This window comes from Ammospiza nelsoni, chromosome 1, assembly GCF_027579445.1.
Source record: "Ammospiza nelsoni isolate bAmmNel1 chromosome 1, bAmmNel1.pri, whole genome shotgun sequence".
In the NCBI taxonomy this organism is placed as follows: domain Eukaryota; kingdom Metazoa; phylum Chordata; class Aves; order Passeriformes; family Passerellidae; genus Ammospiza; species Ammospiza nelsoni.
In genome coordinates, this window is record NC_080633.1 from 44,965,514 (window position 1) to 45,037,150 (window position 71,637).

A 71,637-nucleotide genomic window follows, 5' to 3' on the forward strand; every position below is an offset into this window, starting at 1 on the left:
TTCCTTACGAGATAAACAATAACACTCTGTCCTTGGTTAAGTGATAAGAAAAACATGGTGAAAAACTTGGAGTCCTTGAATGTAGTCAGCAGGATATAAAAAACAAGTATTAGTCTCAACAAGAAAGCCACAGGTATTAGCAACAAAGGAGGGGTTGGCATGTAATCTGTAACCAATGATGAGCTCGGTTTTTGCAATATGTATGAGCTTAATTAACACTACTATAAAAGCATGTAAGCTGGATCAATAAATCGGAGACCGATGATCATTGATCAGATGTGTAAGTCTCCCTCACTTTCCTCACTTTGAGCTGTGCACCAGGAACAGCTACTTCTAGAAGCAACCCATTGACTTTGCTGTATTTGAAAGAAAAATGCAATGATTTAATTTTTGGAGAAATTCTGAAGGCTCCTTTTATTTATGTCTTGCTTGCATCTCCTGGAAGTACTTCTCTACTGTTCTTAAATGGCAACAGGAATTTCTAAATGGTTGTAATCAGAAACTAGGCCAAGGCACTGTTGATCTCTCAGTTGTGCTAGGTGATGTTGCTAGACTAGGAATCATATCTAGGGATTGAAATAATGGTGCAAGCTGCTGTCAACAGACTGTGAAAAGAGGAGTGGAGTGGGAACCTAGAGAAAGTGGAGGTGAGATTTGAAAGATGGAAGTTTGGAGGAGGTAGGCTATGGGAAAGCTATGACAAGGGACAAAATGCAGCTGAAAAACATTCTCTCTGGCAGGAATCCTCTACTGCTAGTAGCAGCTGCCTTGTGGCTGAGCAGGGACATTCAATTTTTTATAAGAACACTAAATTCTTCAGGCAGAGGAACAAAGAAAAAACCCACCACAAACCTCAGTTTAAATGACAGGTAAAGTCACACCACTTTTATTAATTAAAGAAGCCTTTGAAAGTACTGGCAAGCACTTGCTCCACAGAGCAAGTTGGTGGCCACAGGGTGCATCCTGTGTGAAGCATTTCAGCAATGTCACAGCTGAACTTTGTTCTGACCCCCTCCCATTTCCCTTGGGATCAAAATCAGCACAGCCCTTGGGGGTTACAGAATCACTACTAAGTGTCTAAACAAATCTGCGTTAGAGAGTGTTGGGCAGATAGAGAGCACCACGAGGGGATGTCCAGCATGCGGGGATCATTTCCTACCAAAGCTACAGCAGTTCATGCAGCGCAGGAGAAACTTTGCTGAGGTTATTGAGCAGCCCGTGGGTAGCATGGCTGCCCTCTCCCTCTGCCAGGGACCGGTCCCAGGGGGTGTCCCCACGGCCTGGGCTGGCCAGGGTAGGGTGCCCGAGCGCCCAGTGTCCGTGGCTGTGTCACAAACACTGGCGATGGTGCAGTGAATGCTGCTCCCCTCCCGCCGGCCATGGGGCTGGCAGCCAGGCCTTCTCCTCTGCCTGGCTTCCTGGCAGGGCTGGGTCCATTTGGAGACTCTGTTTTCTTGTCTAGAGCAAAGATTATCAATGTTATTTTCTTTGTAGCAAGCACTGCCTTTTGTCCTCTCCCCAGTGGCTGCTGTTTCTTCTCTGTGCAATAACCAGAGTGTCTGGGGGTTTGTGTTTGAGCATCTGAGTGAAGGAACCAGGAACAAGAATGTTCTCACCCACAACTCAACAGCCAGTTCATGTCTCTGCTGCCCAACCCTTCTTTTCAGCTCCTTACAGAAGCATTGACAAGACACAATAATCCTACCAGCCATGCTGGCACACACCCAGGCATGGAGTGTGGTAGGTAATTCCTGATTTTAGTCTTTATTTTCAGTGCACTCAAAACACTGCCAGCACTATATCCATTTAAATGAATGCCTTGATGTGCTTTGGAGGGGATCTGACCTGGGTTGCTCTGAGCCTTCCAGTTTGTCTCAGCCCTTCAAATTCATGGGAGCTATGGTGGCACTAGTCTGCTTTTCTCACATGTACCAGGATAAAATCAAAATCTTTCAGGTGATTTTCACAAGTGAGAGCCGAGGGCTCTGACAGTCAGGAAGTGGCTGGTTGAGATTGAGCCTGGAGTATCCATTTTCTTTGAAAATGACCCAGTCCTGGTGCTAATGCCTCCTCCCGGTTCTTTCTGCCCATGCACCTCCACAGCAGATCTTAGAGCACACATTTATTTGCTCTAAGACTTAACCCAATCCTGTGAAAAGTTTCTGCCTCATTCATGATGAATTTTCCAATGAAAAGCTCAACTCAGGAAGAAAAAGTCTGATCAACTCACTAGCCCTGAAACAACACTGAGTTTAAACACTATTCCCAGAATAAATTGCTGGTTTCATGAACAGCATGGTTAATAGTTGGGATGTGAATCATAATTTTAGATTACAATTCCCACTGTGACGAGCCTGTGTGAGATATAATCCGGTCTAAAAATGTGCCCTTCCTGAGTGTCCATTGGCAGGTAGACTTCTGCAACAGGACAAAATCTGTGCTGGTGATACTCATCCAATCCCTTGCTAAGGTGTATCCCTCCAGTTTTTCAATCCTACCAGTCACTTTGGTGGATAAATGAGGCCTTTTGGAAGTGTTATGGGGAGATTGTTTTCATTTTTACCTTCTGCTTGTTTGGGGGGACTTTCAGTCTTTGTACTTGGTGTAAGTAAATCCTCCAGATCTTGCAGCAAAGGGTTTGTACTGGCTTTGTTGTTTCTCTTGTTTTTCTCCTCTTCTCGTTGCTGCATCAATAAAAAACATTGGGTTTAGTTAAAAACTGCAGGTGTAATCTGGGAAATGGTGGCCTGGTGTTGTGTTTGTTTGGCTAAGTGTTTGTTGGTATGAATGAATCTCTTTGCCAAGTTCAAGGTGCTGAATCCTGGTCTGGTGATCAGGTGTTTCCAGGAAAGAAAGTACATCCCAGGCAGGACTGGAAAGCAGTGGCTCTGCTCCTGTTAGAGCAAAGCACTTGCAGATAACATGGTTTAGATCCTCAGGCTGTCTGTGTGTTTTTACAGCTACCAATCTGCCCTCTCTGGTGTATTGGTTAGTTTTAAATGTGAGCCCTGTGTGAGAGAGGGTGTCAGGGATAAATGCCAGAGGAAGAGGGTATGGCAGCACAGGGATGGGCTGTAGGGCTGGCTTTGGCATTACTTGCATACATTTAGGGCTGCAAAAGATTCTCTTCTGGATAGTAGAGGGAATCTGTACTTTTGGATGGGGCTGAGTCCTGCATTGTGATCCCTTTAGCCCTGATTCCAGCCAGGTTGTGCAGTGTGAAATAGAATGCCCTAAAATCTGAGCATGCTGTAGCACAGGTTCACCTGCTGCAGTACCTGAGGGTGCCCTTTGCACCAGAACACTTCCTTTAAGCCAAGTGATTAAGTCTGAGTTTGAGCATTTGAATGTAATTTGTGGAGTCCCATTTCTCAGTGCTCACATCCTCACTTTTAATGTTGCACCAATCTCTGCTTTATGTGATGTTTTGCTCTATGTGGCACTGCTTCCTTGGCTTGGATTCTGTCCTGTGCCCGTGAAATGGGTTTGGTTTCCACGGGCTTGTCATTGTTCCTGGGAAATCTCAGACACCAAAGCATTGTCTGAACGTTGAGGTAGCTTACTTTTGTAGATGAAAACCACAGTTTATGGCAAAGCCAGTTGTAGTTCTGATGTATGAAACAGCAGACTATAATGGGATGTGACCACTCTGCACAGCTAGACATTAAATACCATCAGAGGGGACTGAGCAAGCATAAAATATGTCATCTTCTTGTGTCACCAAAGTGAAGAGTGATTTAAAGCATATGCTGTGCTTCAGGATTTAAGTGCATGGTATTTCAAAGGTGGTTTTGCCAGATCAGTACCTACCATTTGCATTTTCTTCTTCAGCTCTGCGTTGGCGCGCTGATATGCTTTAGACACAGCATTCAGGTAATAGATGGTGAGGCTAGAAAAGAAAACATGGTGCTGGAGTGATAGGATCAGGGGAAAGAAAAAGTTTCACAAGCAAGGAACATGTAATTGTTTGCCTACGCTCTAATTCCTAATTTTCCCACCAGCTGTCTCCAAACTTCTTTTAGAAGCTCAAGGTTTAGGAAAAATTTGGGCTGCCTGTGGCAGGGTTAGCCAAGACAGGCTGAGCCCATCCAAAGTTCAGTTCTACTCAAACAGAAGAAAAGTGACCAGCCTGCCCTTGTGCCTCCACCTTGGCTGGCCATGGGCTCTCTCTGCTTCCTTTGCACCAACCTTGGGGAAACCAGGCACCAGCCTTGAGATGGAACTGTGACCACATAACACAGGGACCTCAGGAAAAACTGGAAAACCAGGGAAATAGTGGTAGAATAGGGCCTTGACACCTCTCCTGAAAAGCAGTGCTCAAGGAACAGTCCCCCTTTTCCAGGACCAGCTGCATCCTCTATCCCTGGAAGGGAGCAAAGTTGAAGCCAGGTTGGAGCAGAGCCATGGGCTTTTGTTTTGATCCTCTCTTCTCCAAAAAGGGCACACCAAAGCCAGGGGAAAACTGAGCCAAGCTGGAGGGAACTGAGAGGCCAGTGGGGATGGGAGAGGGCATGCTGGCTGCCAGCCTCTGGCACACAGGGAGGCTGTGCTTTAGAACATGCCCAGGTGTCTGGGGCTGTCCTGCCACCTCTGACACTCACCAGCCAGTAATATCTTGGTGGTAAAAAAAAGTCCTCTCCTGCTTTTGTGGAGTTATAATCATCATCTGCTCGGGGACACCAAGCCATTTCCAGGAAAAGTACCAGCCATTCAGTTCATTAGTTCATTGCTATAGTTGTTTTGGTTTGTTTTTTTGGGGTTTTTTTGTGGTTTTTTTTTTTTGTTTTGTTTTGTTTTGTTTTGGTTTTTTTTTGTTTGGTTTTTTTTTTAATAAAGTAGAAAATTCTCTTATAGAAGGAAAACAAAGGTAGGGAAAGAAAAATGGTTTCCTGACAATTCATAACCTGTGTGTGTTGCTCCAGCCCAGGTGCATCAAACTCAAACCAGACTCAAGGATTTCATCAGTTGATGCCCTAAGCCCAGCAAGGCACCTTGTTCTGGCATGTGGGTTTCCAGGTGGAAGATCAGGAAGTGGTGCTTAGGATTGCCTTTCTTGAGGCTTTTTAGGAGGTCTGTTTAGAGGAAACACATTTGCTTCCTTTTGTCTAACATTAACCCAAAACTCAGTCGCGGTGATCTAGACTCTCTGTCCTGAAAATCCTCTTGGAAATTGTTTTTCTTTTTGTTCTTCTGTAAAGGCATGATAGTTTCAGTTCTTCTATGTTATCAAGCTCATTGTCTAGAAAATACTACTGTGTAATCAGGGCTGTGAATGATGTTGATAACACACTGATATTTTCATTTTGCTAATTCTTGTTTATCATAAGTTGACCTTTGTTTTTGTCTCAAGCTCTGCCAGTGAGGAGTTACACAAAAGAAACTGGGAGGGAGCATGGGGGGACAGGTGACCTGAACTGACCAAAGGGATATTCCACATCAGAGAATGTCATGCCTGGTGTATAAATAGGGGGGAGTTACCTTTAACAGGGGCCAGTCTGGTTTTGGGAAGGGGGTCTCTCATCAGTCAGTGGTGGTGAGGAACTGTATTGTGTGTCACTTATTTTTCCCTTATTATTATCATTTACCATTATTACTATATTTTACTTTAATTTTGATTATTGAATTGTTCTTATCTCAATCTGCAAGTTTTTCTTGATTCTCCTCCTCATTCAACCAGGATTGGAGAGAGAGAGAAGAGGTTGAGCAAGTAGCTGGGTAGTGCCTAATTTCCAAGTGGGTTTAAACCATGACACCCTGGCACCCCTCTTCTCTGATGTATTGCTTCCCCAGTTCTGGAGAGAGTGTGGGTCACTGTCCTTTTCTAGCCTGCAGAGGAATTTTAATTTTCCCCCCTTCTTGATACAGTAAAATCCTTCTGTCTTCTGCCAGGAAGCTCTGCAGGCCACAGCTTGAAATCCTACTGTCAGCCTGAGTGGGATTAGGTGATGTGCCCATGGACACAATATCTTTCATTCTTCTTTCTCTGTATTTCCATTTCCCTTGCCCTTGGGCAGTTAAAAGCAGGACAGTGAGCTTGACATCCATGTCACTCACTGGACCCCATCATTGTTTGGAACCAGGAGCTAAGAACCAAAATAAATAGAAGATACATTTTGGATTGCACCTGGATTAAAGAGAAGTGGTTGTCATGACTAGAAAAAATTACTTAATTCAGTCCATAATAAGTGGAAGACACATTTTTTGAGAGATTGCAATCAAAATCAACAGACTGTCCATTTATGATCCACCTGTTGCTCTTTGTAGGGGCTATTTTTAGTTAGGCTGGATTGCAGGTTGCCTTGCCTGCTGCTTTGAGAGCTTCTGGCTCCATGCTCATCAGGACTAAATGAAGCTTTTGCATTTCCCTGGTTTCAATCTCTTGGAAAACTGGATGGGGTTCATCACACGGACTAGTTCCAGCTTAACCCTCTCTGCCTGTCTGCACCACAGCAGAAGTTAAAGATTTTCAGTGACAAGGCAGGAAATTGGGCACTTGACTGAAAAGGAGTAGAGAAAAGGGCCAAAGCCTTAAGAAACAACCTTGTTTGTTCACTGTGATTTTGTCTGGGATTATCACAGGCCAGGTGAGCACGTAGATAACAATCAGTGCCTCTGCAAGGCACTCAGTGCTCTCCCAATGCACCAATGCATGTGAGAGCTGCTGCCAAGGGGCCATAGGTCTGACTGGTCCAGGCACCACGGGGGAAGCCACTTCTTTAGGGCTGTGACTCTCCTGGGAGCTGAACAGCTGGAAATCACAAGTGTGTAATACATACAGGCCATACAGGCAGCGTATCTGGCTGGAAAATGAGGATATTTTGGGTAAAATGGGCATAAGGCATCTCTCAGTTCTCAGAGGGGAGAGACGCCAGTTCTCAGGGCAGAGACAAAACTGTGTCTTGAGGAGAGTTGGACTGATGGTAAAGCTGTGCTATGGGAATAGCCAGCACTGGGAAGGTGTGATAAAAAGTGTTTCTTCAACAAATAAACTGAATTTGTGCTGTTACTTTTCCCACCTGACAGTGGAGGAAAGGGCAGGAGATTGTGACTGGAAAAAAACCACATTATTTTCAAAGGTAGTGCTCTCTCCCATCAGCTTTTTTGAGGGCTGCATCAAAGCCTCAGAAACCTGGCCTGCAGCCCTTTTGTTAAGGTGGCCCATTTGGGGTGTTCTGCAGTCTCCATTTTGTGTTTGCAGCAGCACCTGCCAGTGCTGTTGTGAAGCCCCCAGGACCAGAGTTTCTAATTCAATATATGCTTGGCCGTGCTGGGGTGTGCTGTGAGACTTGGTGTCTCCTGCACAGACCTGCTCTGGTCTGTACAGGTGTAGGATCTGCCTGCAGAATGTACAGTACCTGATCATCCTTTTGGGATTAAAAAGAGCAAGTAGTTTGAGGTAGGTAGAGGGATGACATGTCACTTTCAGTTTATTTAGGATTTTTCTCAGGTTGTTTGTATAAGAACTTTGTATGGAACTAGTATTTGATAGAATTGAATGGCATTACCTTCAGTATAGCTATGCAGGATGAAGCATCACAGTGCCCAAGGATCAGCCCAGAGGCTCATCTCCAAAGTGGGGACCCCAGAAAGAGTCAGAACAGGAATCTCTGTATATATCAGGCTCCCCAGCTCTGTCCCCATCTCCCATTGATTAGCCTGAAGTGCTCAGAACTGCCTACAGAATTTGGCCACAGCCCTCCTACTCATTTTGATAGCTTTGTAAAGCCTCAAGAACGGTGCCAAAAATAAATTTTCAAATAAAAGGAGAGCTAATCCTAATACTGCTGAAGGTGCTGGGGATTTAAGTTTGATTTCAAAGCTGAAATGATCAAACGGCACTAAAACAAATACCAGATGTATTACTTGGAAAATGAAGAAGTAAAACTCCCCAAACCCCAACAAAGCTCACAACTCTGCATATTTTTGGAACATGTAATTTTTGAATGCCCTGTCTTGGCTGTGCTCTAAATACCACCAGCTGTGACAGAAATTGCTTCTCCAAAAGGCACCAGGCTGAGACTGACCATTTATTTCCTGCTGGCTACAGAAAATTTTTCATATGGAAGCTGTGACAGCTTAGATATCTACAAGGCCTCTGTCAGCAATGCATTTCAACCACAAAGTTGTGTTTAATTGGGTCAGGTAATTAAATTTTGGGAAATTGGGTTAGGCAAAGGTAAGGGGACTAGGGAGCATGTGTCTGCTCTAATCCATGCTGTTATCTCAGCAGCATCTGTATTTAGACCTGACTAATATACCAGAATTTTTTTTCCAACCTTCTCCCCCCAAGCCAGGCATGTAATATTGCAATGAAAACTTACACCATGAGCAGAATTGCAGGTATGATCAGTCCTGGATTTGCCAAATAGCTGAAGATCTTGGCAACAAAAAGTGGAAAATCGAGCTCGATGGTCTCTTGAATGACATCGTACATCCTTTTCTTTCCACTGGGAAGACAAACAACCAGTTAAGGGGTGTAGGTATCCTCTGGAGGGACAAAATGCCCCAGTCTCATGGTGCTAAGCAGCATGTTTCAGCTCTCTTTCAATGAACATCAGCTTGCTGAAGGCCACAAAGGAGTTTAAAATGCCTTTATTTGAAATTATCTATTGGTTCATTCATTCCCTCACTCTCTCTCCTCGTTGACTATACAATTAATCTTTGCTAGGCCAACTTGCTCCTGGAGTCAATACATTTATTTCCATGCTTGACTCCTTTATAAGTCCTGACTATTTACCCCTCTGAAATAGATAAAACCCTACAGACTGCAGTAACCACATATTTCTGATGAATATCTTGTTAAGTTTGGCTTTTTCATGGAAGAGATGACTTTCCATATGCAAATTCCAGCTTTCTGAAATAATGAGCCAACTTGAAGAGCTGCTAAGTAATGACAAAAATAGCAAGCTGTGATTATTGCTTAATAGGAGACTCAGTGAAAGAGTAATTTCAAATGGGATTGATAAAGCAGATGAGAGTATTCTGTATGAAAGAAGAACAAATCTGTAAAGGGCTGGATTATGTAATTGACCTTCTTCTCTCCCCAGCATCTCTGGGTCTGGGAATTCAACACCATCAGGGCTATTCCTCCCATTTAGGCTTAGTGCTTCCTGGGAGCTGGCAAAATTCCCATCAGGAAGGTGTTGGACTCTCTATCTCAATGTTGAGAGCCAATAAAGAAAACTTGGATAAACAGCATCCCAACCTCATCAACTGCCAGGAGCTCAGGAGAGCTGAGCTTTCAGTTGAGCTGCCAAGGGTCTGAATCAGGCTGAGTGGCTTTTGAAGGGTTGATTGGGAATTGAAGTAGCTCTTTCACATTGCACATTAGTCATCTCCCAATGATAGTGTGCGTGCAACAAGTTACTTGTCAGATCTTCTGACATTACTCGTTGACACCTGTCCTTGTTAGGGAACTGAGGGTATTTTGGTCTCTTGCCTTTCCCCCGAGCCTTTGAGCTTTCTGATGTCATTCTCCGTCAGCAAGCAGATAACCCAAAACATCTACAAGAACAATTTGTTCCAAGCTGGCTCCTTGCTGAGTCAGATTCAGCAAGCCCAGGAAATGGCGTTATTCAATCAAATTAGACTTTATTGGCACGTTAATCCAGTCCACTGAATGATTTGTGCAGTGTTGATTCTGTCCTAATTAAAAGAAAAAAAAGGCCCCACAACATTTAAAAAAAACCCCAAACACCAAAGAAGAAGGGAAAAAAAAGGCAGTAATTTTACAGGCTCACCCCTATGCATTTCCTGGTATTTGCCAACTAAAATCAACATGTAAAATACATCCTTTGGACTGATTTTGTTTCCTCAATGATCCAAAGAGCCTTTAGGATACTCCAGTTGGCGTTTTTGGGGTCTTTATTCTGGGACTGAGACTCCATCTCTGCTGGAATCCAGTTCTTCTAACTTCATGAAAATATGAGCATTTTGCTTTCAAAACATGAAAGCGAAAATGAAAATTTTCTTCCCGTGTACCACAGAACAAAAACATTCTTTTTGGTGTTTCGGTAGTACCTGAAAGGTCCACAGTCAAAGGAGGGAGGCAGGGACATGATGGTGTAAGCCACAGGCAGGAGGCTGAGGAAGAGGATCAGCAGCAGCAATCCCATGTAAAAATTGTTAGACTTGGATGCTTTGAAGACTCTTGCATGAGGGACATTGCTGCTCATGACAGCCCAGCACTGAAAATACATGGAGGTTAATAAGCGCAGCACGTTTATACCCACGAGCCCTGGGGCGTAAAAGGATCCCATCCTGAAAAGGAAAAGAGAAGGACAGGAGCTGTTTTTTGACAGACTGGAAGGTTTAACCTTTTCAAGAACAGAAAAGGAGGTGTTTGTGTGCTGACAAGTTTGTTCACAAACAAAGGCTGAGCGGGCTGATAGGCGCTACCCACGTGTGCCCACAGCAGAAGTCACCTGCACCCATGGGTTATGGTATGGGCCCCCTCACTGAGGCCAGCAAGGCCTCAGACTGCTCAGGGGTTGCAAAGTTTTTCAGTTTGTGACAAAAATTTCTTGGAGATGGCTTGGAAAATGTTAGGTGAATGTAACCAGAGGAGAGAGACACGCTTTTATAGTTAAGCACAGAAAGCAAATCAGAAAAAACAGAACCCAGAGGTTTATCTTGTTGGCTTGGAAGCTCTCTAACTCCACTAACAGGTCTTCTCAATAACATGAAAAATAAAATAAAAGGAAATATCTTACCAAATCATTCCCTGGTTGAAAACCAGACCCAAAACGTTGCCGCTAATGTCAAACTCTGCATAGGACGGCTGTGTGGGGAAAGAAAGGAGAGTGTGCTGTTGCTGGAGGTACCTGCTGGGTTTCTGCTGGGTGCATGATGCTTATTCAAAGCTGGCAAGCAGGGCTTCCTGGGAGGGCTCCTGCTGCATGCACTCTGCCTGAATGAGCAGCACAGGGAGGGGAGAGCAGAACTGGAGCTGCTGCTGCTCCTCTCTTGGCTTCCTGAAAGCTGCCAAGATCGATGGAGGTGCTTAGCGTGCTCTGTGATTCTCTCTCCCTGCTAATATGACACCAGCTGTGAGCATGGCACGGGACCATGTTTAAACTCCAGCTGGTGCCTGGCTATGGACTTACAGTTCCACCCTGGTAAAATATTGAATCTTGAAGCAGTGATAATTATGAGCTGGAAGGCAAATGCTATGCTGGATTATGTCTGTGTCCCTGGGTCCAAGCTGCTGAAGAGCAGAAACACAGGGAAAAGGGAGAGAAATACAAGGGAATATATGACCTGATGGGTATTAAGTGACATTTTACTCTGTTCTAGCTGATCTATTGCTCCATATAAAGCAGTATTTTAGCTATTTTAGCTATCTGATGTGGGTGCTAATGGTGGCAGGTCCAGAACAGGCTGGTCTGATCTACTGGCAGTATTTGTTGCTTTATAAATTATTATTTTGTTAGATTTGCCTATGATGAAGCTACTTCTATATATATCTACTTTTGTGTGCACAAAACTTAGGTGATTTTTGTCAGATGAAACTTTGTGTAAAGATTTTCATGTTACGTTTTCTTTTAAAAAAAGCTATTTGTTTTTAAACTGCAATGCAGGAAACAGAATTCGAAGAAATGGTAAGTGATGCTCTTATATCTTTGGAATCCTATGTAGTATGTCTGGTTTTTATGCTATTTGCATTTATTAATAGCGTCAGCAATTCACAAAGTTGAAGATGTTTGTGCTTTATGATGAAAACTCAAGTGGAGTCTAGTCAGAGTCTTGCTTTGCTGACTGCTCATAGCTTTGGGAAGGGATGGCTGTAAACACTGGGGGTTTTTTTTGTTCTTTTGATTCTGGTCCATTTCTACTTTAAATCTTCAGCTAGAAGTTAATATTGGCTTCTTTTTTGCATGAAAATAAAGACAACTTTCAGCATCTGCTGTCCTCTGCCTTGAGTATTCCTAGGTGAGAAGACTGGGTTAAACAAGAAGCTTATTCATTATCTGCATTAGAAAAACACATAGAAAATTGTGCTGGTGTCCCTGGCTGGGTTGGGTTAGTTGGCCATCAGCAAACCATCTTTGCAGAAGCAATGGAAGTAATTTCATGCTGCTTGGCTGCTGGGGGGACCCTCCTAGGCCACCGTGGGGAATGTCCTCTGCCTCCCTCAGAAGAAACACAGAGCTGCACAAGCAGCAAAATGCCTGTTGTGCCCTGCCTGCTCCTCCTTGACCAAAGCCCTCCTTTTTGCTCCTCTCCAAACCACTCCTGGGAGCCCTGTCACTATGACAGCTAGGCAGTGGGTCCGCTGATCTGCTTGTAATCTTGCAAGGTATTTTCATCTCTGAATCCATCTGCTTTTGTTTCCTCTCCTGCGAAGCAATGGACTTCCCTCCCTTATTTTATTTGGTGTTTTGTGCAGCCCCAGTACTGACTGTTTGGTAATGCAGCCTTTATGAGTAATGGAGTCCAGTGCTGTTGTGTGTTACATGCACATGAGAGGGGAAGGAAATGCTCCTTGTTCCACTGCAGCAGAAGAAACACCATGAGCAATCTGGAGCTTCTGGAGCAGAAGCTTCCAGGAACAATCAGGAGACACTGCTGTGAGAAAAGCTGGTTCCTGCCTGCAGGGTGGCCAATGAACAGGAAGGTCTGGGGTTTTGAAAGGGGGTATAGAAGGGCCCAAGGTTTTGGGGTAATAGCAACTGAATGAACACCAGATTATTTCTTTCTTAAGTCAGCTTCATGTCTTAAAGTTCTGAGATGGGGAGGAGAACTGCATTTTTGTAGAGTTCTTACTGGGATGGAGCTGATTGATCCAGAAAAGTGATGCAGACTATGGATACCAATTATCCAGCAAGATCAGACGGCCACTGGAAGCATTCAAAACAAAGTCATTTGTAGTGTTTGACCAAATGGCCCTAAATTACTTTTATCTTCTTGGCTATAAGATACTGACTGGGCTATAAGATACTTACAAATCCAGCCTCTAGGTCCCAGCACCAACAGTAATTCACAAATCTGACAAAGCAAGCTCGGATGAAATCTCCCACCAGAATGGTTATGTAGGTCACCAGGATATCAGACACAGTGAGCCTCACGAACTCCTGCAATTTAAAAGAAGGAAAAAACCTATTTAACTCCTATAATTTCAGTAACACATTCAGGACTGTATTTTTTATTAAGCTATTTGTCTTTATATGACAGTAATCTTCAGGAAAGCATGCCATGAGCAAACTCCATGCCTGTTTTCAAACTATGCAGTGCCTAAGCTTTACCTCTGTGCTTGGGACCTACGAGCTCTGTTACAGCTTTTAGATCTGATAGCTGCTGCTGGCATTATTGACTGCCCTGCATGCTGTGGCAGCACAGAAAGTGGGAGCAGAATGTTAATGCTGCAGGAGTGCTGCTGTAAAATATACTTATGCCCTCAGTTGGTTTGATTACACATTGCTCTGGTATGGCTCAGCCTCCTAACTTTCATGTGGACTTCTAAGAAAATTGTTCAGTTGTAAACAAGAGCTGTGTGCAAGTGTAGAAAAAGGAGATGTGCAAGAGAAAGGAAGATAAAATTGCAGGCAGAAGGAAGACTCATAGGGTGGAAATAGCTCGTGGCCCAAGGATTCAAAAAGAAATACACTTACAAGAAAGGTTTTGAAAGTATGAGGGATAAAAACAAAGATCAGCTGAATGACAGCTCCGCTGCACCAAGGATCAGCTCCTTCTGATGAATGACAGTGGCTGGTCTTTTCCCACATGGCTGAGAACCACCTGGCTTTTGAAGATGCCTTGAGTGTGCACAGGAATCCATAGCCTTGTAGTTTGGCAAGCCCTAACTATCTCTGTCAGCCAGTAAACAGCTACTTTTACCTTTTAAGTTGTGCGTAGTCTGGCTGCGGATCTTCTTGGTGCAAGGTAAATAATGCAGAGTGGATTTGTCTGGTGAAGCTCTGAGGACTTGAAGGCCACCCTGTCTGCCTTTCAAGGGGATTTCTTTTGCCTAATTCTGCTTTCATCCCATGGCCCCATGCTGCATTACTGACTGGGACATGTCAGGAGCTCTCCTGAGGCATGTCCTCTGGCTGGGTTTTACACCTGCACCAAGCCCTCTCTGGAACAAGTGCCACAATAAGTGGAGAAGAGAGGTTTGCTTCAAAGGCACAGTCATGATCTGAACAAGACCATGGTGCAGGTGTGGCTGCAGACTGTCTGGCCTTTTGTGCTCTTCACAGCCAGTGCCTCAGAGCTGTGCATGCCCTGGCTGCTTCCAGCTGAGGATTTCACCACCATGGCTTTAGAACCATGGCCAAGGGCTGGTATTGCCTTGGTGATGCTGTGTGAGAGTGGGGGAAAGAGCTGCTGTTTGTGAGGAACACTTCAAGCCTGGAAATGTTAGAGGTGTCAGTTGCAAAAATGTAAATGGACCATCCCAAACCAACACAGAGGCTTGCTGCGTAATGGATTTCTTACGATGCCGACAGTTGTCTCCCAGCAGGGTCCCCTGGGCACGTCTGCAGGGTCAAGGGGAGCTGGGGTGACAGCGCTGTCATTCCCTGCAGACGAGTTGTGGTGACCAAGCAGTGTCCAGTGAGTGATGTTTTTTACCACATCCTCTTCTGCCAGCTGCAATGAACAGACACACCCACACCCCCCCCCAGACAAAACCATCAGAAAATAGAAAACATGGAGGTGCTTGAAGAAATCCGTGGCATTGAGTTCCTCCCTGCTCCTTAGCAGTTACCACCCTGTGTCTGTTCACAGTGGAGTGCCAGTGCTGGCAATAGCACAGAAACTCCTCTTTTGCCTGGAGCAGGGGAACAGCTGAGAGTGGGTCAAGACTCCGTGAGTTTTTGGGGAACAAGCAGCATGCTCCCTGCACGTGGAGGAGTCAGATCTCCTTCAAGACTCCTGTATGCAGATGTAGCCTTCACCCAGTCCTCCTACTTCACATTATTCATAATTTTTCAGGGCAGAGCAAACCGCCCTGGTGATTCTAATTCTTCCCTGTTTAAAACAGAGTAATTTTTTCTGTGGATAAGTTAGACGTTTATCCTTTCCTGCAGTTATCTGCCCACAACATGCTACCAGGATAATGTTAAAGAGGGGAGGCCGGGGAAGAGGATTATAAACTGTATCCTCAGGGTCTCTAGTAATAGAAATTGCAAACAATGTCAGATGGAGAAAAAAAAATAGAATTGCCCTAACATGCTGTGATTATGGGAAGACAACAACTATGCTCTTTTCAGGTCTGTAAAGAGAAGCCAGGGACTCTGCTTGGTGAGTCTCCCTGGGGCACTGCCCAAGAGGACTGGGGACAGAGCAGGCACCCTCTGCAAAAGGAGTGATTGTCCCTGCTGGCTGTGAGGACAGAGTATGTTCACCCTCAGCTCTGGGAAATGCTATTTGACCATGGCTTTTTGGCTCAGCTCTTACTTTTTCGTTGACATCATCCATCAAGGCCAACAAAAACGTGTAGAGGTTTCCCAGGAAGAGCGCGAAGATCCGCCCCAGCTGCCACTTCAGCCCGATGCGGGGATGGTAATTTTCTAGGGCAGCGATGGTCTCAAACAGCGGAGGGCAAAACATGCCCAGCAGGGACATCACAATTTCAACCTGCCACGTGAGGAAAACGAGATAACTGCTCATGGTAACAACAGTGACTATCTTACTTTGGGCAGAGCAGGAGTTGCTGGCAACTGGTTGGATATTTCTGAAGGATTTATAAAGGGGAGGGAGTCAAAGCAAACTCAGCTTCTGGCTTCGCTCGGCATGCAGGCAGCACAGTGTCAGACTTCAGGGCCGGGTTGCACGACTTGCTCTTGCAGGAGCATTTTTGCTCTTATCTCAAATGGATGAGCTGCAAAGAATTTGCTCCCTGTCAGTCTAGACTCATGAATATTTAGGTTCCTCAAGTACCTTGCAGTATTGCTTGCATCAGCTCCAAGGTTCTTATTTTAGTTTCAGAGGAAGTGCAAGACTTGGCTTGTGTGCATAAAGATAATTAGTCAATGCTAATGTTTATTTTCCACATTCAGCACCTTTGCTTTTGCAGAAGGCATTTACAGGCTTGAACAGAAGCACGTCAAGATCTCAGTTTTGCAGCTCAAGAAAATGTGTCCCAGTGGTATCTTTGTGCCTCTTTATCATGCCAGATACTAAGTTGTACTGTAGTCAACGAGGTCATTGGCCAGTTAAGGTTAGCTCAGGCATGACTTAAAGGCTTTAAATTCTATTATAGCCCTTTGGGCCCGTGGCCTGCATCTGTACAGGTGCAGGTAGTCTCTGACTCCTCTTTGTGCTTTTCTTTCCAGGAGAAGTAACAGTACCCAGCACTATATTTGTTCAGATCTCACATTATCACCAGGAAAAGCTCAGACATTAAAATTCTTTTAATAAGATTTTTTTCCTTTGGTAAAAATCTATAGTGATAAAGCATTTGGTAAGCAAGTGCTGTCTTTCTAAAGATTTCTGAATGAATTTTAAAAATGCATGGCTTTGGATTTAATTTGGCTTTGATATATAAATACATGTTAATGTAGTAGACATTGAAATTAAACCTTTGCATAGGTTGAAATATTTTTTGCTGTATGTGAAGAGCTTAAAGATTTGAACTTCTCATTCCAGACAAGGGAAACTTTGACAGTTGACATTTTTTTGCAGGTTCTAAAGTTTTATTCCCATTATTCAAGGTGAATGACAAAGATTTGATTTTAGAGTTAAGTCTGATTACAAACATTTCTAACACCCAGAGAGCTTTCTAGTACAACAGAGTTTGTGAGTGTTATGATGCAACTTGATTCTTAAGATGGTGATTGGTATTGGAAGTGCTGAAAAGCCATTGACTTTTCTAGTGATTTATTATAAGAGTATTTTCCCTTCTCTGCAGGAGTTGTTAATTTGCCCTAGGAACTTTCAGGGAGATCGATGTGCATTGCAGCTACAACAAGTACAAAGGTACTGAAGGGCACTCCTGGGCCCTGGTAGGGAATCCCCCTGCCTTGGATGCTGTCCTCAACCTGTCACAATTAATTTGCTGATGTCCAGAGGAAATTATCCCAGCAGAAAACTGGAAGCAGTTTCCTTACCTCATTTCTTTCATACCATCCAACGTTTTGCATTTTGGAAAATGTCTGGGAGCGTTTCACCACAAAATAAATGAGGTAGCCACTCCCACACAAGCAGCAAATGATGAGGACATTGGCCAAAACACGCAGGAACCTCCTCAGATGGATATTCTCATCCTTGTTGCTTTCTTGCTCATCTACAATGGACTCCTGAAAAAAACAGGAGGGGTGCATAAGAAATTGGGATGGATATCTTGCACCACCATGCATGAGGTGACATCACAAGGTTTTTCACCCTATGAAATTCAATCTTCTTCTATTCTGGCTAGATCCAACTTGGCAGTTTTGGTTAAATTCAAACTAACCTCCACAGAGGCATCCTGGTTTGACTGAATGATATCAAATGGCAAAGAGCCTGAGATATCCCAGGGGAACTACACTCATAATTAATAAAAATTCTTTTAAAAGCCAAAAAAGGGGAGTTAGGGGAAGCGGGTCACAGAAGCTGGATCTGCCATGGATCAGCACCATGCCCCGTTCCTTTGGAGAGATGCTGGGTGGGTATCCAGATTTCCCGTTAAATCCCTGCCATTGGTAGGTGCTGGCAGTGTCTCCAGGAGCAGGCAGAGGACAGTTAGGTTTACCTTGAAGCTGGTGGTGATGGATGCAAACTTGTTGTCTGCTGTCTCTGGGTTGCCAATGAGGTAGTCCCAGCTGGTGAACATTTTCCAGCTGAAAATGAAGTTGTTATCATCCCCATCTGCCGTGCTCTCATTGGCATTGCGAGCCATCCTGCATGAGGGTGTGAGCAGGGACAAGGTCAGACAGTGCTCCACAGAGCCACCACACACCCTTCAGCTTTGCACAGCTTGGGTAAGATGGAGTGGGGCAACCATTCCTGGGGCCTGGGAGTGACTAAAATGTGCCATATACTGGACTTTAGGTCTAAGGAGGACTGAACTGGCAGGGCCTTCTATTAAAAATAGTGATACAGAGAAAAACTAGCATAGGTGATTGAGGAAGTTAAGGATTGCTTTGTCCAGCTGGTGCCTGAAGAAAGTCTGTTCACAGTGCTTCTGGGTCCTAGGCTGCAGTATATGGCTATGCTACCTTTAGTTAGTTAAATTTAGTCAAGACCTCCATGTCCCATCCAATACACTGCAGCACAAAGGTTTAGTGAGGCTTCACTTGCTGCGCAATGCTGGAGCCAAAGAGCTTGCAGGAAGTCATGCAGGGAGGGAGAAAGGATTATTCTTGTTAATCAGCATAGGAGCAGATATGGCTTCTGCTGTTTCCTCTCTATTATTTGACCACTGAAATCCTTTTGTAAATGCCCCTAGAGTTCTTAGCACTAGTCCCTCAAGGAAGGCAAGACAACAGATGCTGCAATTTCATGGCAAATGTGCAGCAAATCCCCATGTCCCCCTCCAGCCAAAGGCTCAAGTAGCTCTTTCTGCTGCACAGCAATATGGCCTGTTTCAGGAAGCTGTACAAATCTGTGGGCTTATCCTTTCTTCCAAAGAAAGGAAGAACTTTTCACAGCATGTCCTTCAGGCAGATATAGAGGGGCTTATTTTTTTTATTTTTAACTTTGCAGAGACCATTACAGCACTGACAAGGGCTTTGGTTGTGGGAGCCTCACTGAGGCTGGGAACAGTGCACAAGAGACACAGAAATTGTGGCCACTTTTAGACCCCACTGATTAATTTAAGGACTCAACAAACACAGTCTGGTAGCACTTGGCTCTTTTCTGCAACCGTTGCACTGTCTGTGGGACCCATGTTGTCTTTCAGGAGTGTTTATTTTGCAATGAAAGCATGCAAAAGGAACATTTGAAATTTACTGCAAGTAAAATCCTCCTTCATTTACAAAATTACCTGTTTGATGGCCCTGTTGTAGTGTTGGAGGAAGGGTTAAAGAGATCTGGAGGGGAGGAGGAGGAAGAGGATGGCTGGAGTAGGAATGGCTCAGAATAGTGCACATGGGCACACGCATGAGGCAGGGGAGTGCCCAGTGCCCTCTGCCCACCAGGGCCAGGGTGGTGGATGGGGAGGCCGAGTGCAGGAAAGCAGCAGGCACACACCCCCCTTTGCCCACATTCCCCCAGCCATCCAGCCAAGGCTGGAGCAAGTCTGGGTGCCCAGGGAGGGGAACCCAGCCGTGGGACACATCTGCGTGGATTTTGCAGAGGGGTCAGTGTCGGCTGCACTTACGATCTTATAACAACCATCAGGCTGTAGCCAAATACGCTGATCCCAACCATGAAATATGCCATTGGCAGCCTGTATTTCAACCAGCCAATTGTCCTCTGGTTGTTGTAGTAGCCATAAAAGAGCGCTGAGTATTTGATGTAGCCCTGGAGGGAAAGCAAAAGAAATCCTGTGTAAGCTGTGCAGCTTCTTCTCTGCAGGAAAGGGGTTTCTAGAGAAAACTGAAGATTTAAAACAAGGAAAATCAACCTGGAAAAGTTTTTAGGGTCTCATTCTTGTCTGTTTGCTGCTCTGGCACCTTTGAAAGCCATATTCTTAAGAGTTTATCTTCCTAAGAGAGGTAAGATGAGGGAGACCATGTCAGAGGATAGTGGCTTAAAACTAAAATGTGGTTTTGATTCATCACTGTTTCATCCCTCCCAGAAAAACATTCTTATTGCTCTTTGTGGCTGCAGCCCACCTGCTTCTCTAAGCCAATAATCAAACACTCAGATCTTGTAGAAAAGCAGTAGCAAAGGGCCTTCCTGCCATGATATGAAACTTTTCCTTTCACGTAGGAGGCAGCTGATGCTCAGTGCCTTGCAGATTTAGTTCCTTTTACTGGCTGCCACCTGCAGAGCAAATATAACTAAAGAGTGAAATCAAAGCATTACTTTCCTGTGGAAAGCAGAGCTCAGGCACAATATCAACCATGTTGTCTCAAGTAATCTTTTTTTTGCTGTGCAATCTGTTGAGCATTCAACAAGCGTGCAGATCACCTAGTCTGCATTAGCAATCTCTCCCTGGTTTTCTGTCATATCTCACCCAAGTTGATGTGTATCACTGCACACTGTATGTCTCTATTTTTTGCCCCTTGTCTTTCAGCTCCTAAGTTAAGTGTACTTAATCAGTCTGGCCATGATAGTTGAGCAAGCTCCCCTCTGATCAAGCCTTTGGAAAGACTTTACTTGAGGCTCGTATCAGAGCCTGAGTAATAGATCTTGTCTGGAGACATTGAAGGGTTCACATGGAAAGGGGCTTCTGGGGCTGTCTAGCCAAGCCCTCTGCTCCAGGCAGAGCCAATTGGAAAAGGCAGTGTTGTGGCTCAGGGATATGTCCAGCTGAGCTTTAAAAATCTGCAAGGACAGAGCTCCCACAACCTTTCTGGGCCTTTCTTCCACTGATCAATCAAACTAAACTCCTCCAAAAACTCTTGACTTTTTATCCCTAGACTAATTAAAAGCTTTGGTACCCTCAGGTGCCACAGAAGCTGCATTTTTGCCCTGCACAAAGCACTGTGCCACAGGTCCAGGACCGTTCTGTGTGTGCTTCTACCAGGGCAGCAAGCTTGTGGCTGGCACAGCCCAGCACGGCTGCTTGGGGCTCGTAGCCTGTTACACACAGTGTCTGCTGGGGAGGAGTGGTGGAAGAAAGCCTGGTGAGATATAATGTCCCTGGAAGGCGCTAGTGAAGTTTGCTTCTCAAGCTGTAATTCCAAACCTTTGTCTTCCTGATTCATCAGATGCCAGGGACTGAAAAATGAGTTTCTCTGCTCACATCATCCAGTATGCTCTTTAAACTCCATTTGTGAGACATGGTGTCTGGTGTGCAAGTGAGACTCATTCCTTCCCGCTCCCCTAGAAATCTGTGATGTGACCTCCTTCCTGCCAAAGCATGCATTTCCCCAGCTCCTCTCTCCTGAAAGGTATTTTTCAGGGTAACAGCATTGACTCTTCATTTATGCCTACTCTGATTTATATTTCCCCCCTGCACCTCTCCTGTGGAGCATGCTGGAATAAGCCTCTATTCATTTTCAAAGGGCAAACCTCTGCACAGGGCTTCATTTGACTTCTCCTGGCTGCAGAGGGTGTTGGTGTACTGGGCTGCCCCATGGTTGGAGGTGTTTCTTGAGCTTTAATAGCATTCCCTGATGTCAGACAGGAAGGGAATGGGTGCTGGAGGGGGACCTGTACAGCAGAGGGGTTCAGAGCAACTCCTCAGTGACAGCAGGGGAATGTAGATGTGTGTACCAAGCCAGAGGCAGGACACTGGCAGGTCATGGGAGTAAGCATTTCCTGGAAGCATACAGCCTCATCCAAAGACAAGTTTTCTTACTGATGGGTCTATTACTTATGGTCTCCCAGAGAAAGTCAGCAGCTGCATTTAATCAGCACTCCTTCAGATTTTTTGTTTGTTTGTTTGGGGGTTTTATTTTGCTTTTTATTTTTCTGGATTAATGAGTTTAAATGCTACCTTTTGTATTTTTACAGTGCACTACTCAAATGAGTTTTTCATTCCTTACACTTCTATTAAAAATCTCCCTAATTCACCTCTGAATTCCGTATTCTGACAGTGAAGGAAAGTGCAGGGAGAGGAAGAGTTGAAAGGATTCTCAGCAGATTATGGGGGTTAATGAAGGCCTGGCCCTGGCAGGTTCCTGGACACCAGTATTTAAAGCCTTATTAGTTTAAATAATCTGGTTTACAAGAAAGTAGCTTTTCTTTTTGTTTGGTTGCTTTTTGTTTGGTTGGTTTGGTTTTTTCTTTTTTTTTTTTTTTTTTTTTTTTTTTTTAGCTAAAGAAATTGCAAAGGGGTTTATTCCAGAAGGACTGTAGCATGTCGTCCCATGCTTGTAGCATGTGGGCCAGTGCTGATAAAATTTAAAAAAAACATTTCCAGAAGTAACTACTTTGAAAGTCAGATCCCAAGGCACCAGTTACATCCCACAGTCTTCACCCCCTGCACATACCTTTTCTTGGGCTGTTACCTAAAAACACTTAATCCCTTTGGCTTAAATCTTCAAAGTAACTGAGATGGGAGGTGGATTGGTATTGCAGGCAATCACCCAAAGATGGCTGGAAACTTGATATTTCCTTTGGGTACAAGTCCTAAACATTTGTTTGCACTCCAGGCTCATGTGAATATTTCAGGGGAACAGGGAGGGCAGGCCCATGGGGAGCAACCCCCTTTCCAAGCACTTTCAGCGGTCTGGCAAGGTGATCCCTGCTCGTGAAGGGGGTCTGCAGCTGAAGTCTCTGTCTCGCTGCTGGGTTTGGAGCAGCTCCAGCCTCTCACCTGTGTGCTTGCTGCTTTTCTGGTTGGCAGCAAAATGGCTTTTGTGTCTGCACACACATGATGCGTGCCAGGCAGCACATTTGTATATGGAAGTGGTTCAAATCCATATGCAGGTGTCTGCTCATGGACATGCTGCTTTGGGCAGAAATCTCAGCATCCGCAAAGATTTTGTTGCAACTAAAGGCATTCCAGACTTCTTCTGGAAGAAATAGGTGCTCCACTGGTTTAGCCTTGGAACAAAATTGTCCTTGCAGCATTCACTAACTTCAGAGGGGTTTAGGAGGAATTCAAATGATCTTTTATGATTAACACTTATATGCTTACCTCAAAATCCCAAAGTACTGAAAAATCCATAGCTGTTGCTTGTTCAGCCCGGGGTACAGTTTTCCTTGGCAAACTCCCATAAGGCATTCCCATCAGGACCTGGAGAACATTCATAACCATGATGCATGTATACTATAAAACACAGTAACATTTTTTTAACAGTTTTTTTTTCTTAATAAGTCTGTCTTGTTTTGGTTTTGGTTGGTTTTCCTTTCCTGTTGATTTTGATATATATTTTATTTCTTAATGCTAGAGCAGCAGTTTTTTAAAAACTGCTTAGCATTAATTTAATTTATAATTATTTAGTATCAATTATATCTATTACTATTTAGTACTAAGTATATTTAATAATGTACAGTATTACATTTATTGTTTATACTTAGTATGAATTTCACACAAATAACCAGAGGACTTCCCTTTCCCTGGACATATCCATTGCACAGGAAATATTTTTTGGAGAAACTGTACCCTCAAGGAACATTTGCAGTTGAAATGTCCTTAGTTTGGCAAGGAGTTCTTTGCTTGAACTTCATGGGTCTAATGCAGTAAAGGGATTAGCTCCATCTATTTATGCAGAGCTACTCCTCTGAGAGAAGTCAAGAGCACTGGGTCAAGCTTGCAATATAATTTGTATTTTTCAGTCCTGAATTGAAAGATGTTCTCAAGGTGAGGTAAAGGGCAATTAGGTTTGGGGGGGAAAAAAGTATGACAAAAAGATGCAAACAATAGTTTTCATGGCCCAGGCTGTCCTGATGGCACCATGCAAAGCAGGTCTTGCAGCTGGAGCAGCAGTAGAAGTCCAGACAGAGAATGCTAAGGGCTATGGAAAATTATTACAAAAAATTATTTACAAGCTGACTGGTGCCAATACCAAAATATCTCATTAGCATTCATAGCCTAGAAAGGCATATCATCTATCACTTATTTTTTAGGGCTATCTAATTACACTCAAAATAATTTATGGTTAAATGTTTATTGCCCAGCTACTCTCCCGTATCGTAACAGCTCAGTAGGCAGTGAGTAACAGTGTGCATACTTCAGAGAGGAGAGCTCCTGCCATATGCAGAGTTCCTAACCAAACACATTTGTATTGTTCCGTGCTAATGGTTATGTCTCCTCATCCTGCGGGGAAACTGAGCTTTCCCTTTCCATAGTGTGAGTGAGCACATTAAGGGGAACAAAAGCATGGTCCTCGGGAGACATTCTGCAATGCATATTTGCTCCATAAAATTCTGCACTGAACAGAACAGATGCCAGTGTCTGTGGATTGCACAGCCTTTAAATACTGCACTGAGTAATTTAGCCAGAGCTGTAATGGCTACATTAAAAAATTCTTCAATAAACGATCATATAAAGTTGGCTATGAGATCTTTTTCATTCTCCAAGAAGAGTGAGAAATAGAAAAACTAAAAATAAAACAATTGCTTGTGAATCATAGGAATTGGAAGTACAGAAAAGGGTTATTTCCCAAGCAAGTGTTAGTTGGCAGAGTGCTGGGAAGTCGTCTGTTCCTTGAGGGGCTGTGCCATGGCTGCTGCCCCATGGCCATGCCCAAAACTGAGGGCACTTAATTATTTTCAGAGCACATTCCATTTCCTGTGGCTCGTGCAGACCAGATCTTGTGCCCAGGATTGGAATGTCATGTTCTTCCCTTTATTCAAATGTAAAACTAGCCTTGAATTAGATTGATTGTTGAGCCCCTGTTTCAGCTGCTGGATGTGCAGCATCTCTGATAGCATTTGATGTCTCCTGACATCAATCCAACTTCTGCTCCTGTGTCAGTAACTCTTTGTAAATAATTGTCCTCGGGCATTTCATTTATCTAAAGTGATGCCTGTTATAAGGCATTTGTCCTGTCAATGCCATGTTTGTGTCAAGCAAAGGGCAAGATTTTCCTGAAAGGAGAATTAAGCACTTACCTCTGGAATGATAACCAGTCCAAATATTAACCCAAAAAGGACAAGATTTACTCCATACATCCAGCGCAGAAATATGAAGTAGGAAGCAACAGAGGAGCCAAAGTGACCTTAAAGCAGAAGACGTTTCATGGTTAGGAGTTTAGGAGGATTAAAGTGTCCTCAGCAGCCCTTTACCCTCAGGTCCCCCATGAGAGATTCCCCATGAGCCTCCCAGGAGTCCCCACAGCTGCTGGAGAGAGCAGCACCTGGAGCTGCCAGGGGTGTGTGCTCCTTGTCTGGCACTGATGCCCAGGGCGAGTGGAGACTGTGGACCAGGAAGCTTCAACACTGTTTGCAGGAAGACAAGGCAATCTTAGAAAATGTCCCACTGCCACCGCACAGCAACTTCAACTTACTCTCCACTTCCTTTATCTTCATCTCCCAGGGTATGCACTGAGTTTTAAAATTTTCAAAGTCTCTCTTAAATTTCACCCATTTCTGAAACAAGACAACGTTGCAGTGAGCAGAGAGGTGTGAAGAGGGGGTCTGCTCTTAAGCAGGGCTCTCTAATACCAGAGTTTGGTAGCATGATTAGGTGTGGGTGTAAAGTTCAAAGCAGGAGCTCTGGTCTGGGTCTTATCTTTTGGACTATTTCAGAAACTCCCTTCAACCAAAAATCTCCCCCTCCCACTCCCAAGTGTTCACATTTATGATTTGAGTTTTAAGATTTTTAACCTTTTCAGGCTTTTGGAAAGCTGCAATTGTGCTATGGCTTGATCAGATTATATAGGGGTGGGAAATTCAGACCTGCCTCTGGATTGAAAGAATTGGTTCAGAACAAACTCTACTTAAAACAACATTTAGTTTGATAAAACACTGATCTTGAATCTTTCCTCACAAGGCCAGCAGCTAAACTCCCATTGATTTCATAATCTCAGGTCTGGCTCCGTTTTGCACTTCTTAATATAATCTCCATGACAACATGCAACTTGGCTACCAACTTCAAAGCACAGCCATCATTCTCCCTGTTATCTCCTCATCGCTGGAGAAGATGAAATTTTACAGGATGAGGGGCAGGACAAGTGTTTGGCAGGCCCTCTTTTCCCTTTAGGGGTATCTTCTCTTACATATCCAGGTTTTGGAGATTGCAGCCAGAAAGCCATGGTTTTCCCTGCTCCTGTAAACCCTCCCTTGCTTCAGGAAAGGTCACAATCAGGTTCAGGTAGGTGTGAATTTCCCCCTGTTCTTTCTGCATTAGTTGTAGATTTGAATAAGTATTTTTTTGAATGTGGGCAGGAAGTTTTATTCTGACTTCCTTGTGCCTCTTTCACCAAATAGAGGTCAATAAACCCAGAAATGTGCTGAATACACAACTGAGTACCCAAGCCTTTCTCTGACATTGCCGTAGCACTTACCTTCGCCATCATCATCTTATATGCATACAACTTTTTGCCCTTTCCTTTTCCCAGTGCTCCTTCAAACTTCTCTACAAAATCTTGTGCCTCCCTAATTGGAATAAAAACAAGCAGGTTATTAAAACAGCAGAGGGGTCTTTAGCTTTTCTCCCCTGCCTGCACCAGTGGGAAAAGCAACCGTGCTCATAGCAAGGTGCAGACTTGTTCTCTCTCCCCACCTGCTCTCTGCTGATCAGTTGCTGTGCCATGTAGAGCTCAGACACCCACACAGGACTGTCAGGTCCCCAAAACACTCATATTCATATAGAAATGTTTTATATTAGCTTTAAGTATTGTTAGTGCCCCAAATCTTGCTCCACACTTCTCCCTGGGTGCAAACTAAAAGCCTGCCCATTTCTCTCACTGCAGAGCTCTCTCAGCCTGTGTGCCTGTTATAATTTTTCTCTCCTGATGCATTGGTCAAGGAGAAAATAACATTGCCTAGTGAAATAAACTCCAAGAGGATGCAGAGCTTCCTTTTATGAACACCTCCCAGGATAAATATGAGAGATGTGCAAACAGCCCAAGGGGATAATCTCAGTGCCAGAGGAATGAGTATATGCTAGTCAGGAGTAAAATCAAGCTGCAAAATGAAACTAGTTTTACACTAGGATATCTAAGGGAAATACAGAGGAAAATAGTCTAGGTAGATGCTGTTATGCTGAGTATGCTGAGCTTGTGAATAAAATTATATTGTATATTGGCATTGCCAATGAGAAGAGATTAAATTTCAGGAGCTGGGAGGTTTTATGCCATCCTAAGCCTGTGGGGAGATGGACTTCCACTTGGTATAAATAGTTGTCTAGGTCAGCCTGTAACCTTGGGAAAATCACCTGTGACTTCATTTGCAAATCTGAAGTGAGATTTCTAAATCTTGAACACATTGTTTTGCTCTCTTTGTGTTTTACACCCCTCATCTGTGCAATGTGGCTCATAATTTCTTCTCTCAGGGTTGAGTCCATGCAACCAAAAATATCTAATGATTGTACAGTGTGCTGAGAGCCTTTCTGGAGACCCCTGCACAAGCAGTGCAACAGTTTTGTTGAGGTTCATTAGTAGGTAGTGATGATTGCTGTAGCTCAGAAATAAGATGAAAGTATGGAAGGACATTGTCAAACATGATCCTAAGCAGAATTTTAGTCAGTATCCTACACCACAGGGGAAAAAATGCGTCAGAAATAACTCTGCTTTGCTCCTTTTTTTTTTTTTTCTTACAGAAATTTGTAATTTTAGGGCCATAAGAATTTATTTGTTATGAGCTCAGGCTCATAGCACAGCTGTGAGGTGGAAAAGCTACTTTAACACAGCTTCCCTGTTATAGATCTTTGCCCAGATTTTCAGAAGTAATTGGCAGTGTTCATGATTCCTGATTTTATTGGAAGATGGAACAGGTCTTGGCCTTCAGAGCATAAAGGAGAGAAGCAAAGACACATGGTGACTGTCAGCTTTGATAGAACAGTCCCTGCAGCTCTGAGCAACCTCTCAGCAAACACAGAGCTGGGCCATCACCACTCCCTCTGGGGCTGTGTCATGGTTTAACATAGCTTGGTTTTTAGTTAAAAAGAAAATGTATGTGTGCTTTGCAATGCTATTTTGAAATCTCTCCTTGTGGAAAGGGGTTTCAGAAGTTCCTTAAGCAGTAGAGCTGGGAGCTGAATCATTGCCTTGACAGGGGAATGGTTTGTTATGAGCCATGCCCTATCAACCCATGGGTTTTCATTTCTCTGGTCTGCTCTGCCCCACTGTTCCCCCTTGCCCAGCACTGAGGGGTCTCTGCTGCTGCCTGGGTTGTTCTCACCTTCATCAGGGTCTGTGTGGCAGATTTCTCTTTGCTCCATAAACCTCTGAAAATAATACAGCATTTTTTCCAAGCAGCCCCATCTCAGGACTGTGCACTAACAGGGCACTGGGCTGCTCTGATTTCTGTCTGACAAATAACATGAATAAGCAAGCCAGGGTACGGAGTTTGCTTTAACAAGCAGCCTGACTGTAGTGAGTCATTTGGTTTTACATACGAGGCTAGAATGTCCTGACCGTGGGTATCAGTTGAACAGATTTGCACTTTGTCTGTTCTTTGGTTACAGAGGCTGAAAATCAGATTGCATATTTTAACTCTGGTCATTTTTAGCCAGACAGGCTGGCCAGGTTCTGCCAGTCACTTTTTCTGATACTATGGTGTTACAGCAGCAGCAAATATGTAATTTCAAGGAAAGACACAGTGCACCTCATAACAGTCAGCAGAGAGCCCGGGAAGGGGGGTTCCCATTTTGATGGGTACCTGAGCACCGAGAGCTTCTTCACCATCCTCCAGGGCTTGTTCCTCATGGTGGAAATCAGTTTTTTCTTTTGCTCCACCTGCTCCTTCAGCATCGCGAGCTCTTCCTCTGACAGTGACTCCTCATCAGAGGAGTTGGAGGAAGCTGAAGAAGTACTGGAAGACACACAAAATAAAGGACACAGAAAACCTCACAGGGGTTAGAGGGAAGGCCTTGATTGGGGTAGGCAGACTGCTGCTGCTGGCCCTGGGGATTCCACTCTGATGTGGGCACAGTGCCTCAACATCCCCTGGCTCAGTGTGATGCCAGTGCCCATCACACTCAGAGCAGGGCTGTTTCCAGCCAGGATAGTGAGGAGCCAGTTGTGTCCCACTACAATTTACTCAATAGTGTGCTTTGGGCCACATATCAGCTAAAGAACATTGCCTACAGCTTCCAGGGCTACAGCTGGCTCCGGAAAAATGGTTTTCATGCCTTCATAACAAAATGGGAGAGATATGGATAGAAGACAAAGGTTGGGACAAGCAAGATTTGGAAGAGGAAGAGAATTGAAAACACAAGGGATACATTTTATCTGGAACATTTCCACAGACCAACCAAAAAAAGGTCTCCATGCCCAAATTTCTCAAGGTACCTTCTTTAGGGGTGCTTTTCTACCCCTGGCTGTAGATACTAAGACTCCACTACATGCATAGACCTGATCCTGGCTGAGAAATTATATTAACTTGTAAACAGCTTGGTCTTGTGGCATTTTAACCTGTTTTCCACTGTGTCTCTTTAAGGAGAGCTGGAACTTTTTTGCAGTCTATTGGTTTTGCCATTCTGATCCATATGCCGCTGGCATGTCAATATCGCTGCCAGTCTGAACAAGGCACCGTAGTCAGGGATTGTTTAATTACCTGTTTTTCCTGCCCTTCTTCTGTTTATTCTCCCCCTCCTTCCCTCTCTTGGTTGTTCTCTTTTCTTTGTTTTCTGATTCCTTTTGATCTTTGTTAGGAGCCGTTTTGCCCCTGTCTTTCTTCTGGCTTCCTTCCTCTCTTGCCTTTTTTGCATTTCTGTTTTTCCTTTGGTAATTTTTTCTCCTAGAAACTCTGTTTTGTTGGCTGCCATTGTCTTCCTCTTTGCTCTCATCTTCTTCTTTTTCTTCTTTTTCTTCTTTGTCTTTCTCTTGCTTTTTGCTTTGAAGTGTGCTTGCTCTGCCAGTTTCCCTAAGGCATTGTTTGTTAGTTTTCTTGTCCTTTGCTTCATCTTCTGCAAGTGATAAAAAACAGTTACATTGGGAAATCCATGCTGGCAGAATAAAGATTCATCAGAAGAGCATGGGTAGGCAGGACACCTGATGCAAACCCTGGTAAATTCAAAGAGCAGGTGCCTGTTGATCTCAATGGGCTTTGTGTTATGCCCTGTCCAAGAACCATGTGGAATTCTGCTTGTGCAACTCCCATTTAGGACACCACGATTTAGCACATCAGTGACTTATATGTGACCATAAGAAGATTGGAAATTAGTTACAAATGCAAAAGCCCATCCATCAGGCAGCACAGACAGATATCTCCCTGACCTGTAAACACACCAGAACAAAGGAAACAGAAATTGCAGTCTGGTACACAATGTGTAGTTTGCTTGTTGATGCGATGTCCTTGAAAGATGTTTACTTTTCAAGGCTGGGAATGGAGTTCTTCTATTTATAGAGAGAAAAGGCACAGCACAGGCACTATCTGGTTTTCTTTCTCTCTCTCAGTTTTCTTTTATATTGGATGGTCTCTATTCAGAGAAGAAAAAGACCAGACAGTCTCTGAGGCACATTTCATTCTTACTGGCATTGCAAGCTAAAAACCTCCTCTTTCCAGAACTCAGAAATGCTTCCAGCTTAAAGTATTGAAGTAGAGCATGATTTAGTTGCAGAATTTTATGGCAAGGGGGAAAAATTTTTCAAAAGTCCCCAAGTGTCTCCATCTCTTTCACTACCAAGCCTATTAAAATTAATAGTAAGTTTTCCAGAGTATTCTGGCTTCTTATTTTCCAAAATTTCTGTCTGATGAAAGTAAAGAGTTGGAGATATTGTAATAGAAGAAGGAAATTGGGATGGAATGGGATCCAGAGTGTAAAATGAGGAGCCTAAAAGGTGAGAAAAATCGAAGCAAAAAAAAAAATTTGAGTATTTGCATTTTTGGTTTGGTGAAAAGCTAGAAATTAATGACAAGCAAATAGTCTCTGGTTTTTAGTGGTAAAAAATTAGTAGGCAGTGGTTGTCACATTTGACACTGGGAATGAGAAGGAGCTTCCAATTAATTTCTCAGGAGGCATTATGCAGGTTTCAGTTACTATGTAATGGTCCATCTAAACTGAATTTTGATCAATCATATAGATCAAAGGACCACCTGCTCTTTTTGGGAAAATGTCCATTTTGGACAGCTGATGATATAGGGGGTTTTTATTTGCAACCTCTCAAGTATTAGGCTAATTATGAAGCATTAATTTGTAACCTTTATCTTACTGCCTCTTTTGCCTTTATGGAAAAGACGGCTATAATTTTTTTAATAAAATAACTTACAATAGTTTGCTGTAGTATGAGAAAGTAAACTACTTTCTCATATTCTGTGAGTAATACAGACACAGTTGTGAACTGTTTTTGCAGAAACAGCTACATTTGTATCGCCTATTCACTGCTGTTACGGTCTTACCTCTTTGCTCTCTCACTTGAGATATACTATACCTGCAGAGTTAAAGGTGTTTTTAGTCCTGTCATGGGCTTTTCCTAATTTCTCTCAAAGCCATAAGTCTCCCTTCAATCCATTTTCATCATTATCTTCTTGCAGCCATGACAGATGAAGATCCCAGTGTGTTATGGTCTCAGCAAGCATTACAGGGAGGGCAAGCTGGACCTCAGTGTGGTGCAAAGCAGCCCCAGCCCTGCACAGGGTGGTGCTTTACTGCAGTGCCTGATTTACTAGGGGCTGACTCCCGGGGGATGTGGGCTCTGACAGCCTCCAACTCTGGGAACATGGATAAAACAGGACTGACTGCTTAAGAATGGTGATTTACATATCACTGTTCTAAGTCAAACCTCACGGGAAAAATCTGCTTGCTTGCAAGAAACTCATGAAAGAGTTTGTGTTGTAGAGCAAGTCATAAGTCAGAGAGAAAAATAAAAGGTATCACCTCTTGTATTTCAAACAGGACCATATTTGTTAATCTCTACATTACCTTCACTGTCTGTGTCAGTTTCCACTTCTCCATCAAACTCTATTCCAGCTGCAAAACAAAAAACGAGGAGTAATTGCATTTGTTGCTGGAATTTACACGTGTGATGCTTGACACAGCTGACCCTTAAGTTCCAGCTGAGCTTGGCAGAATATCTCTCATTGATTATACATTATATTCCTTCCCTACAGAGATGCTCTTAATATTTACTTTAGCCTGGCAGACTGATGAAAGTCCCCTGCCCGAGCAACCTGAAATTGTATGGTCTTCGAGAGATGCAAAGTGGTGTGCTCAGGAAGCCCCAAGAGGTTTAGTCAAGTATTTGGCAGCATGCAAACTGAAATGATCTCACAGTGATACCAACCATCTTCCAGGATGACCTGCAGAGTGCTTTTCTTTTTCTTCCCCATGGCAGGCTCCCGTCTATTGCCCAGACACGGTGTCTGCTGCGCTGCGCACACACCCCAGTCATACACAGCTCACTCCCTCTTCCAGTGCCCATGTGCTTGTCTCCTTGGCATTGCAGGCAGATGGGCACGTCCAGCCGTCAGTGACCTCTTGCTCATGAGCCATGAGGAGGACAGGGAGGGGTGGGAGAGGCAGGGAGAACCGGGGCTCTGCCTCAGCCTACCCAAACACTTTCCCTTCTTCTCCCTTCTCCCTGTGAAAAAAGCACCTGTTGGCATTGCATTGCATTTCATTATTTATACATGAAGGAAAGCCCTTTGGTGGGCACTTGGTGGTGTCGTATGAAACACAGACACAAGTCACGTCTGGTTCTGACATAAGCATGTGGCTGGAGGCTTTCAAAGGATCAATTTTCTTATTGCCATATTCTTTACTGACCTGCGACAATCTGTGTAACCCCGTTAGTCATTCTCCTGCATCTTATTAAATCTCTCAGCCAGTGCCCCTTGGGACACAGCTGTGGGTCAACTTTTGTCCTCCATGCGTGTCCCTTGGAGGGGACTCATGAGCTAATAGATGCAGCAAAGAGTCAGGAGTCAGGATACCAGGATCTCTCTTTCCTTTGCTTCTCTATTCTGTGTGACCTTTGCATACTCATTCCACTTGCTGGTAAAATAGGATAGATTTTCTTTCTAGGTGCTCTGAGGCTTAATTAATTAATGTGAGACCCTCATTTGGAAGGTCCTTTAGAACCACAAAGTATTGTATTGCATTCTGCAGCTTGCACTTTTTCAGTGGGCCAGGAATAGTTTTGTCTGAGTGACGTCTGGAGTAAAACCTGCCCCGTCTGCCTGAGCTGTGGCTTCTGCAGAGAGTGCCCAAGGGTGCATTCCCAGTGTGGGGTTTCTCTTGGTCTCCCAAAAGGAGAGCTTACCCTCACACCATCTATGAAACATACTGCAGACCCCTGGCTTGCACAGGTGTCTCTCGGGGACCTGGCGCAATGGTTTTTTTCCAAGGATTATCAGTGAGAGCGTTAATTCCTTCCTTTCCCTCCCAAAAGAGAGGACTGTTTCAGAGATCAGCTTGAGGCTGTTGCCACCACTGGCATGTGCTGAAGACTCCTTCTTTGGATCAGGGGTAGTGACTGAGGGGATGCCAGTCTGAACCTTTCAATTGCTGCTTTTTCTCATTGCATTTGGGTCCAGGGGCACCTTTCAAGTACTTTAAATCCAATCCCATGGATTGTCTGATCTATGTTTGACTTTAGCTCAGCTCTCCTGAGCTTAATACATAATGTATGGTATAGGCCCATACATTATTAACAGCTCTAACCTTACAAGTTCATTGCACAGGGCATTTTCACTGTGTTCCCCACACCAGTGGGCTTGACTGGGTCTGAAGACAGTGACAGTGCCTTTTGAAGGTCTTCCCAGTGAATGAGTTTCACCTGTAACTCTATATGTTGATGTGGTTTGTTTCCAATGTGATTGCTAGGTCATTGAATTAATACTGCTCCAGGAAAAAAAGGAGAAATTCCCAACTGCTGGAGGCGGCTGGAACAGATCTTCTGCAAGATGCTTCAGTTGCCTCAGTGCCAAGCATCTCTACCCCAAACAGAGGATGTAGGGGCCTTCTAGTTAAATGAAGACCGAGTTTCTGAAGAATCGTGTGGCAGGATGCAAAAGGGCTGTGGATGCTCATCATACACCCTCCACCCCCCGGTACTGTACTCAGTGACAGTGCTGCTTCTGCCTCATGGAATCACAGAATGGTTTGGGCAAGAACTGACCTTTAAAGGCCATCTATTCCTACTCCTCTGCAGTGAGCAGGGACATCTTCATGTAGACCAGGTTGCTCATAGCTCCATCCAAACTGACCTTGAGTGTTTCCAGGGATAAGATATCCACCAACTGTCTTGGCAACCTGTGCCACTGTTTTACCACCCTCATTGTCAAAAATTTCTTTGTAACTAACCTAAATTGACCCTCTTTTAGTTTAAAACTATTACCCCTTGTCCTTTTATGGACCCTACCTCTTCTTTCCCACCAAGGCATGCTCAGATGCTTTTTGCATGCTCAAGGCCTGTTCATGTGGGCATCTCATTGGCAGAGTTGAGCGTCCTGGTTTCCACTCCACCACAGAGTCAGTGATTCACCCATGATCTGCACTGGAGCTGGGACAGCTGCAGGCTCCAAAGTTGCCTGTGCCACTCAGCATGCCCATAGGTACCAAGTATGTGATTTTGAAAAGTGATGGAGACTGTAAGTTCATTTTACTACCAAAATGTGTGGCCAGGTAATACTCCTGTCTGCTGCCCTGAGATGAAACATCTGCTCTTTGATTTTACTGTCTGCTCACAGCAGTGGGGGCAAGGCGTGGTGTTTCTACAGCAGTCACAGAGGCCCTGGGCACCTCTGGCCACATGGGGGGACAAGAGTGCCCTCACAGAGGGGGTGACAGCTGGGGGGTGCCAGCATATGGGACAGAGCAGGAACGGGGGCTGTTTCACATTGTTGTCATGAAGTAACAGGTCAGTATGGAGGAGCATATTTGCAATAAGCTCTGCTTGGCTGTTGCTTTGCTGCCCTGTACCTGCACTGCCAGAGGTCATAGGACTGGCCATGATAAAACTGTGCTGTTACAGGCTGGGTGGCAGCATTTCACTCTTGCATAGGTAGGGACCTTTATCGTTCTCACTTCTGACTCTGTTGGACTCCCTCCCATGGAGAGGAGGGAGTTGCATAGTGCCTGGCAATTATTTCCTAATGAAGAGTGTTATTAAAGTGTCTGCCCAAGAACTTACCCCTGAGGAGAAATCCCTACATTACCTTTCCAACTCAGCCTGTGGTGCAACAGACCCTTTGCATATGACAGGCTGCTCCCTTTGCCTGAGAGCCTCCAGAGAAATAAATAACCTCCTCCATCTGATGCTCTCTGACTCCTCTGGAAGTGATGGTCCCCCTGAGGCTGATGTGCAGCCACACAAGCATGATGAGAAACCTTGGAATCTTGATTCCTTGTGGTACGTGTCCTTGGGGGAACATGTGGCAGGCTTGCAGAACAACCATCACTTTTGGAGTAGGCCAGGCAATGCTAGAAGCTGTAACGCAGAGGAAGGCTGGGCAGCACAGCCTGGGGAGGAGAGGAGTGGGATTCAGAACAGCAAAGTGTTGTCATGTAAGATGAGACCAAGAAAAAGTGCAAAATGCTTAGGTTGTCTTGCCAGCCTTGTTCGCCTTGTTTTTTGGTAAGTGCAGAGAGATCTGTAATATCCCCCCAGATTTAGGCTGGTGGAGATCTTGTTGTGCCTCTGGGCTGGGTTTGCCTGTGTGATAGTCTGCTTGTAGTTTGTGGACACAGTAGCATTGGTGAAAAAACAAAAAGAAAGTTTAAACAAAAAAAGATATTGCAACATGGAATTATTCATGGAGAAAATCCTTATGGTGGGATATTCTACAAAATGCTGTGTGTGAAGTAAGAAAAGTGCACCTCACATCCGTTTGACACCCATATTTGATGGCAAAAGATGCTCCATTAAAGAAAAAATATACACAAAAATTTTACAATGAGACCCCAGCATGGCAGGCCTGGGAGGGCAGCAAAACACCTCATGGGCTGTGAGGGAGGTGGCACACGAGGACTTTCCATGTCTGTGTGTGTCCATCAGACAGGGGACAGACCCATGCAGGGCCCACAGGACTTGCACAGCCATACAATGAATGGGGAGCTCATCAGCACTGCTTCAGCACCAAGCACAACACCATCCTCAGCACAGGAGCCTGATTTTCCTAAGAGGATCAAGTGTCTTGCAGGGCTTAGGATTTCTTAGGATTATAGATTGGGGGGAGGAGATTAATGGATGAGTCTTTACCTCTTGAGTTATTCCACACAAGGTGTGAATAAGTAATGCACAGCCACAAATTCAGCTATTACTTATGTAAATATCATGTGTATGCAATTTATGGAGTTGTGGCACAAATATTATTTACTGTGTTATTTAGTCTTTTTCTTCTCACACTGGTGATGACTAACACTATATTATTTGGCAGTTTTGAGTTTTAGCATAGGAGGACATTGGGTGTCTCACACACATCCAAGTGTTAAATAAAAAACAGTTGTGTTATGGAGAGAGGGTAACTGAATCCTGGAAGCACATACAACATACTTGTAAATGCTTAATGAGCTAGTGTTTCTCCCTTTCTTGCTTTCTGATTAACATAGGGCTTTAGCTAATTAATCCATGGATTACATTTATTCAATATTCATCTCATCTATAAGTAATCTTTAATTGAAAGGGTTTTCGAGCAATAATAATAATAATAATAACAGTAATAATAATACCTGACCTGTGTGTGCGTATTTTGATGAGGATCTAAAACTTGTGAATTGCTGCAGCCAACTTTAACAATGTATCTGAGAGAGACATTTAAAAGCGAGAGACCAATTCCAAACACTTTCTTGCTTCTGTTGAACTGTTAAAGAAAACCAAATTATTTTATTTTTAAAAACCCAACCCAAGCCATGTTTTCCAGGGTCTCTCAGGCGTACTTCTTAAAACTGGATTCAGCTCCAACCTGACTTTTGACCATGTCTGAGTTCAACTTTGCAAAAACAAAGCCATGAAAATCCACCAGGGGCTACATGCTAACCTGAGCATCTGTCTATGCAGAGCTCATCCTTGCCCTCATGTAATCTCTGCAATGCTGCAGTTTTATTCTGTATTTTGGTACCAGGATCTGGAGTGCACTCTGACAGAGCAGATGGAAATGCTCAGAAAGGAAGGACCCACCTGCAGCATTGATTGCAAACTTGTGGAAAGAGAGTCTCATTATCTTAAAATAATCTGGGAAAGAAATTTCTCAGCTCTTTGCAGACTTTGAAACTAACCCTCTGGCTCCCATAGAGAATGGTAGGTCTGGACCATGGCTGAAGGCAGTAAAATGATGCCAAATACATGTCCTGTGCTCTCTGTTCAGGGTGGGCATTAGTTACTTGTAAAGATGACAAAGTCCCACTGGAAGAAGTTGTGCAACATTAATCTTGTTGTGTTGGGGATGCTCAAGTCAGTGCCTTGTTATCTTGGCCCATGAAAATGAGCTTTATCTGTGTAATCCCAACCCAGAGTGGGGAGCACAAGGTCCTCAGAGACATAACTATTGCTTTTTTATTACTTTCCTGTTATTTCATAATCTCAAGGCACAGCCAGGAGTGTGCTGTGAAGGAACACAACAAGATCTGCTAGCCATTAGCCTCTCTTAGCTGAAGAATTGCCACAGAACAGTGGGATTCAGGAGCCAGGTTCTTCAGTTTAGGAAGAACTAAACCAAAACAGGGGGAGGATGTGCACTGGCAGGTCCTGGAGGTGTGCTGGCTCAGAGAGATTCACTATCATCTTGGAATGTCAGATCAATCATAGGAAAGAGCCCCTCAGTCTTCCACAGTCTTCCACTGATTCTTGTCATGTAGGAACCAGTAAAGATTTTTTTCCCCCAAATGCACTCATATCACCCAGCTGTATAAGATTAGAGTCCCTCATTTGCAACAGCCTTGTGGGAAACACTGCAGTTATTAAGACCCCAGATTAATGCAAAACACAAACCAGTATCTGCCAGCTCACTGCCATCTTCACCTACTCCATGTCTCAGGTTCACCACGTGCTTGGAGTCACCCTGGATCCGGGTGAGCTTGTCAGAGTTCTCAAAACAAAACATGAAGGTGTTTAGCATTGTCTGGTGCTGGTCAGACAATGTGTGTTGCTGCTGTATCATCCCACCTCACTGCTGACATTTTTGGGGACAGGCTTTGAGGAGAACAGGCTCTTGTTCTTCCAAAAAATGGAATGTATTGCAATCCTTTGAGCCTGACCCTGCACGAGTAGGTAAGGGGCATTGGAAAAACTGTGCTGATTTCTAACCAGATATAGACACCCCCTACCCCTGCCCCACACTCCTTTTAGGGAATGGAGGCAACACAACATATTTGCCAACGCATTACTCCATTTATGCAGAGTAAATGAAATCCAAAAATGAAGTTCTTGTGAAGCTTCCAAGGACAAGAAAAGTATTCAAACAACAATCTTCTGGACTAATCTAAAGCATGAAATGAGTCAACACTCACATGCAGGATTTAAATGGAGAATGATTTTGTCATATAGGATTTATATGAGAAGACTTGTGGTTTGGAGAACATGTGTGCAAAACCAGAAGATGGCATGTTTTTTTGGACAGATTCTGAGGTAGGAGGTATTTTTTGGAGGAACATTTTTGCTGGGCTCCTTTTCCACCTTTTACTCCTGGTTCTTCTGGAGGAAAATTTCAGCAAGGTCTCCTCAGCTTTGTAGGAGCTCCCTGAAAGGGCATAAATGAAGGTCACAGAGTGAGAAGATCAGAACACCTTTCACAGGAGTTGAGCCTTTTGTGTTGACTCCTGTCCAGCCCCTCCAGACACAGAGGAGCTGCTGCTGGATTTCCCCTCCTTTTCTTCTGGGTCTGAGAGGATTTCGGGGGGGGAACCCACATTTTTTCTAGAATCTTTTTGCCTGAAAAGCAACTAATTTCTTTTCCTTTTATTTAGAAATTAGAGAGAAAGCTGCCTGACAATCCAGTCATGACAGGAGGATCTTGCATGCTTAAATCTCTTTCTAAAAGCTCCCAGAGAAGCTCTGCTTTCATTTGCATCAATGACCATCTGCTGCTACAAACTCTTAAAGCTTTAGTGGCTTCCATGAGGATTTGCCAAGTCACACCAGCTGTGGGTTTGTGTCAAATAGCCCTAGGGCTTCTGCTGGATCACAGCTCAGTGATGCACAGGATTTTGAGGGGTGTCCAAATAATGCTGTTTCTGAGTTGGGTAGTCCCTGTGAATGTTACTGCTTGTGTCAGAGAAGAAGAGGTGACAGGGTGACTGGAAGTCAGAATTAGTATTTCTGTTTAAATTATATCAAGGCCCTGTACCTGGTTGATTTATACTGGATGAAAAATTCCAAAAACACAGGCTTTTGTGCCACTGTTAGAAAGATAAAGACATATTAATGAAACATGTTGGATTACTTTTTTATTAGGTTTTCCAGATAAGTTTTTAAAAATAATAAATCACAGCATCATGGTGGAGGACAGAAGTCACATAACATGAGAGGCAGGTGAGACAAAAGAGGATGAATTTGTTTGACGAAGAGAACTGCAATGATTTGGCATCTAAAGGGATTCATTTAGTACATTTATATCATGCTATATACCTGCTTCCTCCTTGTCCTCGGTGTCAGTGTGGTGAACAGTTGTGATGAGCAGATGTGCCCACAAGGACTGAATCCCTCTCTGCCCCTGTGAGAGCAGGATTGCCTGTGCCATGCTCCCAGTGTATTCCCAGCTAGCTCAGCAGTGACATTTCGGGACTCTAGCTGGTCAGAGTGACCTTGAGAGAAGTTAGAAAGTCTCTTTTCCCAGCCTGGTGCTCAAAGAAGGAGTCAGAGCTCTTCATTTCTCGGTCTCAAGGTTGTTTATTGTATCTTATCTATAAAATTCTTTCTCCTGTCCAGCCAAGGTCCGCTCAGCAAGACAATCAGAGGCACTCCACCCACCTCAGAGGTGGTGTTATCTTTTTACACTAAAAACCACGTGTACAATAATCACAATTACTTTTCAATACCTATCACCTATGTTAGACAGTCAGCTTCTACTCTAAACCAATCTAAAAGTGCCAACATCACAGCAGAAGATGGAGGCCAAGAAAAAGAAGGAGAAAGGCGGGGCATGCCCAGATTCCTCCATCTTGCCCCCTGAACCCCTATTCTAAAAGCCCCCAAAAACCTATTTTTCACCCTGTGATAAATTCACTATCATTCTACTTAAACTTTCATTGTTTGTAATTCTTCACATAAAGGTTGGTAATTGTTTTTTCCAAGGGCTAAATCAAAGGCACAGGGGTCTTGGGCTCTATGCCAAGGTCTCTGAGCCTCCTGGGCAGGGGCTCCAGTCCTCCAGGGCAGCCAGAGGAATTTCCTGGGTTCTGACAGTGATGTGCCACCAAAATGAGTTTCAGTCCACGGATGGTTTCTGCACAAGGCAGGGAGAGGTGAGATGAGGTCCCAAGGGAAGGGAGCACATTTCGGGGGGGATGGAGTCCGCCTTGTGCGGATGGCTGGATGTGGGGATGGGCTGGAGAGCAGCGGGAGGAGCAGGAGCGGCGGCCCCGGGCTCTGGCTGGGGGATGCTCATTGCAGCACAGGTGAGCGAGCCCCGGGCCCTGGCTGGGAGATGCTGCAGCACAGGTGAGCGGGCCCCGGGCCCTGGCTGGGAGATGCTGCAGCACAGGTGAGCGAGCCCCGGGCCCTGGCTGGGAGATGCTCATTGCAGCACAGGTGAGCGAGCCCCGGGCCCTGGCTGGGAGATGCTCATTGCAGCACAGGTGAGTGAGCCCCGGGCCCTGGCTGGGAGATGCTGATTGCAGCACAGGTGAGCGAGCCCCGGGCCCTGGCTGGGAGATGCTGCAGCACAGGTGAGCGGGCCCCGGGCTCTGGCTGGGAGATGCTCATTGCAGCACAGGTGAGCGGGCCCCGGGCCCTGGCTGGGAGATGCTCATTGCAGCACAGGTGAGCGGGCCCCGGGCCCTGGCTGGGGGATGCTCATTGCAGCACAGGTGAGCGAGCCCCGGGCCCTGGCTGGGAGATGCTCATTGCAGCACAGGTGAGTGAGCCCCGGGCCCTGGCTGGGGGATGCTCATTGCAGCACAGGTGAGTGAGCCCCGGGCTCTGGCTGGGGGATGCTCATTGCAGCACAGGTGAGTGAGCCCCGGGCTCTGGCTGGGAGATGCTCATTGCAGCACAGGTGAGTGAGCCCCGGGCTCTGGCTGGGAGATGCTGCAGCACAGGTGAGCGGGCCCACAGGTGCAATGGCACCTCCCTCTCGTGGCAGCCTCTTGGCACAGCAAATCCTCCCTCTCGGCTGCTTTACCGCCTCCTCCGGCAGAGGCAGCACGCTGGATAAACGAATGGGGCTCGCCCTGTGAGAAACAGGTATTTTTTTTTTTCCTAGCACGCTAACTAGCCCAAAGACTTCTTATATCAGCCTCATCTGTATTAACATCTGAAATTACCACCTTCTGCTCTCTTGGGCAGAATTGGAGTAAGCAGAAAAGAAGTAAAGAAAACGAGAGGGATTTGAGGGCTTAAACTTCCACTTATCCCAAATGGCTGACATGCCCGGCCATTTACAATATTAATTTCATATCATGTAAGTCATTAATAGAAGAATTTTTATATTCTATCTATTCTACTTTTTTTCTTTGTTTTTATTTTTTTTCCTTTGAAGTACTACTATTAAATGAAATGAAATTAATTTTTTCACCAAAAGAATAATAAAGTACTGGAATGCTCTTCCCAGGGAGGTGGTAGAATCACCATCTCTGGATGTGTTTAAAAAAAGACTGGACATGGCACTTGGTGCTATAGTCTAGTTGAGGTGTTAGGGCATAGGTTGGACTCGATGATCTTAGAGGTCTCTTCCAACCTCCTTATTCTGTGATTCTGTGAGATACCTTGCTATTGAAGGATCTGTTTTCTTCCTTTTTTTCTATTTTTAATAAATTCATGTCCTTAACAAAGCAGATATGGGGTTGGAATTCCCTCTTTGTTAGCAAAAGCAGATGAGAAAAATCTCTTCGGACTATTAACCTGAAGAGTTTTCAAAATTTTCATTTATCACAAATATCTTTAGGAAGAGCCCCAAAGTAGTGGGGGAGGGGCTGGAAGAAAACAAACTTGTTATTTCCCAGCAGGGTGGTTTGATGAGGCATCCATCACAGATGAGCTCAGCAAGTCAGCCAGTCTGCACAGGAGGGCTGAGCCTGGGATCTGTCATTCAGCACAATAAGAGAAAATTATTTAGATATGGGGTTAAGGCTGTGCAAATGTGTGAGAAGTTAACTTACCTGACAGCAGCCCTGCCATGGAAATACTTTGTGCTAGGCATGGTGTCAGGAGCTTGGTTGGTCTGATGGCACACAAGGCTGGAAATTAAACCCTTTTGATTTTAGGTATAAGTCTAGTGATGCTGGAAAGATCCATTTCAGAAGTACCTAAAGCCCTTGTTGAAGAAAAATTCTGGGCTGTCTCTCTAAATTATCCCAATTTGCTTTTATGATGTTTCATTTTTAAGTGTATTACTGATACACTTAGGCATCAAATTTTAAGGCAACAGGCCACAATGTCTTCAGAAACATCTTGATTCTCATTCATGGAGAAATATTCCTTAAATTCAGTGGAAACATTTGTTGTTTGGTCTCATGAACAAATTAAATTTCCAATAAGTAGCAAAGGAAGAAAATCACCAACAAGTTACATGTTTTTTAAATGTTCATTATTTCCATGCTTATTATTAAAAATTATTGTGTATTATTAAATAATAACTAAGAAAAATATAGTTATAAAAGTCTGTCCTTTCCTAGCCTGGAGTATGTGGCAGATATAATTGGCTTATGAGGAGCTATTGTTTTTACCTGGGGTTTATTTAAAGTCACTGAGTATCTGCTGGTGCATTTATTTCCTTTTGATGGTTTGTGATGAAGCTCCCTTTGTTTAGAGAAGTAAGAAGAGGGTGATTTTTCCTATTATTAATAATAGGTGTGTGTGCCTATATGTTTGTGATCATGTGTTTTTGTGATCATGTGTTTTTGTGTGTGTTTATGTGCTGAAATTTCATGGCTATCATTAATAGAGTGTATATAGTAATGAATATAATGTGTAATGTAAAACATATCTGCATGCCTCTCCTGCTGTGTGGCCATGGCTTCATGTTCATTTTCTTTTGAGCTTACAAATATATATATTGCCTTCACCTTCTGGAGGATTCAGGTTTTGAGTTGGGTAAATCAAGTGTTAAAACTAAAACTGAGCTGGTATGGATGAGGTTTCCAGTTTTATAATGAAACCGGATTTTTTGCAAAGTTTTAAATTAAATATTGTATGCAGGTGTGTGCAAACAACTTTTCCCATCGTCTTGTCTGTGTTACCATTTGGGGCAATTCATGATCTTCTGGAAGCTGAAACAGGCTGGCTTTAGGCTGGAAAAACAGTTTCTTAGGCAAACTCCTAAGAAATGTTTTGTTGTTCACTGGGCAGATCAGCCTGAGTGTTATTGCTGAGCCACTGCTGGTAAACTTGGCTCATGTGGTAGTGAAACAAGGGGAAATTTAGCCCGATGCTTTAAATTTTATAAAGCTCATAGTCACTGGCTCAGTTTTTTGGGTGCTTCTCTGATCAGAGACTTTTATTACAGAATTTGTTAAATCACCCTTGAGTGAGATTAAGATGAGGTGAACTACACTGCCATGAAGACCCAAATGAGAGGGTTTGAAAGATAGGTTAGTTAAACAAGACAAAACCCTGTTGATTAAACTATTAATCTTGTGTGTGGAGTGCAGAATGGTTTTTGGTTTTGCTTTAACTGCATTGGCCTGGCTCCTGAGGCAATTTGTTAGCAAGTGCTCATTTCCAGTGTCACTACACAGTCATGCTTTTGCCTCAGTAACCTGCCTTCTGGTTTGTAGCTGCTTGCTGTGACTGCAGGACTCTTGTCAGAATCAGTATTAACTTGCTCTAGCCACTGAAGAGAGAGCTCAAACTGTGACCAAATGGACAAAGTCCTAAGAAACCCAGTCTGAACTTCCCTTGGACCCTGTTTTGAGCAAGGGGTTGAACTTAAGACATCCTGAGGTGTCCTTTCAGCCTGAACTATATTACTTTAAAATATCATGCACTTGTGAGCTAATGGGAGCTGTTCTGTAGGGCATGAAGGAAGGGCTGCTAATCTAAACTATATAATCTAAACCTTTACTTTGGGCTAGAGTTCTTAATCCCTCCTTTGCTTTGCAAAAAGGATGCTAGGGCTCTGTCTGTGTGACAGAGAGAAATGCTGTCACACACCTGCTGCTTCCAGCCTGAAAGCTATTCCTGTTTCCCCAGAGCACCAGACTGTTTGTTTTCTTTTGCTTTATAGGAATTTGAAGAGTTTTCCCTAACCCTCATGCTTTTATGAATATGAAAAAGATGTGACAGGCCTTCATTTTGACCTGCAAAACTCGGAATCCTTCTGGGGTTTGCCTAAGAGTCAAATTTTTATCCTGCTAAGTTATGCTAAAAGAATTTTCAGTCTGTGACAATTTAAGTTACCAAAGTACTGCTGCTCATATATGTTGCATTTCTATAGAGAAATATCAGCAAAATTTTCCCCAGGAGAAATCCAGCTTTGTTCTTGTTTTGCCGCAGGGAAAGTGAGCCTGCAGGGTGTTAAACTAGGAGCTCCAGAAGGTTAATGAATTCTTCAGCTTTGCTCTTCTAATTCCCAGATTTGTCTTTTACCCACATTTACTTGCCGGTTTTGCACCTCACCTTTGTTTTCATGAGCATGTGTTTCTCCTGCTAGAGATTTCTGAGTAGGACCAAATTCCCATTTTATTGAATTGCAATTCCTAAAACCGTTATTAAGACATTGCCCTGCTGAATAGGCCGGGGTGAGAATGCCAACTAGGTAGAGCAAAAATTTAATTTGGAAGCACCTATATTATCAGTGTTTGACCATGGCCAGAGAGTTATCTGGAGAAGTGAATGTGGAAGCACCATCTCAAGGCCAGGATCTCCACTGACTCCCAGCACCTTCTGGAGGGGCAGCATCTTCTGTGAGAACAGTGATGACCAAAAGGAGATGTTGTGGTAGAGTGAACTAAAAATGCAAATGCCTCAGGCATGTTGTCACTCCTGGCTGTATCCTGGGTGGCTTGAGTGCAGGGGCAGATGAGTAACAGCCAATAGATCCCTTGTGGTCCTTGGGTACATGAGGTATTTGATGATTTCCACAGCTCAAACAGTGCCCCAGTAGCCCCAGGAGGGCAAGCTACTGCCTTTTCAACCAAGACAGACCTAGATGAAACAAAAACTAATTCTATGTGCTTATTTGAGCCAATTTATTCTGCTGTAAATAAGATGATATTGACAATGATGTATGGATCTGAGCAATACTCATCATTGATGGCAGTGTACCACTTCAGGGGGGTTTCACTTTTGACCCTTCCTCCCCCAGATGCTGCAAACTGGTGTTGTCTCAAGTGGGTTTTGTTACATTGGGAGGTAGAGGAAGGATTCTTGCTGCTTTCTCAGGGAAAGAGTGCTGAGTTGTGTTACTGCACTCACTGAAAACAACTTGGTAATTTACTGGCAATGAAATGTTGCTATTATAATAAAATATATAAATTATAAAAATTAGATTGCTCTGTCAAGAAACTCAGAGATTCAAGTGCCTATTTGAATATATATATATGCAAATCTAATGGATGCAAGGCTATAAATGCAGAGGAGAGAGAATGATTGCAGCAGTAGATTTGTGTAGTGATCAATCCATAAAAGTCAAACAGCCAAGGCATTTTTAAAGGAAAATTAGGATATCATTAACAGACGAGTAAGTTTTCAGACAAGATAAAAGGAAGATAAACTGTGATATTTGCCAGATAAAAGGAAGATATTTGTTTTCAATTCTTCAGGCCCCTCCAAAGTTGCTTGAATAGATTTACACCTTAGAAAGCATCTCAGTCTGTCTGTCAGAAGAGCCGTCCTGGGTCCTTACAGATAAAATCCAACCTTTTCTTCACATAGCAAACTTCCTTGCTGTGTTTATCACCAGCAGCAGCTGTCAGGATGGAATTCAGGCTGCTCTTCTTCACTCCCTGGAGTTTCTTACAAGCTTGACTGGCTGGATCCTTTTTGTTTTTATACTTCTGTCAGTTTTGAGGCACGCAAGCGTTGTTTGTGCATTGTTTTAGCAGAGTGATTCCACAAACAGAAATTGCAAGCGTGCAAATTGGTAGCAGAGGTTGAAAGCACAATAGAGATCCTGTGTGAAATCAGAACAAGCTCTTGTGGATTATTTGAACAAGCTCTTGTGGATGATTTCAAAAGGAAATTTTGAAAAGAATCTGTTTCTAAATGTCAGTTTTTTTGAAAGATGCAGGGCAGGATGAAGAGAAGATTGCTTTGAGGAAATAGGATACTTGACTTTAGGAATCTGCAAGCCCTCATGTTTTGATAGAAGGCAAATGGCAAATGTGTATATTCTTATATTGAGTAACACAAGCCAGAATTGTAATGTATATGAGACTGAAGCAGAAAAAGGCCAGTATATGCTAGGTCAAAGAAGATGAATTGAAGAACCACCCCCTGGCAGTCAATGGCACTTTTTGATCACAAGCAAATACATCAATAACCAATTACAATTTACAATCCCCATGCTACAAAAGCCCATGCATCATATCACTGTACTGGACTACAGGCAAGAATGATGCTGGGGCACCTACTGGCTTCTCAGTACTACTTGGAGGAAAGAAGGATATTATGGAGTATTGTTTTGTTAATTTGCTCTCAATTAAAATGTTATGCTAGAGTGAAAGCAGTCACAGGAGAGTAAACCATAACAAGGAGTGCTGTAGTGAACTGTGAGCACAAAGCGCTCAGAAATCTGCATTGTGAAGCGTGAACTCTGACAGGAGTGATCCCTACTCCTGTCAGTAGGGATGGAAGGATGTCCTGTGGGGTGGCCAGAAACATTCTGGGCAGTTTAAATTTTGGGTTTCATAGTGATGGGACAGATTGTCCTTTTATCTGAATTTATTTCTTCCTGAGCTTCTTATCACAAGTTCTGTACATGTTCAGCCAACTTGCTGTGACATGAAATGCTTTGCAAATTCTTCTCAAGAATCACAGAAATGCAAAACAGAAAGGTTATTCTTCTGAGTTCTTGCAGATTCCTTGCTCTGTGAATATATACATACATATGTGTGTCTGTGTGTGTATATATATCTCTATTTCATTCATGTGGAAATAAGGTTGTGATTCATATATAAGGATGAAGACCTCAATGATGCCTTGAGGTTCAGAAAGTATAAATCATCTTTTTGTACTGAAGAGCATTACTATTCCTATTCAGTGTTGGAAACCTGGCCAGATCTGTATCCAAAGACACCCACGCTGCCTCCTTTTGTTAGCTGTGCATTTCCCCAGACAAGTCTCGTTTAGAAATGCTGGCCAAAGCAGAGTTAGTGTTGGTTTGAGTGCAGTCAGTGTTTTTAGGAGATGTCATTAATAAATCACTGTCAAATGTTCAAGTCCATAGTTCAGCAAGGCCATTTTGTAGCATTAGGGAAGGCTATGGTCAAGCTTCCCAGATGGAATTTAAATATGGGATAACACAAAAAGAATCAGTTTTGGATACAGTCTGGAAAAGTGGAGGTGTTAGTTCTCTTGTTAAGCACTGTAATACTACTGCAGTATTTGCACACTTTCAAATATACATAAATTATCTCCCCAGCACTGTATGAAGCAGAGAAGTCCCTTCATTCCCCAGAAGAGAGAAAAGCTGATGATGTGTTTGTTTGCTGCCTTTTCTGCCCTGTGGTACAGGACAGGTGCAGGCTGGCTGGGCCATGGCAGTGAGGACATGGGATTCTGCAGGCTGGCTGGGCAGAATTCACTCTGGGTCACTGCTGTCACCTCTGATGTGGCCTGTGTCTGACTTCTGTCTTCTTTCAAGACAGCTAGCAGAAATGCACACAGGCTTTTCTCTCTGGCTGCACTTTTTCTGGCTGATGTGTTGAATTTTAAACAAGCTCGCTGGCTCTTCCGTCAGTTTGCTGTGGAGGGAGTGTTTGCTGCTTGACTATTGATGTGTTATTCTTAAAATGGAATAGAAATAATTACAGTATCCAGCATTTCAAAATACATGGCTGTCTAGCATGGCCTGTGAGGCACTTCCTTATTCTCAGCAGAGAAAAAGCAAACCTCTGATTGTAGTTCAGTGCATTTCATGTAGGCATGTCTCTTTCTCTATGTGGAACTTGAGGGTTAGAGCAAGAAAAGAGGAAATTATTGGAAAGACTCCTGCTGCATCCTGGTTTTCTTTCTTTCTTTCCCTCCCCCAGTGTTTGAAAAATTACTATCACTGTTAATGGCCAGGCCCTCTGATCTCTAATTAGAGAGAAAGGTTAGTTTTGTTTTTCAGAAATCTTGCCTCGCATTTTGGCCAAACTCAAGACTTCTTTCAGGCTTTGTCTGGATGCTGAGCTCAGGGCTAAGATAGGGGCTGCTTGTGATGAAACATCCAAGGTCATGCACAGCAGAGCAAGCAGTGCAGATTTTGAAATGCAGCATTGGCCATGCAGAGGAACAAAGTTTCCAAGGAGAACAATTCAGTGTTAGCTCCTGATGTTGGAGAGTGATTGTCTGCAGGGAGCTCGTCCAGCTCAGGGGGCTGAGCACGTGGTGCTGCTGGCACAGCACTGGGTCATTTTCCCAGAGGGAAAGAGGCAGCACAGAAGTCCCTCTGAGTTTTTTATCTTCCCAAACTTAGGTGGTGACAGACCCACCTCCTCTGTTGCTACCTGCATTTAAGCAGATGAGATCCATAATTATTCTCTTGGTTATTGCATAAATACTCCTGGAGTGGCAACATCTCTCATGTGTGGAGCAATATTGGCTGTGCCCTCCACTGGTCAGCTGGGTGGAAAATTAAAAAAGTCAGCATCAGGTGGAAATGGATGGAAACTGGGAATTAGGGGTAAAAAGAACCTCTGAAAGCCTGGAAAAGCATTTGAGAAGTGCTGGTGTGCTTGGCATTACACAGCACTGCCCACATCAGTGTCTGTGTGCGGCGCTTGCTTGTGATGACTTGGCTTTCTTGGAGTTTTTCATAGTCCCATGAAGGATATAAGCTTCTTGTTAGCTAACAAAACAAGCTGTGTAGTTTAATTAGCTTCTTGGGAAGGGAAAATCCCCGTGGATTTAAAATATGGCAAGACTTCTGGATTTAAAGAAGCTCTGCAAACACAAACCACATTTTTGACTGGTCTCCCGACTTCCAGTCACAGAGGATTTTTTTTTTGTCCCTCTTACTGGCCCTCTGTGCTGTCTCCCCGTGTTTTGCAATGTAAAGGAAGCAATGCTTTTACTTAGTGTGGGTTTTTTAATTTTTTTAATCATCATTCTTGATTGAAGTTAGCAGAAGCCTCCGCCTTTCTGCCCCACCACCTTCAATTTGTGTATCCCAGGAGGAGGCTGCTACCCTGCTGACTGGCACATCACTCACAAAGCTGTGTGCTGATCCTCCTCCATGGGAACCCCTTCCTGAGAATCCCACTCAATTCTTAAACATCTGGCAACAGATTATGGTTAAGTTCGTTTTCAGCAGTTAAATCCGAAGTTGCCTGCCCCAAGGGACTCAGAAAAAGGAGAGAGCATCTGTTAATTTGTCTTGGGCTGTATTCCTGCACCACCTTTGTGGCAATCTGTTTCTTTGTTCTGAAGTGCAGTATCAAGCATCCCCACACCCAGCACAAGAACCAGAGAGGTGGGTCCATCCCCATCATCCTCTTGCTTTTGCAGTTCCTATCAGAAACCACTCCTCAGCCTTGGAATTTCTGAGCTGCTCCTTGTAGTCTGACCTCTGCCTAAGGGAAAGTATCAGAAGGTGTCTTATTTTCGGATCAGTGGTTACAAGTTCATATCTTGGGGCATTCACTAGTACAGACAACCGGTTTCATTTTCACATTGCTTGTCTTTGAAACAGTCAATATCTATTAATCAGTTAGTATCTGACTTCTTACACCAAAAAGAAGACTTATGTATGGACTGAAAAAAAATTAGTATTTCTATACAAACCTGCATAAACCTAGCATAGGATGACTTTTAGAAATAGTCTCTGTGGGAATGGTAGAAATCCTGGCTTTGGGCAGTTCCCACATCATTAAGGGAGAACAGGTTTTCACAACTCTGATGCTGTAAATCAATATATGTGAATGGAGAGGTGCTAAAAAAATCAAAAATCCTATTGTAGACCTATTCAGAGGGTTTCCCACTGCATCTAGAGCCTGAGGACCTCCCATCCCTGAAGAATTTCTTCTGGAAGATGTCCTAATCCTTACCACCAGCAAGACAGGTATCAGTCCAGTTAAATGCTGGGCAAATAATTATGAATCTTGAATCTGGCTTTCCCTGTCACATGGGTCAAGTACTTGCATTTTATTCATTAGTGAATGCCTAAATTTTTGGCTGGGTTCAAGTATCTCTTTCCTGGAAAGCTAAAGACTTTGCACAGCTAAGATCCAGCACATTTCAAGCCACCTTATTCCATCAATCATTGCAGAAAAATACTTTCTCCTTCTTTTTAGTCTTTACTTGGGATGAATCTTATTGTCATGAATATATTCTTTTCAATTTTACCTGATAGTTCGGGTTCATCTGTAAATGTATGTGTGATTTTCTTTGTAAGTCCTAGAGGATTCTTACCAAACTAGGTACAGATAAAGTTCTGGATACTGTTTCTAGATTGAATTGCATTCATTGAAAAATTTAAAGTACAGATTGCTAGATCAAAAATCATTATTTTCTGAGCTTTTGCCAATTAATAAAAAAACTTTCAAATGTCTGCAGAAGCAGTATCCTGTTGTATATATCCAGAAGCATCCTTTTTTACAGCCTCCTTCATTCGTATGCATAGAAATGTTCACAGCTTATTTCAGCTTGGTGTGCTCCTTTTCTCCTGTCCCAGACATGTCTTTGCTGTCTTCATAAGTGCATTATTTCCCACCTTCTTCACCGCTTTGCTGTCCCCTTCATGTTGGATGCTTTGTGATGGCAAGGAGCCTGGGAGCCCTCTCCTGTAGGAAATGCAGGGCAGGGAAGGTTCTGGGCTGGGCTTTGGGGCAGTGAAACAGCCTGGGGAAGGTGCAACATGAGGGCACTTCATGGCTGCACACTGCCCTGGTCCTTGCAAGCTCCTGTGCACTTTGGTAAGTGGTAAATTGAAGCAGAGGACCTTTGAACATAAACCCTGTGGTGGTTTTGCTAATGATGGACTGGATTAAGTGGGTGCCTCTAGGTGCCCAAACTGCCCACCATGTGAACTGCAACATCCCCACAGGACACTGATGCTTGGGGCTGTTCTTCAACAATGGATTAAACTCAGAGCAGCTTTGGAGAAGATCAAAACTTGCAAATTTTAACCCCTGCCATGTTCACATCCTCTCTGATCTTTCTTTCTCTCTCATTCTCTGACAATACAGGAGACATTTGTGCTCTTTTTGAGCTTGTCCTATGGAAAAAGCAGTCAAGTTTTCTGATCCCATGACACACAGAAGAAGCACGCTGCTCTCACAGGAGGAAAGACAAACACTGCTGTCACATCCTCCATGCCACCTCCCCAAGGCAAATTGTCCTTTAATCTAGGACTAAGTGGTAAATTGAAGCAGAGGACCATGAAGCAAGCTCACAAATTAGTCTGCTTAGAAGGCTGTGCTTTACATATTTGAACATAATTGAACCATCATGACTAATTCATGGAATAATATATGTTGACAGAAAAAGAGCCATCCATTCTCCTAAGATTAAATATGAGGAACTACTTTTTAATCCCTTTCTTTCTATCCTAATGAAACAGATGTATTTACTCCTTTTTATACGTAAAGGAGTCTTTCTCAATTCTGCACTATAAAGGCATGACTAATGCAATGGACATCAAGAAGAGGCTTATTGTTGTTTATGTGTCTTTGTAAGAGATGTCAAGGTCATTTTTCCTATTGTATCCCAGGCTTGTTCAGCAATGAAGTAAAAAAAAAAACCTAATGCCACAGCTTTTTCTGCTTGAATAGTGCAGCAATCATATTTGCAGGGAGAAGCCTTCTGTTATTCCTACATTGGCTGCACTAAATTGACAGCAATTCTCTTGTAGATGGATATCTGTCTTGCACAGCTCCCTTCCCATTACGGCAGGCAACAGCTGGCTGTGCTGCAATGGGGCTCTGTATGGAATACCTTGATGCCCACTGTTATTCCCAGAGAATTTCTTTCAGATTCCTCATTAGCCATTCTGTGCAGGTGCAAAAACGAACACTGAAAAAGATTTGATAATTCCTATCAAAGCATCCTGCTGTATAATTCTCTCATCCCTCTTTAATGCCTCTCTATAGGCTGATCCTTAGATGTGATACAGTGCCTTCAACACCATGAAAATCAGTGGAAAATGGAAAGAGGAAAGGAGGCAAAATAGCAAGAACCTCAAGCTTCTGTGCCTTGAGGGTAAACAAGCAGTTTTGCTGTAATCAGTGGCATTAGATAAGCAGTGTGTGATACAAGACATCAGTGACTTTCTTTCCTGTCTTATTTTTAATTATTCTATCATGTCTTAGAACTATAGGTTCAGCTATAGTAACTGACTAAAATGCAAATTAGTAGTGGAAATACAGTTTTGTCTTTGCTGAATTGGGCTGATAAAGTACAAGTCCTACCCTCTATCACCCCTTGATTTACTTCACGCTTGCTAATGCTCTCAAACCAGTAGTATCTGTGAAACAGAGGTTCACTTGTATTGAGTGGAATTTTACAGATCTGGACACAAGCACAGGAAAACAAAAAAGATTCCTCACATCATCTTTTCTCATATCCAGCATCTATTGGAGACTCTTTTTAAAACATTTTTTTTTAAATCCATTAATGTCTCATCAATCTTTGTTGCATCTCTAGAGGCTCTGCACTGTAATATGTCTGATGATCTTGTATCTTTTCACTTCCAGCTATTCCAATTGATCTGTTTCCTTCAGCTGTTGCTTTTAGTATTTATTCTTCTCCTCAGTCTAGCCACTGTTTCTTCAGCTCTAACACCTTTGCTTCTTCCAAGCCAAGGCTTGTCTGATCTCCCTCACTGTAATTCTCTCCACAATTCCCTCTATCATCTTCCAAAACAGGCATTTTCATCTCCTTCCTCTGTGCCTGGTTTGAGGTTCTCCTGTCCAGGTTCCTGGCACCTCTGGCAGTGCCACCCCACTGTCTGCAGCTCAGATGAGTGGCTGGGCTTGTGCACACCATGTTGGGTTTTTTTGATCTGCAAAGTCACCAAGGCATCTTGCTGCAAATCCCTTAGGTACCACAACCTGGAAATGCATCTGGGGCCAGAATCCTGCTCACATAGGCACTGGTAGCCCCAGCCAGGGTGCACAAGGTTATTGTTAAGAGGCCTGGAGCTGTGTGAGAAAAGAGTTTGGGAATAGCTTATGTTTCATAAAATTTTGCCAGGAGACTGAACTTCACCTGAAAGTCACTTGTGAGCAGGGTCTAATTTCTGGGTCTGTACATGTATTTTCCTCCCATGCATAATCAGAAGCAAAGTGAGCTGCCTTTTCATCCCAGCCACATGTTTTCCCTGCTCTGTTACACCAATCCCCACTTCCTCTCTTTCACTGGCTAATTTTAAGAGAGCAGATCTTGCATCTGGAGTAGACTTTGCTTTTAAATTTCCAGGTGAGCCAGTGCCACTGCTGCTTTTCACATTTCTAGTTTGAGCCCAAATGCCTTCCCTGGTTGCTGCAGGGGGCTGCTGCCCAGCCATGCGCTGCTCACAGGTGCATGTGGGACCTTTTCCTCCCCTTTCCCAGCATGAGGAGGGCCACATGATGAACATAAAGCCCTGCTGTGAGCCAGGGGTTGTGGTGTGACCTGATTTCCCCAAGTGCTGCCCTGCCAACCACCCCAAGAAGGCCTGCTGTCTCCCCTTTTTCTGAGCAGTGTTTCTCTTTCTGTGATGGGGAGCCTGCTCATCAACCTGTGCAACCTGACTGCCATTAAAACTGCAGGTAGCTGTGCTGATTTGCACCTCCCAAGGAGCCAGCCTGTCCTGCTGGTCCATTATTTTAAGTGGTGAAAGCACCAAAAGTGCTTGACTTTTCCTAATCAGAACTGCCATAATTTTCTGTGGGGAAGTGATATCACTTTTAATTAATTAATTAATTAACTTATTTACTTGTTCTATTTTGTTTAAGAAATACTGTGAAGGCAAATTTTCCTCCCACGGATACCAGATTCACTGTGACACAACCAATAAAAATTGGGGGGTCACCCCTGTCCTTGTGTAGTGCTGATGCAAAAGGAGCAGAGTTTCACTGAGCCCCCAAAGAGCAGCACAAGGGGGTGTTCCCTTGGAGGCTCACCTGGAAGTGCTTTGGAGCAGCATCAGCCCCAGCACTGCTCGGGGGTCACCCCTTGGGGCAGGCAGGTGGCCACCCCCAGGCTGCCACCATTGCCCTTCCTGTGGAAACTGTGGAATGTGGGAAAAGCTTGCAGTGTGGTTTCAAGCAGCCAGACACAGAGTGGTTCATTGCTTGTGCCAGGGGGAAATGAAAGGAAATCAGTCTCCAAGGGGCAGCTCTGGGAACATACATATTTCTTTAAATAAAGATTTTGTGTTGTGAGAGCAAGTGATGCCATAGGTAGGGAGTGATGGGCTCGTTGCCACGGGAACCGCTCTTTCTACTTGAATAACAAAATCAATTATTGCTGAAAATCTCCAGTGTGTGTTTGGAGTTTGGTCCCCTTTTCTCATGTAGGTTTTATGAGAGGGAACATGATGGGTTCTGCAAGAAAACAAAATCTTTGTGAGTGCTCTGTGCTGCTCCCTTGGCCCATCTTGGTCCCTGTGTGGAGATAAATCAATGCCATACCTTAATTTAAACAGATGGAGGCTTTATCCTGCCATGCTGAAGGCCTGATTCTCTAACCCTTGCCTTTACTTGAGGGGAGCAAAGCCTGTGCTGCTGGGAATGATAACCAAAATACCAGCAAGGTTACAGTAGTGGTCTACAGTACTGGCAGCAGTAAAGACTGTGCAGACAGCCTACAGCATAAGGATTGTAGGGGTTGCTGAGTTTGAGCCAGGTGGTCACAGTAATTACCTATAGCTCTGAATCCCTCCCTATGGAGAAAGGAAATTCTGTTTGGGAATAGGTGAACCAGGCTCTTCCCTGGCACAACTCCCCAGAGCTGTGGACATGGCTCCCTAATGTTCCAGAGACCCCCTGGGAGCTGGCACTCCTCCATCAGCGTGGTGCCAAAATACGGCATTGCTCCAAGTGCGTCACACAGGTTTCTCTTTCGCTCTCACTTTGGTCAGCAGTGAAATAACTCCCGGTGTTTCTGCGTTGGAGGCCCCTTGTTGGGAACGCTGCTAATGCCCCCCTGAGATGAGCACAGATGATTCATGCTGTCTGAACTGCTGGGTTTGCTTGTTTACAAACTCAAGCTGCTGCTGTGGCAGCTCAGTAACATCCCAGTTATCACTTAGATTTTTCTTATAGTGAATTTCCTTTCTGATTATTTTTTTGGGGGAAAAACCCTTGGAGGGACCTGTTACATTTCTGTATATGTTTTGTGTGTTTGTGCTAGCAATGTGAATAGATAGAGGAATTGATTTATATGTAAATATTTCTGTTTAGCATTTTGATGTATTCAGCAAAATGATTTGATGATGACAGGATACAGTTCGTGAACATTCCCTCCCTCAGCTACTTTAAGTAGTGCTGATCTTTCACACCTGGGAACCCCAGGGATCTATTTAATCTCTGCAGTTTACAAAATATATCAACAACCTGAGAAAAAACACCAAAATACTCAGAAAAAAAAAAGTGATTTTATTCCCTTCTTATCATAATCAACTTGATTATACTGGTAGGTTATTTTAATTTGTCATATTGGAATAACACACACTTGGGGCATTTACACTCTCAACATATATATTTTTTATTTCAAAGAGAAACTAGATGTTATTGTTTATATATTATTTTATCCACAATGAGTTTGAGGAAGGAAGCTGTCAAGGCCTGGAGTCCCACTAGGGCCAGCAGACAGGATCTGATCATTGCACAAATGTAGATGTAGGTGCTAAGATAAGGAGACCACTGGAAATGGCAGCATATGGGATCATCACACATTTTCCAACTGGTTGTTTTCCCAAGGCTTTGCCTGGGCATGCATACACACCTGATATGAGCTGTTTCTCAGTGTCTTAGTCCCAGTTTTACTCTACAAATTTATTGCAGATTGGTCTGACTGTTTATGTGTTGTCTACAATTGTAGGATGCTGGTAGTGAATCTATCAGGAGTTAGTTTCCAATTTGTGAAATTTGTTAAGCTCAGTCAGCTTTGTAAATTTGACAAACTGTTTGTTTGTTACCTTCAAAACATTAAGTCCATAAAAATGGTCTTGGACTGTGCAGGTAACGGAAATATTGAGTATAGCATCACATATACTGCTCTTCGTTTATTTTACAGGGTTGGGGAAAATCACTAGGTTGACAAACTGGCAAAGCCTGCAAATTACAGTTCAAGTTGGCTTTTTTAGTCATAGTTTTAAGTAATTCATGTGACTCAGATAGCTGGGTCCTCATCTGCTGCACAGCCTGCTGAGGGCTGATGGAACTCTGTGGGATAAGCATAGCATGACATGGCATGAGCCAGCAACACTTGAGCTGGTGCAAACCTGTGTCAGGAGAATCTTTAGAAGCCTTATAAATTCAGCAATGGCTTTAAATTTTATGCCTTATTTTGGGCTGACAAAACAATTCTAGAAATCTGTTTTTTCCAGATGAGTGACTAGAAGCAGAAGTCCTTTTATAGGGGATCATATTTTTGGGTTGTTTTAGCTTACTGTGTTTATTAGTGGGATTATTTCATAAGGAATATGAATATTCCCATTGATTCATCCTTCCAGTCTCACTGAAGGGAAATGTTGTATTCTGCCTCCATTTTCTTTCTGGTAGGGGCAGAATTCTGGTGCCCCCCCCCCAACATCTGGTTTCATAGTCAGATATTCACATTATTTACCTTTGTCTAGCAGGGTGTCTAGCTCTTAGTGATTTAGGCTGTTTTTCAACAACTTCTTAAATTTCCAGAAAGAGACTGTTGAGGAGTTTCAAACATGTGGGAGACTAATTGGTTTTCTAAATTTTTTTGTTTTGTTTTTTGAGAATAAAATGGTAAGTTTCCATCTAAGATGTAATTCAGTGTAATGAGCATACAAAATGAACAGGCATCTGTAATTAGGACGCACCAGCCCTGAAAATCATGAGTCACAATAATTGTTGTTATTTTAGAAAAGACACCACCACCAGTCTGGAAGAAGATGGAGCTCCTGAAGTGCAGATCTCCATCTTCTTCCAGTTCCCTATGTCTACCTGGACTGAGTATCTCCTGGAGATCTTGGGGCTCTCTTTCTGAGGAACAGGAAAGGATAAATCTGACACTGAAGAGATTATGGAAGACTCAGTCTGATCCCATCTCACAAGTGTATGTGTACCAAGCCGTCGGGTCACTGTGTTCCAAGCTGTTTTCTTGTACTTATTCCCCTCCAGAGTACAGGGATCCCTCAACACCACGGGCAGAGATGTCTCCCTGTGTGCCAAAACAAGAAGGGACAAGACAGAGAGATTTAAAAATTCCTCTCTCCCCTGATTTTGAGAGCAGATCTAGGAATATTCCTTTTGAGATTTATTTATCCATAGCTTCCTCTGAGCCTCCCCAGGTCTTCCTGATGTGCTGACCTCAGCTCAGGCCACAGAAAAGCCTCGCTGACATGTCCCCTCATCCAAACCTTTTGGAGAGCACCTTTTTTGCTGTTACAGAGCTGTCAAGTTTGCCAGGAAAACAAACCCTCTGACACAGAAGGCATAAAGCTGACGTGAAGCCAGCATTGGTCTATATTTAAACCATACCCTCTCCCGGATAAGTGGGAGTAATTGAGGCTTTGATGGATGAACTCTGTTTCTCCAGTCATTCACTGATGAACCTTTGCACCTACTTGAAATTCATAGAAATTCCTGTTATTGAGCCTGTTTACTGTGTACATGATGAATATGGGCCTGGCTTGCTCCAATACATTTTTGCAGTTTCCCTTATACTTAATTTTACTGAAGATCTCCCCTCTCCTTTGTTTTGATGGCTGGCAAAGAGCCAGTTGCTGGAGCAGCCATCATTCCTGGGGGCTATCAGCTTTGATTTTTCTCTTACACGCTGCAATCCTGCTGCCTGCACACTGGAAAGCTGTGTTATAAATCTAAAATCTGTGTCTAAATCAATATGATTTCTATCCCTGCTACTGACAGGAGCTGCTACCGAGCTTGCCAGTACATTGCTGTGAATTAGAGAAATTGCCATCTAAATTTCTTCAGGGAATGGAGCAAAGAAAACAAGAGAACCAGGCAGGACAGTCAAGGAAATTGGGGGTGTGTTGGCCTGGGAAGCCAGCAGTTCAAATAATCCCCTTTATTACAGAACAGCACCAACACACTTGGTAGAATAATGGCATTGGATATATGCTTCAGATTTGCATAGTGCAGCATTTATCGTTATGGAAATGGAATTATGTGTTTTCAGAATGGTCTGCAGTAGTTTGCTCCACTGCAGTCTTACAGAGGGAAAAATAAATATGCTCAGGGTGCTGAGGGCTCATTACTTCAGATCTGCATGGGATCTTAATGCAGAACTACGTGAATTTGTTTCTGTGGTGGGTTTGCTCTGGCTGGATGCCAGGTGCACATCAAATCTGCTCTGTTGCTCCCCTCCTCAACTGGACAGGGAAGAGAAAACAGAACAAAAGTCTTGTGGGTTGAGATAAGGGCAGTGGCATGGCCATCTTCCAGACAGACATCTGGCACTGGCTTTATTGGACATGGAGAAACTTCCAGTGGCTTCTCACAGAAGTCACTCAAAAGCCTCCCACTACCAAAGTCTTGCTACTCAAACCCAGTACAATTACATATTTTAGGACTGTCTGAAATCTAAAATACCTTTGCATTTTTAACAAAATCAGGGGTCAGGCAAAGCTAATAGTATCTAATAGTATACTATCAAGGAGGTAAACAGTTTTTTACGCATTCATATTTTTCTTACAGAAATAATATAGAGAAATTCAAGTGACTATATACCATGTAGTAGCACAGTTTTAGGGTAGGAGTTTCCCTAATTTCTACTAACAGCATCTGTGAGAAAAAGCCTTGGGGACAGCAGAAATAAATTATGTGGGAAGTCACTCGGCAGCATCCTGTGACTATAAGTCACAAATGTATTTGCTCTTTTCTAACACACAGACTATGCTCAATGGCATTTTTTCAGCTTAGTTGATAGACAAGGCAGTGACTTCAGTGAGGGCAGGATATTATCGCCTTCTATAAAGTGATAATCTTTCATGTCTTATCACCTTTATAGTCTGCCTCAGTCCCTGCTTCCCAGGAGAGTGTGCAATGAAGCACTTCCATGGACTTTCCCTATTTCTGCACTCTGCTTTGGGCACTTGTTACAGCAAAAACCCTCTGGGAGGAGCTGGGTCACCTCTGATCCCACCCTGTACAGCCATTCCTATGTCTTTAATTTCCTCACCTAAAGATGTGGGGACAGCCACTCCCAGGCTGAGTTAGCATGTAAAACAGGTCCCTACAGCCACAGGCCTGAGGCTTTACTGCTGCAAACTACCACATTGAATAATTCCCACTACCAATGAATCCAGATCCCCTTTAGAGGAGCAGTGTTTTTCAGGCAGTTTGGATTACATGTGCAAAAATACAATAGTTCCAGAGGAAAACTCCAACTCAGAGGGGAAATCAGAGGATTGCAGATGACTACAGTGTTCTTTTCCAGTGAGCTGTGCATGACTGCAGCCCCCACAGTTGCTGATTTATACAATATTTATAGATCATATAAAGGCTGTTATCTTGAAAATATGGTAGTCCAAATAATTTGGTTTATTTATTAATTTTGGATGTTGCTTTAACACCAGAGTGCTCTAGACATTTATTCCTGGCCAGTTTATTCTCATGTGTTGTTCCACTAGGCCCTGTGCTTCCAACCCCTCTTTACAGAGGGCAGCTGTGTGTCTATGAATGGAACAAACCAAACCTTGGATGGCAATTGTAAACCAGCTCCCTCTTCCCCACTCTCCTTGGCATCCAACAGAGAAGTATCTGATTCACTACGGCATTTAAGTGCACAATCTACTACTTTTTATAATTAAATTTCCACTGTTTCCTCCCTCCAGGGTTCTCTAGTTTTTCTTAGACAATCTTCAAATTGTCATCTTTACTAACTGTGAGTTCTCACTTTGAAATCTTGGTAAGAAATGTGCTGATTGCACAATGTAAGCAAAGAAAACACTAATGAATATGAATAGAAAAAAAACTTTGAAAAGATTGATCAGTAATGAATTCTGCTTATAATCTTCCTCTGGCCTGATGAAACCTTTCTTCAGCCCAGCTGGTTGCAGTCACTTTAATCACTTGAAATTTCCTGTATTAATTCTCAGTTCATGTCATAATACTCCACAGTGGTTTAACAAAGTTCCAATGAATGCAATTTACCACATTTTCCTTCATCTAGATAATAAGTTTTTTCTATCAAAGAAAGACAAGAATCTAGTCCAACATAACTGGAATTGCTAAATATATATGCCAAATGTTATCCCCCTTTTTTATCTTTAATGAGTCTTTTCTTCTCTGCTTTCTTCTGAACACTTGCTGGTGAGACCAGACTGTTACATCTCAAGGATGCTCTCAAAGTTCTGTTCATCTCATTCTAAAAAACACCAAACAGTATTTGCTCTTCTTCCACGTTCTGCTGCATAAATCCCAGTGTTGGAGGTCACTGTGCTGCCTTTGCCTCTTTAACGTGATTGTCTGGAAAAGGACAAAACCAACTCAACTTAGATTTGGGATGGATTCTAGATATCCCTTAGTGTTTTCAGCCTCTAAATCCAAACCATCCTATCCCATCCTTGGTTTTAGCAGGCCAAATGATCTGTCCTCCTTCCCTCTGGGAACGCTTTCTCACAGGCTTCTTCTCTGGCTTCGTGTGGAAACTTCAAAGAGCACTTTTCCCCTCAGATATATGGAAATATCAAGCCTCTGGCATTCCAAAGGCTCCAAGCTTTTCAGTCCAGCAGACCTACATTTCCAGAAGATCTCCTTATTTTTCCACATGTGCCTTTGTAAGATGCCCATCTCTCTCTTTGATTCTTTAATGGTAAACAGCTCAGGATTTCTCCATCCCAGACTACTTCCTTCAAGTGGCTCTTTCAGAATCCCTTCATTAGGTGCCAAACCCACCTTTAAAAGAGCATCATCTCTTGCTGGCTCAGTGCCTGCATCTTCTGCTGTCTGCCAGCTCTCACATTCAGACACCCACCTCCTCCGAGGGGAATGGTGCACAAAGCTGAGCCTTCACTGTCGTGCCCAGCCCAACAGCAGGGCTTGATCTTCACACTCACTCCAGTTCCTAGGCAGGAGGTGTCACTCTCACTACCTGGCAATTATGTCAGCCAAAATTACCGTGAAGCACTGGATGTAGCTGGTGGTTTTCCAGGCCAGATGTCAGAGGGTACAGTATGGAACCAAACATCTCTTGTTGAGGACAGGAAATGAGACCAATTCTGTGATGACATCAATTGCATCAATAGTGATGAGCAAACAAAAGGTCATATTGGCAAGGCTCCTGGAGCTCAGGAACAGCAGTGGTTAAATTAACTTGAGGCTTCTGGAGCTGTGAAATACCATCATGCTCATTTTGGAGAGGCAATAGCATTAACTGAAGCCTAGATGACTTGTTGAATTTGTCAGATTAAGGCAATTTGCTGATATGATTCTATTTTCATTCACTGTAGTTTTGTCTTGGAACATTTAACTTCATGTATTTATTTAATCCTGTATTGCAATTGAATCTCTTATCTTGCATATACCTAGCCTAGATTCCTATGCCTTTAGAGAAAAGAGGCTGCTATTATCACATCTGATTTGAAAATTTCGATATGTTGGCTGTGTTTCCATGATCAGGGATAAAAAGACTCACAGGACATTTTTTGGGGTGGGGGATTGCTGAGAGCTCACAAAAAATCCTCTGTGCTCCCTTCAGTGATATCAACACTTGTCAAAGCCTGGCCCTCTGGTCATGGGAACATGCCCATGTGTGAACTGCTAAAGTCAAATTAAACTGCCCCTGAGCTCCTGAATTGACTGACAAGCTGCCAGTTTGACTCTGGCCATCCAGGGCTGTTGAGCCCAGATCACTTGGGATTTTGATGGGATGTGTTGACCATGTCTAGAGACTGGATTCTTATTTTTCTCATTCTCATTTTGGTTCAGGCAGAGCCATTTTTGGGTTATTCTTGACAGCAACTTAGGTACCCCATGTGTTTGAAACACCTTATGATGCTGTCAGAGATGGATCTGCTTCAGGAAAAGCATCCTTATTGAAGAGCAGTTCTCACTGCCTCTCAGGAAACAGATTCCCTCTTGATCTCAGAGCTTTGGGCTGCTGGAGGAAGGGAGGCATAGCCCAGAGTATTTACTGTCATCACAGACATCACAGTGTGCAGAGAGCTGGGCATGCAGCACGAGGGAGAGCCAATCCCTTGTCATCAATGATGCTGTGTCAAAGTGAAATTCAGTGCATAAAGGAGGCTGGAAAATGTGAAATTGAAGGCTTAAAAGCCTTTTTTCCCCTCATTTTTTCCCCTCTGGAGTCTCCTGAAAACAAAGCCGATGCCCCTTGGCTTGAAAGGGTGTATGACTGCATGATGCTATAAAGCAAAAGCATTGTGTTCCCTTGAAATAAAATTCTGCACAAAGGCAGCTTGAATTACATCCCTGCTTGAATGCTTTTTAGAGCTACTCTAGATCAGCAACCTCTTGTAATTGCTTTAGGTCTGCTATTCCACTACTGCAGGTCCAATCTTTGTTTTCACAGTAGTGACAGTGGTTGCTCAGAGCTGCATGCAGCCTTCAGACAAAAACTTTATCATTTTGGCACCTGTTGGTCCCTAAAATCTGTGGGTTTGGCTCAGGTACCCTCAGTTCCACTTCTGTAAATAGAGTTTGTGATCAGTTCAGTCCCAGAAAAGTCATCCACATGTCTGTGGGAGCCTGCATGATGTAACCAGGGTTACAGCCCTGGATTGAGTCCTTTTGTCTGCAGGACAGAGTTTTTGTGACATCAGTGCAACTGAATATCCAGAAGTGTGAAAAAAAATTTAACTTTTGCTCTAGGGTTTGCTTTGACTGATGCTGCAGTTTCAGAGACTTGCTAACTGAGGCTATTCTTCACAGACATTAGAAACAAGAATTTAAATAATTTTTGAATAATTTTTTTGATTCTTACTTTCAAAATTTGTGAGGAAATCTGATTTCTAGAAAAGGCACAGTAAAAATTGTTTCTTAAAATCATTCCTTTTACCTTTTAGGGTATTTCAGACTTTGGTACCTGAAAATTGGATGCATGCAACACCATTAATTACTCCTGGTATTCTATTCTGTGTCCTATTTGCCTTTCTTCATAGGATAAAATCTGCTGCACAGAACTCATGTAGGAAAAAAATAAATTGAATAATTTTATGATGAACACAAAATCTGAGCTCACTTCAACACTGAGCAATTCAGATCAAAATTGGTGCCTCTGGGTTGCAATTTCTCTTAGGAGTATTTTTATACTCACACAAAAGCAAAAGTTTCTACTGGAAAAGATGATCAAATAACCTTAAATCCTAGCTTCAGAGCATTTCAGCTCCGTGTTTGATATTTGTGCCCCACTGTAGCACCCACAATGATTTTGCTGCAGAGCCCTGGGAAAGGAGAGCCTGGTGCCTGCACGTGTGTCCTTCCCACCCCTGCCACCTCCCCATCAAGGTGTGTGTGTGCTCCCTGCCAAGCCGTGTCCCAGCAACCAGTAAATCCTGACTGAAATGCCATCTCCCCTTGCACTCCTGCCTGCTGTGCTACAAGTTCAGCAAAGTGCTGTCAATTTAAGCAGCTGCTGTTCTGCCTCCTGGAGAGCAGCTCCTGTCTGCAGTGCTGTGAGGCAGCAGTGATGGGAATCCAGCACTGAGAGAGTGGGCACAGGCTCCTCTGGGGTGAAACCGTGTGAGCACTCGTGTAGGGTGGCAACAGGCAGCTTCATCTCCTCCACTGTTCTGATGTTCCCCCAGTCCCTTTCCCCAGGAATGGGAGAAGATGGCTGTATTTTACTTGAGACCATCCACTCCTCTCTTCTGGCAGAGCTGTTCCCAGCAGTATTTGCTCTCAACTTACTGCAGTGCCCCCATTTTATATGTGACTATTGGAGAAGTAAAAACTGTTTCAAATCGCTCTTCCCCAGCAGCTTCCCTCCTATGTCTGTGCCCCTGCGTGGCAACTCCTTGTCCATGCTCTCTTAGCAGGGATTGCTTGTACAAAAAGATGCTTTCCCATGTCTTTCCAGGCTTTTCTGTCCTCTGAAGAGTTCATGGCAAGCTATTGTTTGTTGCTTTTTCTCTCCTTCCAGTAGAGTCACTAAGAGGCAGCAAAACATTGGATGTTTGTGTTGTCTGTCTTACAAAGTCATTTACCAAGGGAGGAAGTGTTTCAGTCTCTCCTGAACACAAGTGCAGACATATATTACCTTCCATTATCTGGATCAATGGGCTGAGGCAAATTGGATGAGGCTCATGAAGGGCAAGTGCCAGATCCTGCCCTTGGCTCACAACAACCCAGGCAGCGCTATGGGCTGGGAAAAGAGTGGCTGGAAAGCTGAAAGGTGGAGAAGGACCAGCTGGATGACAGCAGCTCAACAGGAGCCAGGGTGTGCCCAGGTGGCCAAGAAGGCCAATGGCATCCTGGCCTGTGCCAGCAAAGTGTGGCCAGCAGGAGCAGGGCAGGGATTGTCCCCCTGGACTGGTGAGGCCCCACCTCAAGTCCTGTGTCCAGTTCTGGGCCCCTCACAGCAAAAATAAAGACATCAAGGCACTGGAGTATGTCCAGAGAGGGCAACGGAGCTGGTGAAAGCTCTGGAGAATAAATCATATAAGGAACAACTGAGGAGCTGGGGTTGCTTAGTCTGGAGAAAAGGAGGCTCAGGGGTGGCCTTATCACTCTCTACAACTCCCTGAAAGGAGATTGTAGCCAGATGGAGGTCAGCCTCTTCTCCCAGGCAACCAGATACAGGACAAGGGGACTTAGCCTCAAGCTGTGCTGGGGGAAGTTTGGGTTGGATTGTAATGAGGAATTTCTTCACTGGAAGACTGGTCAGGCATTGGAACAGATTGTCCAAGGATGTGATGGTGGAACACCACTACTGTCCCTGAAGGCGTGCAAGAAACAGCTGGGTATGGCACTTAAAGCTGTGGTCCAGTTGACAGGATGGTGATCTAAGGTTGGACTCAGTGATCTTGAATGTCTTTTCCAGCCTTAATAATTCTGTAATTCTGTGATGAAGGAAACCTCTTACCAGCTTTCAGCTGTGCTTTGCTTTCGGTTGTGCTTGCTTTGCATTTCTTTCTTTTCCCAAAGATTGCCAAATATTTCCTCCCAGTTCCTGGAGTATTTTTCCAAGTTTACAGATTTAATTTTGGTTTATTTGTTTCTCCTGATATCATGCCTTTTGAGACCATAGAAGCATTTTGGAAGTTGTTCAAACATTATTTTTTGACGTATCTCCAAGCCAGTCTTGGAAAGCCAGTCTTTATCTGCTTTGCATTTTCTGATCAGGCTATTCATCATGAAGTTATTAGTTTTAAATTATCTTCCCTCCTGCTTTCCAGGTCCTCTCACTGTTATGAACAGAGTTCTCCACTTCTTATTTTTGCCTGCAGATACAATGCTTTATTGAATCTCTGAGTCCTGAGTTCTCAGTTTTATTCCCACTTGTCATATTTATGCTCTGAAATTCCAGCTACTGACACCACTTTATTTGGCAGAATCTAGCACTACTTCTTGAAGGCTTCTGTATCTGTGGGGGATTTTTAGCTATTTAACCTTAACTGAGGAACACCTTAGAAAAAGTAACTGCATTCTTAATGACAAACTTTACTAGTTGATGGTGCATACATTTTTAGTATGACACCAAAGTATTAGGTATTTTATGTACTAGTCAAAAATAATCTCTGCATATCAGGAATTAGTTAACCCACCCCTCCAATGACTGAGTCATGAGCAGGTGACTCAGTTTACCTCAGCATGTGACAGGTACTGTAAGGTGGTTGCAGGACATTATGGACAGAGTTTGTATCCTCTGAGTTCATCTACCTACAGCTCTGATATGTCTGTCTTTGTTTCCTTTTCTGGGCATTGATAGAGCCATGGCAGTAAAAGAGGATTCTTTAGAGGGCAACTCAGTGTATTACAGACAGCCTCTAGCCCTTTTCATGCAGCAGTAGAGTTCAAATACAGTTACACTTTTTTAAGAAAAGTATTTATCAGTCTTTGTGATGAACGTACAGACCACATTGGTCTTACCTTGACATTAGAGAGCCAAACTGAGGTCACAGCAAAATAGCAAAATACAATAAGGACAACACAGAGCCAACAGACTGAGTCAGAGATTTCCTAGAAGCATGAACAACTGAATGAGCCTGATCACAAATAACCAAACAGATGTCCTTGCTTTATATGTGATAGAGTAGCTTTATTTTAGTAGGTGTCAGGGCTAAACCCCAGCCAGCAGCCAGGCACCACACAGCTACTTGCTCACTGCCCTGCCAGCAGGACTGGGGGAAGAATCAGAAGAGCAAAACCCAGAAAACTCATGGGCTGAGATCAAGGCAGTTTAATAGAGAAAGCAAAAGCTGCCCATGCCAAGCAAACCAAGGGACTCATTCAGTGTTTCCCATGGGCAGGCAGGTGTTCAGCCATCTCCAGGAGAACAGGGCCCCATCACACACAAGACTGACTTGGGAAGACAAGCACCATCGCTCCAAACATCCCCTCTTCCTCCTTTTCCCTCCACTTTGTCATACACTGAACGTGATGTCACATGGTCTGGAATGTCCCTTCGGTCACTTTGGGTCTCCTGTCCTGGCTGTGTCTCTTCCCAGCCTTCCCAGCCAGTGTGGCAGTATGGAAGGCAGGAAAAGCCTTGGCTGTGTGCAAGCCCTGCTCAGCAATAAGAAACAGATCTCTACATTATCAACCCTGTGTTCAGCACAAATCCAAAACACAGCCTCATTCCAGCCACTGTGAAGATAATTAAGCCTACCCCAGGCAAAACCAGCACAGGAGCACAGATAATAAAGAACAGCCCCACTACTGGGTGAAGCTTTCATATTTGTTTCATTGATGCACATGCAGGTTCTCTCCTGTGCACAACACCAGCTCTCCACAGAGAGCTAAGTGAAGTTTCTGAGTTCATTGCATTTAATTTCTTATTCAGCATATAATTTAATATCATTTGTCTTCACTCAGTGTGCATTACATATATTGCATTTATTGTTTCTTGAGCCCTTATGAAGAGTAGTTTAGGCTTTTCATCAAGTATGCAGGTTGTTTTCCTTTTCTTCTTTTAAAGATTGTGAAAGGTGGTTTTCTCCTCATGGGAGGGGCATTCTTTGAAAATTTCTTGAAATTGTAAAGGAAGGTTAAGAGAAGGAGCTGACCCCATTTTGGAAAGGAGCTTCTCCTCCTTCACTGACTGGGGCAGAGAGAGAGCCACAAAGGCAGCTTCTCCTTGAATTAATAAAGGTTATTATTAACCTTGCCAATTTTTGTGGATATCCCCAGGCAGATGGGATAACTCCTCATGTGTTTGCTCACAATTTAGCCTAACACAAGAGTAGCTAGGCAGCAGATTAGTCTGCTCATTGTGTGCGTCAGGCTTGGCAGCTTGGGTAGGGGGGACAGTCCCAAGGGAGGCAGCGCTCCTTTCTGTCAGCAGTGATTATTCCCTGTGTACTGGTAGGTGTCAGCTGTGGCACAGAGGAGCTGATACTGGTACCTGCAGGTACCTGTTGTTGAACTGGGATGCTGGATGTACTCTGCTCATTCCCTGTGGCATGGGCTGGCAGCTCTTCAGTGCCTAGGGCTCTGCAGACTTTACATTCCTGTTCACAGGGTGGAACATCTTTCCTCTCATGGTCCTCACATGTCTGCCAATACTGTCCCAAGCCAAGGTGCAGCTCAGAGGAGAGAGTTTTTTAAAAAATTATGTTATTATTTAAATGCCAGAATAAGATTTATCTAGTGTGGCATTTTAAGATTATTTAAATACCACATTGTCTTTATCTAGTTAGTATTAACGACTAGAATTTACTAATGATTTCACAACACATGGCAAGAAAACATGCTTCAGTGGCATATTTTCTTTTCCACATGACAGAATAACAAGTCCCTTCAGGAACATATCAATGGCTTTATCTTGGCTCATCAGTGCAAGTCTTCCATCTGTCCTGTTACAACCACATAAAAGAAACAAGCAAATTAAAATAGTTTATATACACTGATTATTCTTTCGTGCCTCAGGCCTGAAAAGACTACATATTATTTCACTAAAATAATGGTTTTGGCAATATCCAGAATTGAAATAGCTGATTTCATTGTTTGCTTGAAGGTACACCCAACAAGCTTCAAGTTCTTCACCACTTAGTTCCACAGACATGACGCATATGCTCCAGACCTTCAGTAACAATCATGTTTATTGCAAGCAAGTCAAATGTTCACCAAAACACGTAAATAGGAGCAGTAGCAGCAGATGTCCAAACAAAACCAGTACTGTGCTATCCAAGTTTCAGCTTGGCACCGATCTTGAACAAGCTCTTCACAGGGAAAGGTTATCCTATCTATGAAAACTATGTTAAAACAGTGAAATAAATCTGTCTAGTTCAGCTTTTGTCATCTTAGAAGCCACTGCTCTAACTTTATACTAATTCTTCCAAAATTTTCATCCTTAAATGTAGGTTTCGGCACGTTAACTCATCTTGCACAGTGTTTTACATTATATTCCTCATAGTCTAATTGATTTTGTTGCTCAGCTGTTTCCACATGATCCTGTCAGTTCCAGAGTCCCACAGCATGTCTTACTGAAGTTGACTCCAGCTGGAGGCTTCCCCTTCAGGTTTCCAAAGAACAGCGAACAGAGAAAATTTAGAAAAAGCTTCCAGACAAGAGACATAATGAAAAAAAAATTACATCCTCCTTGGAGAAAGTGATTGACATACAAGTAAAATATATGACTGGACCATCTTGTCAGAATCTGACTTGGGCACCTGTCTTTGCACTAGATACCTCATAGTGACAGCACAGGGCAAGTATTCACTCATGTCTTCTGGTCTTCACATTTCTGCGTGATGTAGTCATAGGATATGATTTATGATCACCTCCTCTAGGCAGGTGGGGTGACCCAAGACACTCTTCACTAAAACAGGTTTGAAGCAAGGAGGCAGGGAGGACTGCCAGGAGAAAGTGCAGAGGGATTTAGAAAAGAGAAAAATCCTTAAGGCAAATGTTTGAGAGCCAAGTTGAGAGAATCTTCACCTGAAATTTCACTAGGGCTTAAGATTGATTTATTAATAAAATCAAGGTTGACATTTAGCTGTTCTTGAAGTAGTACAAGGAGGCTTGGCTGTAGGGCTTTCAGTGTTTTTAGACTGTTTTAACTGGAGAATAAGGCTCTATTTCAAAGGCTCAGTACTGTATTGAGGGCTGTATAGCAGCTATTTATGTATAGTGTATTTCTTGGTGTAGTGCATACAAGGAGCAGCTGCTCAGATGGCTCGTTGGTTTTCTTTCCCAGATATTTTACCAAATATTGTTCACAGCTCCTCTTAAAGACACAAGTGGATTTTGATATCCCTTTTCTAGTGTTACTCTTATGGTATTACTCTGAAATGCTTGGCAAAGCTTTCTGCCCACTGTAAGTTTTTTTTTGTTTGTTTTTAAATAGGAGTTCACTGAATGTGTGAGACATAAGACACTGAGCCTGATTCCATCTGTGGTTTTATAGCATGGGTTTAACTCTCCTGACAGTAGCTATCTTTTTGATTTTGCCACATGTCACTGGAGTAAGATAAAAAGATGACATAGGTTTAAAATCAGATCCTAAATCTTAGTTCTTCTGTTGCATATCCTTATAGACTTTTCTGCAATCATGTTCTTATACACGCTCATAAAGATTGATCATCTATTTGGTTGATTTTTATTCAGCCTTAAAACTTTCTTCAGAAAAAATAGTGTGAAATGTAATTTTACCTTTTTGAACACAACCAAACATCTTCTTCAGGCTATAACTATTTGACAAGAGACACTCTGGGCGAGGGTTGGTGAAAACAGTCCAGTTGTTGCTTTAGCTCACTGGCAGAGGTGTCTAGAAAAGATGCAGAGAGGGAACACAGTCTTGTACCTGTTTGATGTATTGTTCTTGGTTCCAGAAACATTGCTCCCCCTCGGTGCTGCAGTGCTGGCAAAGGCATGCCTTGTGGAAAATGCAGACCCTGGACTTAGCAGGAAATAAACCCTAGGTCCAACTCAGACCAGTCTGCAGCCCAGAGAGCTGCATTTAATCTAATAATCTCTCCAGTGTAAGAAAAAGGCCTGTCTGTAAATCCCTGTTTGCTGTGAAGAAATCAGCACTGATGGGCATTCACTGTTTCAGGGTAGTGCTCTATTCCCCTCTCTCCCCCACTAGTTTGCTCCTAAAACAGATGAAAAAACACAGATACATGCTGTGCAGAATACAGAAAGCAGCAATAAGCTCTTTCTTGCAAAGTACCTTGATAAAGTTTCCCCTGCAATAATTTTCTATGCATGTACTGCATGTATTCACTCACCTCCTTCCTCTGCCTTTAGCTGTTTTCTTTTTTTTTAATGATTGCAGCTTCTGGTTCCGTTGTCTCAGATTTTATTGTTTAAAGCTAGAACAGATGGTGTTATGTCTATTAAATACTAAACTGTGTCATGTAGGAATCATTATCTCAGCTGAATTGGCTCCTTTTAAGAGTGGTTTTATCGTTTAGAATAGATTAAAGAAATTCACTGCACTGCTGGATGCAAGTGGCGGACTAAATGGATGACACCACTCTTGGCCAAAACCACAGTGTGGGTGGACAATCAGAATTCTCTCCTACGGGATCAGATTTACCACAGGTTTCTGCATTCTCGGGTGCAGTGCAGAGTTGCAGCACTGAGAGGGCAGTTGAGCTGGAAAAGTTCCCCTGGGGCATGGGTTAAAAGCCCTGCCAGATACTGAGCTGCTTCCTTGCTTGTTTTGCATGGACCAATTGATCTGCGTTGCATGACAATTCTGCTGCAGGAGCCATACTTTCTTCTTTTTAACACAATTTCCCAGGAGTCCCTCTGCATAGGTTTGCAGAGCTTTGAGATATTTGGGGCAAGAATTATTTCTTCTTTAAAATTTGAAATATACAGTGGCTGGGTCAGTGTGCCCCAGTTTATTATCTCTTGATCTCTCATCACTGCAATGCAAATAATTAATGAAAGGACTGGTTGTAAAATGCCACAGGAACTGCAGTCCTCTGAGTGATAAATGACAAAACAGGATTCATTGGTTCTGGGTTTCACTCCCTGAAGAATAATAATCTTGCAATTCACTGTCTCTGATGCGATGGATCAAAATATTCTTTACAATAAAATGAAGACATTTCCAAAGTACAGGACTGTACTTTAATAAATGTTGCCAGAAGAAATCTCATTTAAACAGCAAGACTCTACATCCTTTATTTCTTTCCTTTCTTCAGTAAAATCCAGTTTGCTCTTGAGATATTTCAAATGTATTTTCTCTGCTTATCAAGTGACACCATACAGTGCAATAACTACAGATGGAGAGCTTCACATCAACAACACACTGTGTGGAAATGTTTTTCTGGAGTCTCTGTCTCTGAATGGGTCAAGATGACATGTCAGACAAAGGCTGCTCTTGTATCACAATCCAGGGCCTCCCAATTCAAATAATTCCAAAATACTTTTTCAAACATGGCCTTCACTGAGGCCTAATTTCAATTCTCTTATTCTTGTGATCATCTGTGCTGCAGCACCAGCCAAGTTGTGCTACATGCCTTGTGTGTACTTGGAAGCATTTCTATTTGGCCTGGAGCAGAGCTGTTTGGGTGCATGACTGTTTCAGGAACTCTCCAGCGCAATGGGGCAGTAGCTGTTCCATCTCCTTCCCCTCCACCACTGAGCAT

At 43.5% G+C, this 71,637-nt stretch overlaps 1 protein-coding gene across 1 annotated transcript; it reads right to left on the reverse strand.

The window, feature by feature from the left end:
* Positions 1-1,204: 1,204 nt before the first annotated feature.
* Positions 1,205-31,860, reverse strand: TMC2 (transmembrane channel like 2). Its single transcript, XM_059482612.1, has 20 exons — positions 31,815-31,860; positions 31,454-31,501; positions 29,146-29,497; positions 28,249-28,401; positions 25,932-26,022; positions 24,933-25,014; positions 24,538-24,644; positions 22,619-22,717; positions 19,244-19,386; positions 17,675-17,822; positions 17,052-17,240; positions 15,400-15,579; positions 14,437-14,589; positions 12,945-13,073; positions 10,713-10,780; positions 10,021-10,260; positions 8,322-8,447; positions 3,811-3,889; positions 2,564-2,684; positions 1,205-1,458 (listed from the first exon to the last, which is right to left on the reverse strand). Exons 1-20 carry the CDS (start codon positions 31,858-31,860, stop codon positions 1,205-1,207), a joined length of 2,808 nt encoding a protein of 935 aa, XP_059338595.1.
* Positions 31,861-71,637: the final 39,777 nt, after the last annotated feature.

What these genes read in the sequence shown, in the direction of transcription:
- TMC2 (XM_059482612.1), bottom strand. Translation starts at nt 31,860, where the DNA reads ATGGGGAAGAAAAAGAAAAGCACTCTGCAGGTCATCCTGGAAGATG. An exon ending in TTTGACTGTGGACCTTTCAG is followed by an intron (nt 8,448 to 10,020) that starts GTACTACCGAAA and finishes TTGTCTTCCCAG; the next exon opens with TGGAAAGAAAAGGATGTACG. An exon ending in TGAAGAAGAAAATGCAAATG is followed by an intron (nt 2,685 to 3,810) that starts GTAGGTACTGAT and finishes TTATTGATGCAG; the next exon opens with CAACGAGAAGAGGAGAAAAA.